This window comes from Mustelus asterias, unplaced genomic scaffold (assembly GCF_964213995.1).
Source record: "Mustelus asterias unplaced genomic scaffold, sMusAst1.hap1.1 HAP1_SCAFFOLD_1765, whole genome shotgun sequence".
Classification (NCBI taxonomy): domain Eukaryota; kingdom Metazoa; phylum Chordata; class Chondrichthyes; order Carcharhiniformes; family Triakidae; genus Mustelus; species Mustelus asterias.
The window spans coordinates 13,814-77,144 of record NW_027591710.1 but is presented as its reverse complement, the minus strand read 5'-3'; the positions used below and the strand labels follow the sequence as shown (position 1 = coordinate 77,144).

At 47.2% G+C, this 63,331-nt stretch overlaps 1 protein-coding gene across 1 annotated transcript; it reads right to left on the bottom strand.

Moving 5' to 3' along the window:
- Positions 1-4,242: 4,242 nt before the first annotated feature.
- On the bottom strand, positions 4,243-51,091 carry LOC144488681 (matrix metalloproteinase-28-like; the record flags this gene model as incomplete). The annotated part of the gene is made up of 4 exons (XM_078206771.1): positions 50,978-51,091; positions 48,057-48,136; positions 33,663-33,850; positions 4,243-4,484 (listed from the first exon to the last, which is right to left on the bottom strand). Coding segments are annotated over exons 1-4 (624 nt in total), but the record flags the coding sequence as incomplete, so codon positions are not given.
- Positions 51,092-63,331: the final 12,240 nt, after the last annotated feature.

Here is a 63,331-nt window from a genome sequence, read left to right as displayed (position 1 = left end):
TACACAAGACAGTGACCCGAGGCCGGAATTGAACCTGGGTCCAATGTCCAACAAATCCACAAGGATGCTGTGTGGCCCTAGGTGGAAACTGACAGCCTCTGTCAGTTTAGCACTGCGATCGGGAAGTCCAGACACATTGGCAATCCCCAGGTGTTAGATCTTTTTGTGTTGCTTAGTTCCACTCACCTGACGAAGGAGCAGCGCTCCGAAAGCTAGTGGCGTTTGCTACCAAATAAACCTGTTGGACTTTAACCTGGTGTTGTTAAACTCCTTACTGTGCTTAGTTCCAGCCAGGGAGTTCTGATGCAAACTGACCAATGTTGCCTCTAGAACACACAACAAATGCACACAGGCAGCAGACAAGTCGATCTCTTTCAGACACAGTTGGGCTTACCCATTGCAAAAACATTTAAAGGGTTTGCTCACGTAAATAAATCACCTACACATGCCACCAAGAAAATAGAGGCAACTGAACTGCTAACACTTGTGTAGACTCCCACCCTCCCATGTGCTGGAGCTCAGGTCAGATCTCTCAGTGTTGGTTGGGGATCGGGTCAGATCTCTCAGTGTTGGATGGGGATCGGGTCAGATCTCTCAGTGTTGGATGGGGATCGGGTCAGATCTCTCAGCGTTGGAAGGAGGGATCGGGCCAGATCACTCAGTGTTAGATGGGAATCGGGCCAGATCACTCAGTGTTGGATGGGAATCGGGCTAGATCTTTCAGTGTTGGATGGAGATCAGGTCAGATCTCACAGTGTTGGATGGAGATCGGTTCAGGTCTCTTTACTTTGCATGGGGTCAGGTCAGATCACTCAGTGTTGGTTGGGGATCGGGTCAGATCACTCAGTGTTGGTTGGGGATCATGTCAGATCTCTCAGTGCTGGAAGGAGGGATCGGGTCAGATCTCTCAGTGTTGGTTGGGGATCGGGTCAGATCTCTCAGTGTTGGTTGGGGATCGGGTCAGATCTCTCAGTGTTGGTTGGGGATCGGGTCAGATCTCTCAGTGTTGGTTGGGGATCGGGTCAGATCTCTCAGTGATGGATGGAGATCGGGTCAGATCTCTCAGTGTTGGTTGGGGATCGGGTCAGATCTCTCAGTGTTGGTTGGGGATCGGGTCAGATCGCTCAGTGATGGATGGAGATCGGGTCAGATCTCTCAGTGTTGGATGGAGATCGGGTCAGATCTCTCAGTGTTGGTTGGGGATCGGGTCAGATCTCTCAGTGTTGGTTGGGGATCGGGTCAGATCTCTCAGTGTTGGTTGGGGATCGGGTCAGATCTCTCAGTGATGGATGGAGATCGGGTCAGATCTCTCAGTGTTGGTTGGGGATCGGGTCAGATCTCTCAGTGATGGATGGAGATCGGGTCAGATCTCTCAGTGATGGATGGAGATCGGGTCAGATCTCTCAGTGTTGGTTGGGGATCGGGTCAGATCTCTCAGTGTTGGTTGGGGATCGGGTCAGATCTCTCAGTGTTGGTTGGGGATCGGGTCAGATCTCTCAGTGTTGGTTGGGGATCGGGTCAGATCTCTCAGTGTTGGATGGAGATCAAGTCAGATCTCTCAGTGATGGATGGAGATCGGGTCCGATCTCTCAGAGTTGGATGGAGATCGAGTCAGATCTCTCAGTGTTGGATGGAGATCGGGTCAGATCTCTCAGTGTTGGATGGAAGGGTCTCTCCCCCCACTCTCCCCACTGAAGTCTCCCTCTTTATACCTTCCTCGCCCTTTGTCCTGAAATCTCCTCAGCAGGGCAAATGCTTTGTTTCTATCCACCCAATCAAATCTTTGAAGTATCTTAAACTTCTTATTTAGATGATGTCTTATTTTTCTATAAATGTTGAAAGATCCCAGTCTTTCCAACCTGACTTCATAACTGAACTCTTCTGAGCCCATGGTTTTAATGCAGTGTCCAATCAGAAACTGGCCTTTCGGCCTAATCTGTCTGTGTTGCCGCTTACCCTTCACATGAGCAAATCCTTGTGATATTATTCACTCGCCCTGTTTGCAAACACCTGCTACTCCTTGCCCCCTTTTAGTTCAGCCATCCATTCCACTCCTGGGTGTTAATATTTGGGGACTGATTTTATCCCAGCCTCTCCCAATTCCCAGCTGGAACCTGGGTAAGAATTTAGCGGGAATCCCATCTCTGCCTGTTAACGGGGTGTGGGGTTGGGGTGGGGGGGGGGGGGGGGGGTGGTGAGGCGGGGCAATTGTCCGGCACTGTGGTTTCGGTGGGGTTGGTGGCGGTAAGAGCGGTGAGCCAGTCAAAACTCCAGTCTGGGTTTCTGCTATGCTTCCAAAGAGCAGGAGTTTCCAGCACTTTCCGCCGGCAGGATCTTCCGTTCTCGCCAAAGGTGACCCGCCCCTCCGCAGTGAGTTCCCTGGTGACAGGACAGGCGAGCCACACAAAACGCCATTGGCTTTGGCAGGACTGGAAAATCCTGCCAGATGCCAATGGTGAGCTACCTCCACTGCCAGAAAACATGCTGCAGCGGGACTGGAAGATCCCACCTAAAGTTACCAATGCCACACAGGAGAACAGCAAGGAAATTCACTCCCATTGTTCCTGCCACAACCACTAAGCCTGGACGTGAACTCCATGCCTTTAAAACACCATTTGAAAAACTTTGTTCTGTCCTCCGTCCAAATCGTCTTCTCCTCGTTCTAGACCCCTCAACCTCTGCAAATAATCTGTTTCCATCCACCTTGTCCGAGCCTTACTGGCATCAAATCACCCTCTCATCTGTGTTGTCCAAAGGAAAACTACCCAACTTTGCAAGACTTTGTTGGTTCAATTCCAGCCTTAGGTCATCGTCTGTGTGGAGTCTGCACATTCTCCCCAAGTCTGCATGGATTTCCTCCGGGTGCTCTGGTTTCCTCCCACAATCCAAAGATGTGCAGGTTAGGTGGATTGGCCGTGCTAAATTGACCCTTAGTTCTCAGGGGGATTAGCAGGATAAATACATGGGGTTACGGGGATAGGACCTGGGTGGGATTGTTGTCGGTGCAGGCTCGATGGGCCGAATGGCCTCCTTCTGCACTGTAAAGTTTTAAAAGTTTATTTATTAGTATCACAAATAGCTTACATTAATACCGCAATGAAGTTACTGTGAAAATCCGGCGCCTGTTCGGCTACACTGAGAGAGAATTTAGCACGGCCAATGCACCTAACCAGCACATCTTTTGGACTGTGGGAGGAAACTGGAGCACCAGAGGACTCCACACAGACAGTGACCCAAGCCCGGAATCGAACCCGGGTCCCTGGCATTGTGAGACAGTAGTGCTAACACTGTGCCATTGTGCTGTCCATGGAGTAGGGATTCTATGATTCTATTTCCTCATGCCAGACAGCCTCAGAATGAACCAACATAAACTCTTAATAGCCTCAATATTTGTCCTATGATGTGAAGGCCACAGCTGCAGGGAGTTGTCTACCGAAGGCTTTGAATTTCTTCCTGGCTTCTTAAACGATCATCTTAATATCATCTCAAACCCATCCTCCCACCAGGAAGAGTTAAACAGAATTTCACAACCACACGGTTACCTGAATATCTCAGTGATCAAAATATTAAATAACCGCACCTAACCTTTCATCCAGTTTGGTTCCAGCCCCTTGGGGCCTGAATCGATGCTTTACCCAATTCCACTCACCCTTCTCCTTACCTGAAAGGACAGACTCTTGTTCAGGTATACGGACCGGCAGCCAATTTACACCCCACTTCAACTTTATCTGCTGACCTGTCCGAGACAGTGACTGTGGGAAGGCTGTTCGACTGTGATGGGCATCAGAGATGAATCCCATCTCCTGACTCTGACATATGAGCTTTCAGAGGGTTACTGGATAGAACCATCTTTCCTCTCTTTTCAGGCAAACACTGGGGTCAACTTCTTCAAACAGTCCCATTGATCCATGCTGTTTAGGGTTGTGATATTGGTCGAGCAACTAATGAATCGGCTTGTTGGCCATTCAGCCCATCATGCCTATGCTAGCTCTTTGAACGAGCTATCTAACTAGTCCCACTCCCCTTTGCTCTTTACCTGTAGCCCAGCATTGTTTTTTACGTACATGCCCAATTGCCCTTTGATAGTCACTACTGAAGCTTCCACCACCCTTTCAAGCAGTGTATTCCAGACAATGAAAAGCTCACTGTGTCAAAGCTTTCTCCTCCTCGCCCCCTCTGGCTCTGGTCCCTGAGCTGAACCCGGGACACTAAGTAGGACTGCGTGTTAAATAAAAATCTTACGATGAGACAGCAGTCAGCACCTGGTCCATCGAAAGCGTTGCCAATCCCATCATTGTGCTCGCCCTGGTAGAACGCCAAGCGGATATCGGCAGGACCATCAGTCACCTCCCAGAAGGTCAGCGGCGAGACGTTGCTCCACAGTTCAAAGGCTGTCCTCACCGCCACCTTCACCCGGCTTGGCTCCAAGTACCGGGGCCAGTTTATGATCTTGTATGTCAGCCGGTGCTTGAACCATTTCTCTCCTAAAGGGCGAGAGGCAAAACCAGAGACACTCAGTGTGAAGTTTACTCAGGCCCTCAGTGGCTAGTTACCAGAATGATTGCACCTGCTTTGAAAGACATGTTTGGGCCTTCCTTAAACAGTAAGATTTGAATTTCTAGAGAACTTTCCACGCCCCTGGTCATCCCAAAGCATTTTATAGCCAATTAAAAACTTGAAGTGTAGACACTGTTGTAAAGCAGGAAAAGCCTGTGGGGGCGATCTTAGAAAAAAATCCTAAGTGCCAAATGAGCTTGCAAACGGGACAGAATCCATTTTGTTGGTGAAAGATTCAAATCTTATGCCACTTAGAGAAAGAAAAGAGGCAAAGTGTGATTCACGCCAGTAGGGTGGGTGGACAGAGTCTATACATGCTGGGAAGCCGGCTGACGACAGCTAGAGGACACCATTGCACATGCACAAGTAGCAATGTGATAAGGACTACACTACTGTTTTTCTCGGTGGAGTTGGCTGAGGGATGAAAGGGGGCAGGACTGCTGTAAAAGCTGTCCTGTTCTTCTTCAAAATAACCCCATAAGACCTCACACCTGATAAGACACACTTGAAGTGGCAATTTAATATCTCCTTGCAAAGATGGCACCTCCAATGGCCTTGGAAGAATCTGAACACAAGGGTGAGAACTTAGAAGTGGAGGTGTTGGTGGACTGGGGTCTGGAAAAGATCAGTGAGCGAAGGAGTGATGGGTGAATGGGACTTGGTGTGAGTTAGGATAAGGGTAAGAGGTTTGGACGAGCTATAGCAGGTAAAAGATGGGCAGATGGTCAAGTTTAGAGGTAACAAAGGTTTGGATGAGGGTGTCAACAGCTGATGTGCTGAGGCAGAAACAGAGATGCTTAATCCCAGATTCAGACGAGGACACCATAACACTGCACCTCAGAGATCTGCCCCCTCTGCTGGGGATCCCCGCATGGTAAGATGAAAAGGCATCAAGTGATAGACGGGTTGTGGAGAATATGAAGAGGTCAGTCAGGACGTAGAGGTGACGTGTCTCTGGTCAGAGGTGTGTGGGTGATGTCGGGTGTCTCTGTGTGAGGGTGAGGATGAACATAAGGAATTGAAAGGATGGCCAGGTTTATAGTTAATGATATAGCATTCACAGTAAGATTTTTTATCATCATATTCCCCAGCTGGGAATTGAAGTTAGGCCCAACCTATGATGGAGGGGTAATGGCCATGGGTTAGAGCTTTTTTCTCATTCATGTGGTTGGGTTTTCATAGAATCCGTACAGTGCAGAAGGAGGCCATTCGGCCCATTGTGTCTGCACTGACCACAATCCCACCCAGACCCTATTCCTGTAACTCCACATATTTACCTTGCTATTCCCCTGACACCAGGGTCAATTTGGCATGGCCAATCAACCTAACCCACACATCTTTGGACTGTGGGAGGAAACCGGAGAACCCGGAGGAAACCCACGCAGACATGGGGAGAATGTGCAAACTCCACATAGACAGTGACCCGAGGCTGGAATTGAACCCACGTCCCCGGCGCTGTGGGGTAGCAGTGTTAACCACTGTGCCATCGTGACACCCTTTCGGTGGCTTTAACCTCGTATTTGACTGGATTGCAGTCATGGAAAAATCAGGCCAAAGACAGCTTCATACAGTCTCGATGTCCAGTACTAACACAGCCCTTAGGAGATGTACAACTGCCGGTACCAAATGCTGAAGGATACATCCCGAAATATCACTCCCGCCACACAACTCATTCCATCTCACAATCCCTGGAGCTAACAGTGAATCATTCATTGCTACAAATTTGGGTGAGACGGCGGCTCAGTGGTAATGTGACTGGATTAGTAATCCAGAGGGCGAGGCTAATGAGGTTCGAATCCCACCACGGCAGCTGGTGAAATTGAAATTCAATGAATAAAATCAGGGATGTAAAAGCTAGTCTCAGTAATGGTGACCAGGGAACTATCATCGATTGTTGTAAAAACCTAATGTCCTTTAGGGAAGGAAATCTGTTGTCCTTATCTGGTCTGGCCTACATGTGACTCCAGAACCACAGCAATGTGGTTGACTCTTGATTGTTCTCTGAAATGGCTGAGGAAGCCACTCAGTTATAGAGCATTAGGGATGGAGACAAATGCTGGCTTGGCCAACAATGGCCAAGTCCCATCAAAGAACAAATATATATAACAAAAAGCAGGCCTAATGAGCATTCTCCAAATATTTACAGTTTATGCCTCATGTTGACAGGGTCTGGCTTTGGGAAAGTAATTCCTTCGCGATGGAAAACAACAATATCAGTGTCTCCGAGTTCACTGGCAACTGGGATGAACCTCTAGGTTAATAACATGGCCTGTTCCTTACATCAATCACTAACACTGGTCATTCATTCCACCACCACACTACCCTCGGTGCAATAAAGTTTTCTTATTCTATGTTTGAAATCTCTTCCTTTAATCATATACCTTCTTCACAATCACTGCAAATGACCTGTTTCTATCTACTCTCTCTGTATTTTGTATTAGAAACATAGAAAATGGGAGCAAGAGTAGGCCATTCGGCCCTTTGAGCCTGCTTCGCCATTCAGTATGATCATGGCTGATCCCCTACCTCAGCACCATACTCCCACACTCTCCCCATACTCCTTGACACCTTTAGAGTCTAGAAATCTATCTATTTTCTGAAATATATTCAGTGACTTGGCCACCACAGCATTCTGTGGTTGAGAATTCCACAGGTTCACCGCCCTGAGGAAGTTCCTCCTCATCTCAGTCCTAAACAGCCTATCTAGTATTCTGAGACTGTGACTCCTTGTTCTAGACCCTCCATCCAGGGGAAACAGCAGCCCTGCATCCAGTCTGTCCATCCCGGTCAGAATTTTACACGTTTCAATGAGATCTCCTCTCATTCTTCTAATTTCCAGGGAATACAGGCCCAGTCTCTCCTCACACGACAATCCTGCCATCCCAGGAATCTGTCTGGCGAACCATCACTGCACTCGCTCTATGGCATGTACATTCTTTTCTTAGGTAAGGGTGGCACAGTGGTTAGCACCACTGCCACACAGCGGCAGGGACCAGGGTTCAATTCCGGCCTTGGGTCACTGTCCGTGTGGAGTTTGCACGTTTTCCCTCTTTCTGCGTGGGTTTCCTCCAGGTGCTCCGGTTTCCTCCCACACTCCAAAGATGTGCAGGTTAGGTGGATTGGCCATGCTAAATTGCCCCTTAGTGTCCCAAGATGTGTAGGTTCAGGGGATTAGCTGGGTATATACGTGGAGTTACGGGAAAGGGCCTGGGTAAGCTGCTCTTTCGGAGAGTTGGTGCAGACTCGATGGGCCAAATGGCCTTCTCCTGCACTGTAGCGAATCTCTTGTTCTATGATATGAAGATCAAAACTGCACACAATACTCCAGATGTGGTCTCACCAAGACCCTTTACAGCTACAGTAAGACATCTTTGTTCTTGTACTGGACTCCTCTTGCAATGAAGGCCAACCATTTGCCTTTCCAATCGCTTGCTGCACCTGAGTGCTTATATGCATCTTTATTCACGGGCCGTTGGATAAAGTGTAAATTATTCATAATACCTCCAGCTTAATCACTCAAATCAGCCTGTGGAATTGATAGCTGAAAACCAACGTTCCATTTGACACACCCAATTTTCAGGTGGGGGTGGGAAGGGATTTGGGGCAGGGGAGAGAGGCCAAGGAGGGGTGGGATCTAACTTAACTGGACTCCAAACTCAATACAGTTTGGGGTGTCCGCTTCTCTGCTGACGTTCCTCTGTTATAAGAATGTTTTTCCCTTTGAAACATTTTCTGTGAAGATGATATTAAACTCAGGCTTCCATTGTATCAGGAATCAGAACGTCAGTTGTGTCTGACTTGTTGGTAATAGCACCAACCCTAAACCACACTTTCTAATGGCGTCAGTGGATAGGAATCAAATCACAGTCCCTGGGGGAGCTGAGACATTAATGTGTCTGTGCTGCAGGCCCTTAACATTTCAAACCCATCACATCAGATGGAATCCCCTGCTAACTTCTCCAAGAGGGAACGGAGGCCGGAATTTTCCAGCCGTTCACGTCGACAGGATCTTCTTGTTCCGCCAGCAGCTAGGGGGTGTGTTCAACGGGAAACCCCATTGACAACAGCGAGACCACATGATCCGCCGCTGACCAATGGAGAGCTGCCTCTGTCACCGTGAGATATGTGGCGGGGTGCGTGGAAAATCCCACCCGGCCTGCAACTCCCCATTGGATACAGAAAGAAGGAAAACTCCAGTTTAATCCCGGTCATTTTAAAATCACGCCCAATAAACTTGCAGTTTTCACACTTCAACACATCCCTGTCACTCTGAATGGAGCCAGGTTGTCCGATGGAAGGAAGTAAGGGCTGACGGTGGCACAGTGGTTAGCACTGCTGCCTCACAGCACCAGGGCCCTGGGTTCAATTCCCGGCTTGGGTCATTGTCTGTGTAGAGTCTGCACGTTCTCCCCGTGTCTGCGTGGGTTTCCTCCGGGTGCTCTGGTTTCCTTCCACATTCCAAGGATGTCAGGTGGATTGACCATGGTAAATTGTCCCTTAGTGTCCCGGGGTGCGTAAGTTAGAGGGATTAGTGGGGTAAATATGTAGGGTTACGGGAATAGGGCCTAGGTGGGATTGTTGTCGGTGCAGAGTTGATGAGCCAAATGGCCTCCTTCTGCACTGTGGGGATTGTATGAATCTATGATTGATCACAGAGGAATTTGGAGAAGGAGTAGGCCACTCAGCCCCTCGAACCTGTTTCCCCATTCAATAAGATCATGGCTGATCTGATTGTAACTTCAATCCCACATTCCTGCCTACCCTCAATAACCTCTCATTCCCCATTGTTAATCTCGAATCTAGCTAGTTTATCCTTAAAAACATTCAAAGCTCGTCGGAATGTACAGCAAATTTTTCAAGATAACCACCGCAAAGTGACAGGAAGTCCTCTCTCAATTTGGGAGATGACAGATCCAGTTGTATTTCAAGGGCAGAAGTTTTCATTCATTGGCTGAGGTTTCCGTTAAAGCAGTATCGCTTCAGCCAGTTTCTGTATGAACAAAAGAGTAGATGCTGACCGCAGTGCTATCTGGAAGCTCAGTGTGGAACAGTTCCCAGTTGGAATAATCACAGCTCTCCTAAAGATAAGGCAGTTCCTGCACTTTTACTGGAAGCTAAGTAAACAATTAGTGTGGTGCCGAATTTTAAACCGTACAGATTCCCAGAGAAATTGTAAGTAAATTGTTGAACTTGTGTTTATCCAGACTACATCCCACCCCTCCACCCCCTTCCCAACAGGGGATCAGTAACATTTTCAGATCTTGAGTTTTTAATGTGTGAATGAGTGTGTGAAGGGAGGAAGGATGTTATTGTTGAAGGTAAGAACTCATTGCCACCCATCAAGCACCCATTAACTCCAGTTCAAATGGTGTATGAGGCAATATAAAGCTCCCTCGACATTGCCTCAGAGGATCCCCTCACCTCCACTGAGCTGGAGTGAGATTTCGTCATTGGAGACTGGCTGGTCCTTTTGCCTTTTCCCAGTGAGACACTCCTCCAGTGCTGCTTCTTAGCCAGTGATCTGCAGGAACCAAGAAACTTTCTCAATTCACCCCTTTCTTTTCTGCCCTTTGCAACCATCAAAAATGAGAATTCTGCAGTCAATTTGTGCAAAATGGAGCCCAGGACAAGTCATTCAGTCACTGCGCTACCCAAACACCAACCAGTGTTTCCTTTTCAGGCAATTGTTTGGACACCTCAGTGGCCAAGATGAGATATGTTGCTATGGTTTAGTTTAGTTTATTTTATTAGTATCACAAGTAGGCTTACATTAACACTGCAATGAAGTTACTGTGAAAATCCCCTAGTCACCACACTCCGGCGCCTGTTCGGATACACTGAGGGAGAATTTAGCATGATCAGTCCACCTAACCAGCACGTCCTTCGAACTGTGGGAGGAAACCGGAGCACCCGGAGGAAACCCACGCAGACACAGGGAGAATGTGTAGACTGTCCGCACAGACAGTGACCCAAGCGGGATTCGAACCCAAGTCCCTGGTGCTGTGAGGCAGCAGTGCTAACCACTGTGCCGCCCTTAAAAGTAAGAAACCTGCTTGATTTCCCTTCCCATCTTTTCCTGGTGTCGTTTACTCTTTGTTTTAAGACAGTCTTTTGGGCTGTCGCACATCTCAGATACTTCTGTAGAGGGGCCCCCAGCAGCAGGTGGTGATGCTGGGGGAGTGCACTGAATAGAGGAACCTCCCTGCAGGGAGAAATGTCCTTGACAAGCTGAGGGGCAGAGCCAGAGGCCGTGAGACGAGGGAGAAAGCAGTCTGGACAAAGCCAGGACTTGTGAGTGGCATGAACTGAGGACAGGTTGAAGCCGGTGAGGGTGGCTAAAGAGTCAGACTGACTGGCCGCACTTCCAAGTCTGAGAAGTCTCATGGATTCGAGAGCAGGATTGCAGCCAGGAGCTGGGCAGAGGACAAGTCTGAACACACCTGGTGAATGCTGCATTGAGAATGCAAGTCTTCACAACACACGACAGCGCAGAGTCGCTGAGCAGAAACTGATAGCCAAGTTCCGCACACATGAGGACAGCCTAAACCGGATGGTGGGTTTATGTCACACTATCAGTAACCCCCACAGCTTGCCTCCTAGACTTGCAGAATCTCACTGGCTGTCCTGTCTGGAGACAATACACATCTCTTTAACCTGTGCTTAATGCTCCGTCCACTCACATTGTCTGTATCTTTAAGACCTGCTTGGCTGTAGAGATTCGCATTCTAATCAGTATTCTGTAACTTGATTTTGTGTCTCTGTGCCCTGTTTGAGAGCACATTTCCACTCCATCTGACGAAGGAGCAGCGCTCCGAAAGCTAATGGCATTTGCTACCAAATAAACCTGTTGGACTTTAACCTGGTGTTGTTAAAACTCTTAACTGTGTTTACCCCAGTCCAACGCCGGCATCTCCACATCTTGAGAATGCAAGGCCAGACGAGGACAGAGATTTGGAGCGTCAGTGGTAAATATTCTCTGTAAATAGTTGTTTTCTTGGAGTTACACTTCCTTTTGACAAGTTACACAGTTTTGATACCGGTGGAATAAAGGAACTTTCATCCTACACAGAGTCAGTGTGCTTAAACCACTTGTTGCACTTGCTCAATTGATCATTATTCAGATATGAGCCTAACCATTCAATCATGGAAGAAATCACTATTAATATCCAATGTCACGCACAGCAAATGCAGAAAACCAGTGGAATCACACCTGACTTTTCCTCTCTCTATCAGGGTTCTTTTGTGCAACTCTGCTCGTCAGTACAGATCGACAATTGAACCTCCAATTTCCTGAACTGATTGGCTCCCTTACTCAGAGAATCAGTATTCCTTAACCATCGGGAGGAGGTGGTTGAGGGGGATTTTTCCAATGATTTTCTGTGTGGTCGACAGCAGGAAGACTCCCCTCTACTTACTACAACTGGACTTCTTCTCCCTTCTTGAATATAGTCACCATCGTAATGTCCCCGAGATCCCCCAGCCAACGCTCTTCTGCCCAGATGAGAGACGGCCATGTCGGGAGTGTATCTCTGCTGTGCTTCAGAATTGCAGCAGTGGTTCCATCTGTCCCAAGGGTTTTGTTGTTTTTTTCTTAGCTGCCTTTCTCAACTTTGCTCTGGATGGACACTGAGCTGGACGGGGTATTGAGGAATGGGGTTGAGGATGTTCAAGTCAAAGACAGAGGGCGGAATTTTCCTGTCCCACCCGCCACCGGAATTGTAGCGGGCCGGACACAGACTATGCAAAAGTCCGTTGATCTCGGGCGGGATTTTCTGGTCTTGGGGCGAGCGCGGCCGGAAAATTCCCAGAGTCTCAGTTGACGAGTTCTTCAAAATATTCACTCTGATGAGCCCTGACTGTCCTCCTGCCTCCGTTCCATGCTGAGTCTCAATGGGACCCACTTCTAGGGCCAAGAATAGTCTTGACAATGCTGAAGAAATCACACACCATTGGTATCCACGAATTGTTGGATCTTGAGTGTTCTTTCTACTCTTTGTCATGGGTTTATGCTGTACTGTTGCCTTTCCATGTCTGCAGGATGGTTGCTTTTCTCCTGAGGTGTGGTGAATTTCCAGTCTGCAAAGGTCTTGCGCTTACGCTCGATAAGGTCCACCATCTCTAGCTCATTTATATCCAGTCAGTCTTCGATTTGACTCGATTTATTTTTGTCATATGTATTAGTATAAAGTGAAAAGTATTGTTTCTTGCGCGCGATACAGACAAGGCATACCATTCATAGAGAAGGAAAGGAAAGAGTGCAGAATGTAGTGTTACAGTCATAGCTAGGGTGTAGAGAAAGGTCAACTTAATGTAGGTCCATCCAAAAGTCTGGTGGCAGCAGGGAAGAAGCTGTTCTTGAGTCGGTTGGTATGTGACCTCAGACTTTTGTATCTTTTTCCCGATGGAAGAAGGTGGAAGAGAGAATGTCCGGGGTGCGTGGGTCCTTAATTATGCTGGCTGCTTTGCCGAGGCAGCGGGAAGTATAGACTGTGTCAGTGGATGGGAGGCTGGTTTGCGTGATGGATTGAGCTACATTCATGACCTTTTGTAGTTCCTTGTGGTCTTGGGCAGAGCAGGAGCCATACCAAGCTGTGATACAACCAGAAAGAACCATAGGTGACATGCCAAATTTCCTTAGTCTTCTGAGAAAGTAGAGGCATTGGTGGGCTTTCTTAACTATAGTGTCAGCATGGGGGGGGGAACCAGGACAGGTTGTTGGTGATCTGGACACCTAAAAAACTTAAAGCTCTCGACCATTTCAACTTCGTCCCCATTGATGTAGACATGGGCATGTTCTCCATTACACTTCCTGGAGTCGATGACAATCTCCTTTGTTTTGTTGTCATTGAGGCAGAGATTATTGTCGTCGCACTAGTTCACTTAGATTCTCGATCTCTTTCCTGTACTCTCATCATTGTTTGAGATCCAATCCACTACGGTGGTGTCGTCAGTGAATTTGAAAATTGAGTCATGATGTTTCCGGGACCAGGGTCTCTCGGGTTTATCAGGCAGGGTGGGCACACTGTTGATCCTGGTGAATGAAGGTTGGGAAATTGGCAGCGAGGCATCAACTGAGAAGGGCTGCCTTGAGTAGGGCCTTTGAGAACTTCAATGTTACTTTTCTTTCATCGTAGCTTCTGTTGTCTCCGTTGTTTGGGGGTCAGGTTGATGGAGGTAGATCATCAGATAATGTGGTTTTTGACCAAGCGAGAGGAACCACAGACATGATTGTCACTGCACGGCAATTTATTTTAGAATTCATTTTACGGGATGTGGGCGTCGCTGGCCAGGCCAGCATTTATTACCTATCCCTAGTTGCCTTTGAGAAGGAGGTGGTGAGCTGCTTTCTTGAACTGCTGCAATTCTCGAGTTGTAGGTAGACCCAGAGTGCTGTTAGGGAGATTGACCCAGCGCCAGCCTCCATACATGGCTTATTTTTGACTTCATAAAAGCTCTAAACCAGGAAGGCTTATGGAGTATCCTCAAATTAGGACGGCTTCCAAAATTGGTCACAATCTTCTGGCTGCTCCACAGTGACATGCAAGCCGTGATTCTCTCCAATCCGACAAACCCTATCTCAGCAAAAACTGGGGTCGTCCAAGGCTGCGTCATTATAACAACAATGCTCTCCATTCTACTTGCTGCAAATGCTGCACTTCACCTGCTGGACTGTGGGAGGACCTGGAGCACCTGGAGGAAACCCACGCAGATATGGGGAGAACGTGCAGACTCCACACAGGCAGTCACCCAAGGTCGGAATCGTACCCACCTCCCCGGCATGAGGCAGCAGCACTAACCACTGTGCCAACGTGCTGCTAGTTTCACTTAGTGGCTGATATTGAGGAAAACCAATCTAAGAAGCATGTGAGAAGATGGGCCTTTCACTAAACACCCAGAAATCTGAGGCCCTCTTCCAACCAGTTCCCACATCACTATATCTTCCCCTGTCAATTAACATCAACAGAAAGATCCTGGAAAACGCAAACCAATTTTCCCTATCTTGGGGGCCTCCTGTCGCAAAGGTAGACATAGACCGCAAAGCTAATCACTGTGCCACCGTGCTGGCTTTCAAACTCTGGCTAAATCGGAGATGTCTTATTTTGTTAATTAGACGTGCACCATCCCAACTAAAGAAAAATAACTTAAAAGCATCTGAAAGCAACCTCAAAGAATAAAGACCTCAGCCTGGGCCTTAGCATCATAAAGAGAAAAAGAAACACCTCCTGACTATAGTCCCAGTCTCATTTGCACCAAGGAGCGAGGTGGGTAACCTTCAATAACTTCAGAAATGTCTGCTACGGGACATGCAGTCAGCCACTTGAACTCTCGAAATGATGACACATGCTCAATAATTACAGAGGAAACTGAGGGAGAAGCAAGATGACAGCAGGAAGGTAAATCAGAGCGATCACTCCCAATAGCCCCGCAGGCTCTCTCGTTCAGCCAGCTAGGGTTATGTTGTTCCAAAACAATATAAATCTACTGGACAGGATCATCCTGGCTGTCGTCTGACATCCACAACTGGAATATGACCCCCTCGGGCTCTCCTGGGACCTGAATGGAGTTGCCAATTTCTCCAGGGTCGATTAAACATTAATTTCCTGGACACTGCTTCCAGTAACTGGAGGAAAATTAATTGTCTTTTATTTTCTTTGAACACACTTGTTTATCCGTTCTAAAAATATTAGAGATGGGCCGGAGGTTGGGTTGGAGAAACTCTTTGATTGACAGCCAAGAATCATCCAATCGAGTCTGTTTGCTTCTCAATGGGTGTTTCCACATGAAGGTGGTTGTTCTGGTGACCAGTGGTCTGAGTGTGGGCTCAGAGCAGTTGAAGGTGGGCATTCCTGTGGCGATACCATCAGCAATATGTCCAACAAGAGTTGGTAACCCCAGTGCTGGACTGTTCCTCGCAAATTCTTCCATCGACGCAACACCACTCAAGACTGGTAAAGGGATCCTTGATGGGAGATCTCCACTCCAACTTTTGGGTGGCACGGTGGCACAGTGTTCAGCACTGCTGCCTCACAATGCCAGGGATCTGGGTTCAATCCTGACCTTGAGTTACCATCTGTCTGGAGTTTACACATTCTCCCCATGTCTGCGTGGGTTTCCTCCGGTTGCTCCAGTTTCCTCCCACAGTCCAAAGCTGTGCAGGTTAGGTGTATTGGCCATGCTAAGTTGTCCCTTAGTGTCAGGGGGATTAGCAGGGTAAATATGTGGGGTTACGGCGATAGGACCTGGGTGGGATTGTTGTCGGTCCAGGCCTGATGGGCCAGAAGACCTCCTTTGCACTGTAGGGATTCTATGGACAAGCTGCAACAAACAAGGTGTCGCTGCCGTGAAGGGGCCCTGAGCTGGGGCAATAGATAGAGAAGCTGGAAATGAGATGAAGGATAAAATGGAGGCGGGTTTGCTAAGCATCCCAGAGTAATGTAGTGCCTCGTAAAACGAGGACATATACTGGAACCCCTCACTCCCAGTGAAGGAGGTACACTCAGTGAGTGTGTGTGTCAGGGACTGTCATAACATCACACACCGATACTCTGACCCCCATTTGCCAAGTTGCTGAGGGATCAAAGGAAAAAGGAATAAGAAACTTGCTGTAACAATCCACGTGAGCACTCATCTAAAGTGATTACAAATGGTTCCCCAGGTGCTGGTGATAAATGATATTGATGCTCTTTAAAAATGAGGCAGAATGTATTACATCCGCATTGCTCACGAATAATGAGTTTTCATTTGCCTCGCGAGGATACACATTGCTATAACCAGTTCAAAGACGAACACATTTCTCACGTTCATTGGCTGCTTGAAGTGGCCGATTCGTCCAGTACTCGCTTCCCTAACTTTGTGTTTCCCAGGGCAGGCGGACCGCGTTAGACAGATGTGCTTGCCATCAACGTGCCAGCTATCTTCCTGTTCAACCTATTTCTTGGATAGTGAATGCTGCTGGTAACATAGCCCATTACTCAATGCCATTGAGAAGGTGGTGATGGGACAGCATGGTGGCACAGTGGTTAGCACTGCTGCTTCATAGCGCCAGGGACCCAGGTTCAATTCCAGCCTCAGGTCACTTTCTGTGTGGAATTTGCACATTCTCCCCGTGTCTGCGTGGGTTTCCTCCGGGTGCTTCGGTTTCCTCCCACAGTCCAAAGATGTGCAGGTTAGGTGGATTGGCCATGCTAAATTTTTGTGTCCAAAGATGTGTGGGTTAGATGGATTAGCCATGGGAAATGTGTGGAGTTACAGGGACTCACACATCCCCAACACCTTTTTATTCTCTCCTGCTCCAAACTCTTGGGGCCTACTCCAAAGGCTCCATCACCCATCTGATAATTTGTCTCAATGACCATCCCATGCCTGTGAAAGCCAACTGACTCACAGGCTAAAACCCCAGCCCAAAACTGCGGATGCTGGAAATGTGAAATTAAAAACAGAAAATGCTGGAAATACTCAGCAGGTCTGGTGATGTCTGTGGAGCGACAAACAGGATTAACCTTTCAGGAGGATGTTTGGAAATGATGAAGGCTCAGTGAGCCTGGATTTCCACTCCCAAGTTGGGCAGAGGGAAATTTCTTGTCTCACCTGTATCCGCCTGGGTAAACGTCCCCCCGAATGGCAGGATTTTCAGTCTCGGGTAAGGGGAGGGCGGCAGTGGGCGCTGAACGGAGTCGGGCCCACAGTTTGGAGACCGCTGGAGGGGCTGTTTAAAAGGCTCGCTTCTATTCTCTGGGACTTCATCCCCATTGTTATCTTAAACATTAGACCCTTCAGCCCTTATCCCCCATACCGTCTCACCCACCTCACTCCATACCACATGCACACACAGCCAACCAGGCCAACCCATGCACCCCCCCCCCCCACCCCCCCCAATTCCGCCCCCCCCCCCCCATGGCTCCATATAATCCCTACAGTAACTTAGTGCCAAATCATGATGTCCCACCTACCTTCTAACGTCCCTTCCAACTCACCCAGCATCTATAATGGGCAGGCCTCAGGAACCATATAGTGATTAAGTACATTTTTGAACACCTATTACAGAGGTCACTAGATAATTTTTAAAGGGCTGGTCAATTAAATAACTTAACAGCATGACAGTTCTACAGACCTAATCTTTCAAGAACATTTTTGACTTCTCTAAAGATTCGTCACTCGTGCGTTACAGGAAAGGCCCTTGCTCAAGTGAAAACAAGGTCTGTATAAACTCAGCACTGAGTTCAAAAGGCCCTGCTGTGTTTGGGATTGCAGGAATAGTCCCAGTGGAAATAGGAACTGTGGGAATTGGGGGAAGGACTACCAGATCTGGGTCCCACTTGCTGTTTTTGAATATCCCTGGAGTCTCCACAATGCCAGGAAAATCGAAGCCATTAACCTCGGTTCTTGCCTGATCTGCCAATGATCTTTGACCTTTCTTATTGTGCCAACTAACGTCAACACAAACTGGGGGCAGGGGGGAAGAAAGGGGAGTGGAGTGGACGGGTTGTGGAGGAGAGGGGGTGGGGGTGTTGCAGCGAAGGGAAATGGGGAGGAGGGTGGGGAAGAGAAGTTGGAGCATGTGGGGAAGAGAAGTGGGGGGTGTTGCGGAGGAAGGGTGTGGGCAAGGGATTTGGGGGGGGGGGGAGTTATTTAGGGAGGTGGGAAAGGTGAGTAGGTGGATTGAGGCAAAGATTGGGGGTGGAGGGGTGGTGGGTTGCGGAGGAGCTGAGAGGTATGGGGAAGGGAGTGGGGTGTTGCATAGGAGGGAGCTGGGAAAGGGGAGTTGGTGAGGTTGCGGTGAAGGTGGGGAGGTGGAGAAGGGGAGTGTGGGGTTTCATAGGAGGGGGGTGGGGAAGGGGAGTGGGTGGTCATGGAGGAGAGGAGTGGGGGGTTGCATAGGAGGGGGGTGAGTTAACACCTTTATTAAAATTTGGGGGGGGGCGCGGGGAAAGACCAAGTAAACACTTCACAAGCAATTTAATGGTGAAATTTAAGAAGCATTGATATGTTTAACACTATCCAATGTTACTTTTTAATGATTGATAATGAATGGTCATGGAGGAGGGGGGTTGTCTAGGGGGAGGGTGGGGAATGGGTGGTCATAGAGGAGGGGGTGGGGAACGGGAGTGGGTGGTCATGGAGGGGGGGTGGGGGTTGCGTAGGAGGGGGTTGGGGAATGGGGGTGGGTGGTCATGGAGCAGAGGGTGAGGGTTTGCTGGGGGAAAGTGGGATTGTAATGGAATCTGTTACTTCATACAATGTTAGCAATTTGGGGGAATTGCTGACTACGGCACTGATGGGGTCAGCTGAGTATCATTTTCAAAGAATGCCTCGATGGCGGGACTCACAGTCCAGGATTGCTGTAAAAGGCTTTGCTTCTTGCAGCTTTCTCCTGGTTAGGAAATGAGCTGCTTACACAGAGATTCCTGCGCTGTTCCTAATCAGTGACCACAAACATCCTTTCCAAAAATTCCCAGGGATGCTTGGACACCTAGATTCCTGACTGCAATTCCCAAAGCTCCAGAATTAATCGGTTTTGACATTTTCTGTACAACAGCGCGGTTTTCATCATTTGTGAGGGCCTGCTGGCTCCCTCGGGCCTAGCAGCTGCTGCAGTAATCTCCGGCAGCCTGAGAGACAAGAGGCGGAATTTAACAGAACCTGCGGGCATGTGGGAGTGGGGGGGTGGTGCATGATGGCAGGGTGGGGAGGGGACGGGGCATGGAGTGCGGGGGGGGGGGGGGGGGGGGGGAATCAGGTGGGCCATACCCACATTGAATTCCCAGCATTGGGAAAACTGTCACCAAATAAATTGGGGACAAGAATTAAATCCAGAAAAGGTGTTGTAGCCTCACCATGATATCTGTGATTGAGTGTTATAAAATCTGATTCTCAAATGTCCTTTAGGGAAGGAAATTACCATCCTTACCTGTCTGACCTACAAGTAACTCCAGACCCCCGCAGCATAGCAATTGATTCTTAACTGCCCTCTGATATGGCCCAATAAGCCACTCAGTTCAATGTTATGGACAATGAAAGGTGGGCTACAAATTCTGGCCTTGCCGGTAATGTCCACATTCCTTGAAAGGATCTTTTAAAAAGGGCAGCCGGCAGAATGAGTTTGAAAGCAGCTGGGGGAGTTGGGCAACATGTTCTTGGGAAGCAGTGCTGGGAAGGATTGCTGGAGGAAAGGCAGACACCATACAGCCAGCCATCTCAGCTCTAAATCAGCCCTGGATCAGCGATGCGATTCTCCACTTGGAGTCTGAAGCTGGAAGATTCACAGAAAGAGGCCCTTCAGCTCATCACGTCTGTGCCAGCCATCAAGCACCCATCCATTCTAATCCCAGTTTCCAGCAATTGGTCCAGAGCCTTGTATGCTATGGTGTTTCAAGTGCTCATCTAAATGCTCCTTAAATGTTGTGAGGATTCCCACCTTTACCACCCTTTCAGGCAGTGAGTTCCAGATTCCCACCACACTCTGGGTCAAAAGGCTTTTCCTTACAGTCTTTCTAAATCTCCTGCTCCTTACCATTCTTTTTTTTATTCATTCGTGGGACATGGGCGTCGCTGGCTGGCCAGTATTTATTGCCCTTTCCTAGTTGCCCTTGAGAAGGTGATGGTGAGCTGCCTTCTTGAATCGCTGTAGTCCACGTGCTGTGGGTTGACCCACAATGCCGTTAGGGAGGGAATTCCAGGAATTTTACCCAGTGACTGCAAAGAAACGGCGATATATTTCCAAGTCAGGATGGTGCGGGACTTGGAGGGGAACTTGCAGGTGGTGGTGTTCCCATGTACCTGCTGCCCTTGTCCTTCTAGTTGGAAGTGATCGTGAGGAAGGTGCTGTCTAAGGATCTTTGGTGCAGTCCGTCTTGTAGATAGTACACACTGCTGCTACTGAACATCAGTGATGGAGGGAGTGGATGTGGTGCCAATCAAGCAGGGCTGCTTTGTCCTGGATGTTGTCAAGCTTCTTGAGTGTTGTTGGAGCTGCATTGATCCAGGCAAGTGAAGAGTATTCCATCACATCCTTGACTTGTGCCTTGTAGATGGGAGTCAGAAGGTGAGTTACTCGCCGCAGTATTCCTAGCCTCTGATCTGCTCTTGTAGCCACTGTGTTTATGTGGTTAGTCCAGTTGAGTTTCTGGTCCTATCCTATGTCCCTCATAATTTTGTACATCTTGATCATGTGCCCTCAACCTACTCTGCTCTACGGAAAGCAACCCCAGCCTATCCAGCCTCTCTTCATAAGAGAAATGTTCCAGCCCAGGAAACATCTTTCGAGTGCAATCGCATCCTTCCTATAGTGAGGTGACCGGAACTGCACACTGTACTCCACTGTGGCCTAACCAACATTCTGTACAACTCAGCATGATGGCACAGTGGTTAGCACTATTTAAATGGTGAAAAATTACAACTTGCTACTGTGCAGAGGGACCTGGGGGTCCTTGTGCATGAATCGCAAAAACTCAGTTTGCAGGTGCAGCAGGTAATCAAGAAGGCAAATGGAATGTTGGCCTTTATCGCGAAGGGGATGGAGTATAAAAGCAGGGAGGTCTTGCTGCAACTGTACAAGGCACTGGTGAGGCCGCAACTGGAGTACTGTGTGCAATTTTGGTCCCCTTATTTGCGGAAGGATGTATTGGAGGGAGTACAGAGAAGGTTCACCAGGTTGATACCGGAGATGAGGGGGTTAGCTTGTGAGGAGAGATTGAGTAGATTGAGCCTGTACTCGTTGGAGTTTAGAAGGCTGAGGGGAGATCTTATAGACCCATATAAGATGATGAAGGGGCTAAACAGGGTAGAGGCAGAGAGATTCTTTCCACTTAGAAAGGAAACAAGAACGAGAGGACACAGCCTCAAAATAAGGGGGAGTCAGTTTAGGACAGAGTTGAGGAGGAACTTCTTCTCTCAGAGGGTAGTGAATCTCTGGAATTCTCTGCCCATTGAAGCAGTGGAGGCTACCTCGTTAAATATGTTTAAGTCACAGGTAGATAGATTTCTGATCAATAAGGGAATTAAGGGTTATGGGGAGCGGGCAGGTAAGTGGAACTAAACCACTATCCGATCAGCCATGATCTTATTGAATGGCGGGGCAGGCTCGAGGGACTAGATGGCCTACTCCTGCTCCTATTTCTTATGTTCTTATGTTCTCACAATGCAAGGGACCCGGGTTCGATTCCCAGCTTGGGTCACTGTATTTGTGGAGTTCTACCTGTGGCTGCGTGGGTTTCCTCCGGGTGCTCCAGTTTCCTCCCACAATCCAAAGAGGAGCGGGTTAGGTGGATTGGCCATGCTAAATTGCCCCATCGTGTCAGGGGGATTAGCTAGGGTAAATGCATGGGATTATGGGGATAGGGTCTGGGTGGGATTGTGGTCGGTGCAGACTTGATGGGCCGAATGGCCTCCTTCTACACTGTAGAAGGAGGCCATTCCTGTTCCTTCTGAACTTGAGCATAACCTCCCTGCTCTTATATTCAATGCCTCAGCTAATAAAGGCAAGTATCCCACTTGCTTTCTTAACCACCTTATCTACCTGTCCTGCTGTCTGCAGGATTCTATGGACATGCACCCCAAGGTCGCTCTGGTCCTCTGCATGTTGAAGCTGCTGTCTTTTGGGTGGAAAAGGGATTCAAAGTCCCCTCTGTCCTTCCAGACAGATGTGAAAATTCCCATGAAGCTATTTTGAAAAAGAGCCGAGGTGTTATCCCTCATGGCTCCTGCTCTGTCCAAGACCGCAAGAAACTACAAAAGGCGTGAACGAAGCCCAATCCATCACGCAAACCAGCCTCCCATCCACTGACTCTGTCTACACTTCCCGCTGCCTCGGCAAAGCAGCCAGCATAATTAAGGACCCCATGCATCCCAGACATACCTTCTTCCACCTTCTTCCGCTGGGAAAAAGATACAAAAGTCTGAGGACATGTGCCAACTGACTTAAGAACAGCTTCTTCCCTGCTGCTGTCAGACTTTTGAATGGACCTACCTCGCATTAAGTTCATCTCTCTTTGCACCCTAGCTATGACTGTAACACTACATTCTGCACTCTCTCCTTTCCTTCTCTGTGAATGGAATGCTTTGTCTGTATAGTGCGCAAGAAACAATACTTTTCACTGTGTACTAATACATGTGACAATAATAAATCAAATCAAATAAATAAAAGAAAAACAGGCGATCAGGGTACACACCACATTGCGGATCAACAGGTTTGCCAACATTACAGCAGGAACTACACTTCAAAAGTGATGGTGCAGTGCTTTGGCACATTGCGAATGTGAAAGGCCCCCTGTATACATCTGTATTCTTTCTCCAAAGTGAGAATGGGGTGAGGAGGAAAGGTTTGGCATGTCACAGGTTAAAGAACAGGAGTTAATACAAAGCAAAATGTCGCAATGTTTCCTTTGGGAGTGACTGAGTGTGGTATTTATCTGCAGTGTTGGAATAATATTGGGCCAATTCTCTGCAAGTCTAATTGACAGCTGAATGGCCGGGAGATAAAAGCTGTCAAGCTTGGTTATTGCTGAGTGGAGATGAAATGACAAGTTATTTGAAATGGACTGAGTAATTTTTGACAGATTCTGCATTCTTTCAATGATGAATTTCCAAGGCATGCTGAGGGCAAAGCAAGACATGATTTCATTATCTGACACCTTACAATACAACCAATAATCCAGCAAAAATCCTACTGAAAGCACGGTGTGACAGCCAGACTCATTTATTTTAGTGAAGAACTAATGTTATCTCCTCCCCCAGATTTCGGAATTTATCCTCAAACTGACACAGCTTTTACACTGATCCATTTTCACTGGCAGCCAATTAGAAACATTGGACGCAATCTTACCACCCGTTCACGCCATGGTCCCACTGCAGCCAAGACGGGGATTCTGGCAACAAGACACATCCCTGTTCACTGCAGTGGGATGGGAAAATCCCACTGGCGTGAACGGCCGGAAAATTCCAGCTATTGAGTTTTAATTCTAACCGTGGAGCAGGAAGTGCTGTAGTGTCAGAGGTGCTGTCTTCCTGATGAGATATTAAACCAAGGCCCCATCAAACAGATATAGTCCTGCCTGGTGTCCAGGTCAACATTTAAAATCAACAGATCTATACTGTATGAGAAGGGAGTGATGACTGGTATGGTTGTTGCCATGGAGGATGCACCAGTTGATGGTGGCTGACAAGTGCCAAGTATTATTTGAAATTCAACAGTTCATCGAGTCATTTATCAAACGGCTGTATATGGGAGCTTGCTGTGCGCAAATTGGCCATCATGTTTCCTATATTATAACAGTCACTATGCTTCAAAAGGTACTTCATTGGCTATGTGAAGTGCACTGGCTTATCCACAAAGTTCTGAAAGGTCCTATACAAATGCAAGTTCTTTCTTCATTTCAGCCTAATTTGCCAGCGAGGCACTTACCGCATTGATTCAGCCACCCAATTTTATTCGATTTCACCCAGCATTTCAGTTTCCTGATGAGAAAATGTGGTAACATGGCTCCTTTAAGGGGACGATCCCACTAGGCCACATGAGTGGACTGGACCCTATGGAGAGACAGCGTGGGAAGCCAAATCTATCGGGAGCAAGCGTAAGCATCTTGGGATGGGGAGGAACCTCAGTTGGAGCAGGGAGGAGAAAAGAGAAGATTTTTCTATATGTTCGGTCTGACCATTATCTTGAATTTATATTATATTAGTTAAAATACCCTTCCAACTCGATTTTCAAGTTTGTTGGTGACACCACCGTAGTGGGTCAGATCTCAAACAATGATGAGACGGAGTACAGGAATGAGATAGAGAATCTGGTGAACTGGTGCGGCAACAATAATCTCTCCCTCAATGTCAGCAAAATGAAGAAGATTGTCATCGACTTCAGGAAGCATAGAGGAGGGCATGCCCCCATCTACAGCAATGGGGACAAAGTAGAAATGGCCCAGAGCTTCAGGTTTTTAGGTGTCCAGAACACCAACAACCTGTCCTGGTCCCTCCATGCTGATGCTATAGTTAAGAAAGCCCACTAACGCCTCTATCTTCTCAGGAGGCTATGCCAATTTGGCATCTCAGCTCCGACTCTCACCAACTTTTACAGATGCACCATAGAAAGCATTCTTTCTGGTTGTATCACAGCTTGGTATGGCTCCTGCTCTGTCCAAGACCACAAGGAACTACAATGGGTTGTGAATTAAGCCCAATCGATCACGCAAACCAGCCTCCCATCCGTTGACTCTGTCTACACTGCCCGCTGCCTCGGAAAAGCAGCCAGCATATACAAGAACCCCATGAACCTCGGACATACTCTCTTCCACCTTCTTCCGTCAGGAAAAAGGTATAAAAGTCTGAGGACACGTACCAACCAACTCAAGAACAGCTTCTTCCCTGCTGCCATCAGACATTTGAACAGACCTACCTTGCATTAAGTTGATCTTTCTGTACACCCAAGCTATGACTGTAACACTACATTCTTCACTCTCTCCTTGCCTTCTCTATGTACAGTATGCTTTGTCTGTATAGCGTGGAAGAAACAATACTTTTCACTGTATACTAATACATGTGACAATATAAATCAATTCAAATAAACCATTCCTTCTTGATGCCCCAACAAGCCAACAGATAGGTTAAAATTATCACCCAGACTGAACCTGTGTGATGTTTCAAAGCATTTCATATCCGCGGAATTACTTACAGAAGTGTGGTCACGATTACTTTTCAAAATTCTGTGGTGGGATGTGGGCAACACTGGCAAGGTCAGCATTTGTACCAATCCTTTATTGGCAGATAAGCAACCAGTTTGTACACAGCAAGATCCCACAATTGGAAAACAATATGGCTGCTTCTGGTGTTGGTTGGGCAGAAATGCACTAGTTGATGGTGGCTGACAGTTAACTGCCAGGGTTATGGGGATGGTGTGGGTAAAAGGGTTTGAGGTCATAGATCATAGAAACCCTACAGTGCAGAAAGAGGCCATTCGGCCCATCGAGTCTGCACCGACCACAATCCCACCCAGGCCCTACCCCCATATCCCTACATATTTACCCACTAATCCCTCTAACCTACACATCTCAGGACACTAAGGGCAATTTTTAGCATGGCCAATCAACCTAACCTGCACATCTTTGGACTGTGGGAGGAAACCGGAGCACCCGGAGGAAACCCACGCAGACACGAGGAGAATGTGCAAACTCCACACAGACAGTGACCCAAGCCGGGAATCGAACCCAGGTCCCTGGAGCTGTGAAGCAGCAGTGCTAACCACTGTGCTACCGTGCCGCCCCTCCATTCAGCCATGATCATATTAAATGGTGGAGCAGGTAAATGGGCTCAATGGCCTATTCCTGTTTCTATGACACCAGAAGAACTCCCTGCATTTCATTTTATATAGCTACAGGACCTTTTACATCCACTTCTGGAAAAATGACACCTCTTACAATTCAGGAATCTCTCAGACACTGCAGGGATATTTCAGTAGACGTTATCAACTCTCTGGCAGAGCATCTTACCCAGGCCCACCACCTGCCCTATCCTCGTAAGCCCACATATTTATCCCGCTAATTCCCCTAACAATGAGGTATTGCCAATATGACTGATTAATTGCATTCCAAACCATGTCTAGGAATCAGAAACTAAGCTTTTCTTTGGGTGGAAAAGAATGCCGGCAGCAGATCGTTAAAATAACTCGGCTGGGACAGCACACAATCAATTCAGGATTTAGCTTGGCAATACCCCATTGTGAGAGGTGCTGGCGTTGGGCTGGGGTGTGTACAGTAAGATGTCTCACAACACCAGGTTAAAGTCCAACAGGTTTATTTGGAATCACTGAAAGTTCACGATTCCAAATAAACCTGGTGGACTTTAACCTGGTGTTGTGAGACTTCTTACTGCGCACATCTTTGAACACTAAGGGACAATTTAGCATGGCCAATCCACCTAACCAGCACATCTTTCGGACTGTGGGAGGAAACCAGAGCACCCGCAAGAAACCCATGCAGACATGGGAAAATGTGCAAACTCCACACAGTCAACCCAGGGCGGAATTGAACTCGGGTCCCTGGCACTGTGAGGCAGCAGTGCTAGCCACTGTGCCACCATGCTACCTTGGAGTGGATTGGAGTGCTACCAACTGAACCAGGTTAATGATACTAAGGAAGGAACGGGAATGTTAAGGAATCATGAACATACCATGGGCCAGATTTGGCATCAGGACATACTATGGAAGGACACTGAAAATCACGGTCCCAGAGGTCATGTTGGGATGCTGATGACTCCGAGGCAGATTTTCAGAGAGACTGAGGGAAGGGGGGGTGGGAGGGAGGGGGCAAGGTGCCTGACAACAATTAACAGCTCCTTAAATTCTTTAGGGAACTTTCTAAGGAGGCTGGAGCAAAGCAGAATGTCTGTCCAGTCTTGTGCATGTTGGTGCTCAGCTGTTGGATTCACCGGGGGCCCAAATAACTTTATTTGCAGTGGTCAAAGTTTCAACAAATAGAATCAACAAGCACAACAGCGCTCCTGGTCTGTCGTGCAAGCCTATGTTCGCCTCTTTCCTCTTCCCAGGAGTTGCCGGCTTAAATCAGCAAGGCAGCAGCTGCCCCCAACATGGCTGACATTTGCGTTTGCCACCAGCGACAGACAGGCAGCTCCTTTCTGCAGGTCGGCACTTCTAATTGGGCACCAAACCACTCTCCCCCCGCTCCCCCCCCCCCCCCCCCCCAACCCCCCTTTGGCCAATTAGACCATTTAAATTTAAAACTGGAGTGCAACTGCGACACAGCTCAGGCACAGGAGCGAGTCACAGAATTCATCTGGGTGCTGGATTCCTGACTCTGCATTGAAAATCCAGCCCCCCAACACAAAGGAAGAACCGGGAATGTTGATATAACGCAGAATTCAGAGGCCGATCGGAATGAGAAAGGCAGACTGGTGTTCTGTGTTTGACAGGAAGCCTGTGTCTTCTCTCCTGTCCTCTGTCTGATGCTGAACATTTTTGTTCCAAAATGAATTTTGTTCAGGTGAAAAGGTGAAGAATGCAGATGCCTGCAGGACAGGCGCTCTATACCCTGATGATCCAACATAAAACAGAGCTTGATCCACAAGCAGAGATGCTTCAGGGAGGTACAGGTTCACACAGGTCTGAAGGGTATGCTGAGCCGCAACACGTGACGGATGGAACCCCCAGCAGCTCAGGATTGAGAAACTCTGGGGTGGGACATCCATTCATTTCTCGCCAGATGTTGAAAAGCTGATGTGAACTTCTCGTGATTGAATGGTTTTGTCTACAGACAGACTTGAAATCCCTTGAAAGGATTAAAAATCCGCTTGCAAATATTCACCCTGATGGAACAGTAATCTATGGGTCAGGATAGATCAAACAACTTATAAAGAAGTCTTTCCCATGTCTTCTTGGCCCTGTTGACCATTTCCAGCAGTGATGAAAATCATAGAATCCTACAGCGCAGAAGGAGGCCGTTCAGCCCATCAAGTCTGCACCGACTACAATTCCACCCGGGCCCCTTCCCCATAACCCCATGCACTTACCCTAGCCAGTCCCCCTGACACTAAGGGGCAATTTTTCATACCAATCAACCTAACCCGCACATCTTTGGACTGTGCGAGGAAACCGGAGCACCCGGAGGAAACCCACGCAGACACGGGGAGAATGTGCAAACTCCACACAGACAGTGACCCAACCTAGGAATCGAACTTGGGTCCCTGGCGCTGTGAAGCAGCAGTGCTAACCACTGTGCCACTGAGCTGCAATGTCACCGGGACAAAAAGTTAACAGTACTCAGCATCATGTTCAGAACCATCGATGTCAAGACAGGGATATTTCCAGATAGTTTCACTGAATAAAGTATGGCAGTGTAATTGTGGTTGTGTTGCTGAACTAGTGATCTGGAAGACAAAAACAGAAAGAACTGGAAAATCTCAGGTGGTCTGACAGCATCTGTGGAGAGAGAATAGCGCCAACATTCGAGTCTGGATGACACTTCGTCATTGCTGAAGACAATACAAAATAGGACGAGATTTATACCGTTAGGGTGACGGCGGGGTGGGGGGATTGACAAAGACGTCAGGGACAAAAAGACAAAGGGAATGTAAATGGTGGTGGTGATGGCTAAGAAGGGTGCTGATAGCGACACATTAAGAGATCAGAATGTGCAGGACAAAGGTAAGCAGAGTGTCAAAGGACAACCTGAGACGTACAACAGATGGCCCGAGTGGGGTGGGAGGACGGGAGAACATGGGCGGGAGGGGGTTGGAAAGATGGAAAGCAAGATTTAGAAAAGGTAGAAAAATGAAAGGATGGAAGAAAAGAATACTTTTGCCTGACCATTTACACATTCTGAACTCTTAACGGCTGCTATCAGCATTCTTCTTAGCCATAATTACCACTGTTCACATCCTGCCCACTCTCACCCCAACAGTATAAATCTCGTCCTATTTTCTATTGTCTTCATGTCTAATGAAGGGTCACTCTGACTCGAAACGTTGGCTCGATTCTCTCTCCACAGATGCTGTCAGACCTGCAGAGACTTACCAGCATTTTCTGTTTTTGTTTCAGATTCCAGCATCTGAAGTATTTTGCTTTTATTTTAGTAATCCAGAAGCCTGGAACTAGTAATTTAAAGAGTTTAAAATCCCACCATAGTAGTTCCAGGATTTTAATTCAGTTTTTAAAAAAACTCACTGAGTGAGATTTTCCCCTCTCCGCGGTGTGTTTCACGATGATTGGGAGCTGGTGCGCCGCTTGCTGGCGGCGGGATCTTATGGTCCCACCATTGTTAATGGGCTTTCCCATTTAATGCACCCCTCGCCACCAGGAAACCCACAGTGGGGGTACGCCACCGGCAGGACCATAAAACCCCGCCAGCGTAAACACCAGCAAAAGTTTTGGTGAATGGGTTTACCTGGAACCTGGCATCCTCACCCCTGTTTGGGCATCTATGTGACTCCAGTCCCACACTAATGTACTTGGCTCTAATGTGCTCGAGCAAGACCCAGTTCTTTCACGTCACAGTCAAACGATCCGCTGCCATTCTCAGAGTAACTAAGGATAGGCCGCTTTTCGGCCTTTTGGCTAAGGTCAGGCCTATGCTTGGCAGCTTGGATCTAGCTTGTCTCTTGAGGGGGATTCTATGAATTGGATTCTATTTGAATTTGAATTGGTTTTTTGGAGAAAGCAAGGAGTTGGATTAAGGTCTTCCCTCGTCCACTCTGCACATTGACTTTGTAACTCTGAGAAAGGAATTGTTTTTTATAAACTAAGGCTAGGCAATAAATCACAGCCTCCCCAGCAATGCCCACATCCCAGAATGAATTAAACGTCACAGGCCCAGGATGTGTAAATATGGAGTTTGAGTGAACAGTAATGGGATGAGGTTATATTTTAAAAACAACTCCCACATTTCTCCTCAGCAAGGATCCTTAAACCAGCTCCATTGCTGGTTTGATTGAGATCCACTAATTCAGCTGAAACCTACAATTGAGATTTCTGGGTGGCATGGTGGCACAGTGGTTAGCACTGCTGCCTCACAGCGCCAGGGAACCGGGTTCAATTCTCAGCTTGGGTCGCTGTTTGTGTGGAGTTTGCACGTTCTCACCATGTCTGCGTGGGTTTCCTCCAGGCGCTCCGGTTTCCTCCCACAGTCCAAAGATGTGCAGGTTAAGTTGATTGACTGTCCTAGATTGCCCTTCGTATCAGGGATTAGCAGGGTAAATACATAGGGTATTTACCTATATAGGGGATAGGGCCTGGGTGGGATTGTGGTTGGTGCAGACTTGATGGGCCAAATGGCCTCCTCCTGTACTGTAGAGATTCTACTGTCCTGAAGTCACCGCCATTGAACCAAAATGGCCCATTCCTTGTCTAGCTTGGTAAGTCAAAATGAAGAACGTACAAATTAGGGGCAGGAGGCCATTCAGCCACTTGAACCTGTTCTGCCGTTCAATAAAATCATGGCTGATCAGATTGTGGTCTCAACTCCACTTTCCTGCCTGACAACCACCACCGCCCTCCCCCAACCCCCACCCTCCCCCAGCCCGTGCCCCCCTCCGGACACTCATGTGAATCACAAATCTGTCTATCTTGGCCTTGAATTCAATCACCTGGTAAACTATGCCCTCTGTGGAAGAGAATGACAAAGATTAATGACCTTCTGAGAGAAGCAGTTCCTCCGCACCTCTGTCTTAACCCCATATTTTAAAACCGGGCCTCCCAGTTACAGATTCCCCAACAAAGGAGGAAACATCTTCTCGGCATCTACGCTGACAACACCCTCAGAATGTTCTGCACTTCAATGAAATTGCCATTCATTCTTCTAAACTCCAGTGGGTACAGGCCCAACCTGCTCAGTCTTACCTCATTAGAATCATAGAATCCCTACAGTGCAGAAGGGGGCCATTCGGCCCATCAAGTCTGTACCGACACAATTCCACCGAGGCCCTATCTCCATAAGCCCACATATTTACCTCACTAATCCCTCTAATCTACTCATCCCAGGACACTAAGGGTCAATTTAGCATAGCCAATCAACCTAACCCGCACATCTTTGGACTGTGAGAGGAAACCAGAGCACCCGGAGGAAACCCACGCAGACACGGAGAGAATGTGCAAACTCCACACAGACAGTGGGGAGATGCGGAGTGGGGGGTGGGGGGTAGCTAAGCTTGTCCGGCGGGGAATGACATGGTGATGCTGACGGTCACATTGTGATGTGACTCGGGCCTCTGAGACAATTCACCTGCAGCAAGCAACGAAAAACCCAGAAACGCTGCAACAAACAGCGTTTGATTCTTGTGAAATCTCACAGGATGGCACTCATTCAGTGAAGGACCAGAAATAAGATCTCCACTAAGCGGATAAATAAAACGTGGAATTGTCACAATTCGATCATTCTGTTTTGCCACATTATAAGCATCTGTTTCAAAACCAATACTTCGAGTTCACAATAACAGCAACAAGTATATTAATGGCGCACACATCCCCAGGTATCTTTCTCCACCCTCCTCCAATCCTTCACATTACCACTTCTTTCCCTCCTCCCTCCCTTATACTCGCACTCCTTTCCTTTCCCCTCCCTTATACTCGTACTCCTATCCCTACTTCCCCTCCCCATGCTCACACACTCACTACATTCCCTCCCCCTCCCTTATAAGTTTATTTATTAGCTACAAGTAAGGCTTACATTAGCACTGCAATTAAGTTACTGTGAAATTCCCCTAGTCGCCACAGTCCGCTGCATGTTCAGGTCAATGCACCTAACCAGCACGTCTTTCAGAATGTGGGAGGAAACTGGAGGAAACCCACGCAGACACGGGGAGAATGTGCAAACTCCACACAGACAATGACCCAAGCCGGGAATCGAACCTGGGTCCCTGGCACTGTGAGGCAGCAGTGCTAACTACTGTGCCACCGTGCTGCCCCTCTTATACTTGCACTCCTTTCCCTACTTCCCCCTCCCATGCTCACACACTCACTACTTTCCCTCCTCCCCCTCCCTCTCACACACACACTCACAGTTCTTCTCTTTTTTCACACTGCTTTACTTCCTACCTTCTCTCCTAACCCTCGACCTCTATTCCTTCCTTTCCCTATTCCGTCAATCATCCCATCCTGCTCTGAGAAACTCCAGAATCTCACAGGGGATTCTCTCTCCAGTCATTTAACTGTCAGCCTATTCAATCCACCCAGTTACAGAAGCTAACATCTGCCTGTAAAAAGATTCACCAAGTAATTCTCCATTAATTCCAGTTCAAAATCGTGGACACAACAGCAGTAAGAGTTAGTTTGATGGAAGAATGAGTGTACAGTCTTAGGACATCGCAAAGTACGTTACAGCCAGGAACATTATTTTTCAGCATAGTCAGTACTGTAATGTGGGCAGTGCTGCAGTCAATTGTCACACAGGAAGCTCCCACAGACTACAGTAAGATAAATGAGCAGATAATCTGTTTTTAATGATGTTAGTCAAGGGAGAAGTATTGGCCAGGACTGTGAAAGAACTCAAACAGGAACAAAGGAAGCTGGAAAAACTTGGCCGGTCTGCCATCGTCTATCAGGAGAGAGACAGAGTTCACGTTTAGAGTCATGGATCCTTCCTCAGAACAGGACTGGGAAAGAACTCTGCAATTGTTTCTCAAAGTAGTGTCATGGGATCTGTCAAATCTATCTCGGAGGGCAGAGCAGACAGTGCGGCACCTTATCAGTAGCAGAGCAAGTCTAGCACCTCATCAGGATTGGACTGAGTAAGTGCAGCCTTGAATAAGTGCAGAATTCTCTAGGAATGGAAATATAAATGGAAATGGGGGGAGCAGGAGAGGGGAAAAAAGAGTAATGATAGGCAAAGTCATCATAGTCCCAGATGACTGTAGGCTGCTCTCCCCTTTGAGAGGGAGAGTTGACTGGTGGTAATTTAACCTGAGGATCACCACAGCTCAGGTGGGGGGGCAAGGTTGAGGAGGCGGGGCCTTCATGAATAACCTCAGGCAGTATGGGAGTTGAACCTGAGCTGTTGGTGTCGTTCTGCATCACTAACCAGCTGTCCAGCCAACTGAACTATGTAATGATAATGAAACATAGAAACTAGAAGCAGGAGTAGGCCATTCGGCTCTTTGAGCCTTCTCCGGCATTCATTTTGATCATGGCTGATCATCAAATTCAATATCCTGATCCCCTTTCCTCCCACACCCCTTGATCCCTTTAGCCATAAGAGCTTTATCTAATTGCTTCTTGAAATCAGACAATGTTTTGGCCTCAACTACATTCTGTGGTAGTGAATTCCCCACATTCACCACTCTCTGGGTGAAGAAATTTCTCCTCACCTCAGTTCTAAAAGTTTTATCCCTTATCCTCAAACTATGCCCCCTAGTTCTGGACTCTCCCACCATTGGGAACATTCTTTCTGAATCTACCCTGTCTAACCCTGTTAGAATTTTACAAGTTTCTATGAGATCCCCTCTCACTCTTCTAAACTCCAGTGAATATAATCCTAACCGACTTAGTCTCTCCTCATATGACAGTCCTGCCATCCCAGGAATCAGCCTGGTAAACCTTTGTTTAACGTTCTGTGCACCAGGTCGAAGTAGCTGAATTCTAAGCAGAACAAACAATATTTGCCGGCATTGATTACCTTGCTGCAAGAAACGCTTCACCCGCCTTGGTTTGCTGGCTCTTCCCAGGAAAAGAGTTTCCACGTGTCCTTCCCAGGCGCTGTGGCTCCCCACGTCCTTCACTCCGCACCGTGGTTCGGCCATCTGGCGGATGGTGGGCTCATCCAGGGTCCCACTGACCGGGAGGTGAGAAATCCACTGGAACTCCCTGCGGAAAGCCAACATAGACAGAAGCAATCAATGCACAGGAAGGCCGATCAACTCAAAAGCAGCAGCTTCACCGGCATGGCCAATCACTCCCGCACAGGCACAAAGGGATGACAGGTGACAGAAATGTCCAAAGATGTGCGGGTTAGTTTGATTGGCCATGCTTAAATTGACCGTAGTGTCAGGAGGATTAGCAAGGTATATATGAAGGGTTATGGGAATAGGGCCTGGGTGGGATTGTGGACGGTGCAGACTCAATGGGCCAAATGGCCTCTCTCTGCACTGTAGGGATTCTATGAAATACTCACCCCAATCTTCACATTTCACTCTCAATACATTTGGCTGGCTGGGATTTTACGGGGTCACCAAGGAGCATGCTGGGAGGGGGGGGGGGGGCTTAAAATCAGGTGGGATGTTGGCGGGGGACATGCCTGTCACTTTCCCACCACTGCTGGCATTTTACCAGTGCCAGGGAAGGTGGCAATAGACCTCCTACCCCATTGCCCTTTCCCAAACCTGATCGATTGAGGCCCTCAAGTGTCAATCAAGGGGCAAAAAAATAGGCTCTTTTCCACTGCCCCTGGTATTTTACCAGCAGCAGATGAACAACACCACATACCTGACTGCCTCACTCCAGGCTCAAGGGGTGCGGGGGGCAGTTGGCTCTCTTAATCGGGCACTTTGTGGGCCATGGAGGCCAACATCCTACAAATGGCAAAGACGACCTCTACTGAAAGGACCACCACCCGCCCCTTCATGAACAACCAACTCACCCTCGCTGGAGTCATCCATGCCAGGCCCAGAGAACCCAACCCCACTTAGCCCCAAGCCTGGACCTCCTCCATCACTGGTCCTGTCTGCTTGCAGTCCCAGCAGCTGACACCTCTCCTGGTGGCGCTGCAGGGACCGAAGAGATGCCGTGTGTCCAATTGACTGGCAGGTCTTGAAGGTGGGACATCGTCCCTTAAAGGGGCAGAAGCCCTGACTGCAAGCAATTAAGTGCTTGCTGCACCTAAAATGCAGCTGGATTTCCGTGTCCTGACAGAGGCAAGGCTGCCCCTGATTATTTGACTGCCCTGTAAAATCCCGGCCGGTAACTCCAAAAACACTAATATTATCTTGTGAGGGAAAAGAGCCATTTTCTCCGGATTATAACCTGTGAGGATCAGTTACTTACACATTCAAGTCAACCTGCCTTCATGATAACTTAGCAGTGGTTTCAGTCCACCCCATCCACAGTATTCCTTGCTCCACTTCCTACATCCTGCCTCATAAACAAATCCTGAGGCAGTTCGATGGCAGGACGGACTGTAAGGTTGGGAATGGAGAGTAGAATGTGGATGCCTGTGATTGGAAATGGTCGAGACACTGGGCGGATGAATCAGGACACTTGAACTTCTGAGCAACTCCAGCACAGCACCACAGGAATCAGTAAGAAGTCTCACAAAACCAGTTCAATAGGTTTATTTGGAATCGCGAGCTTTCGGAGTGCTGTTCCTTCATCAGATGATTGTTGGACTTTAACCTAGTGTTGTGAGACCTCTTACTGTGCCCACCCCAGTCCAACGCCGGCATCTCCATATCATGGCTACCATTTACAGGTACAGACACTGGGCGAGTGGAGAGAGGGATAATCATCTCTTTAACCTGTGATTATTCCTCTCTCCACTTGCACTGTCTGTACCTGTAAAGACTCGCATTCCAACCATTATCTTGCAATTGTTCTTTGTCTATACATGTCGTGTTTGTGAACCCACCTCTCCACTCACCTGATGAAGGAGTAGCGCTCCGAAAGCTCGTGATTCCAAATAAACCTGTTGGGCTTTAACCTGGTGTTGTGAGACTTCTTACTGTGCCCACCCCAATCCAATGCCAGTATCTCCACATCATACCATAGAAATGACAGCTATTTTTGGTGGAGGCTACGTGAGTAGGTATATTTATTGGTTGTATGCTGCTCTATATCAGTGGTGGGGTGAAGGGAGTAGGTGTATTCTGCCTCTTAGAGAGAGTTAGAAACCTAACATGTATCTACAAGCTAGAGCTCGAGAGGGCAAAGATTTAGGTATGAGCTGTGGCCCAATGGTAACATTCACACCTCAAAATCGCCAGATTGTGAGTTCAAGTCTCAGGCCAGGGATGTTAAGCTGACGGTTCGATGCAGTACAGATTGAGGCAAGTCTTTCACTTGGGATTAAAATGGGGAAATAAGAATACTGTTTAAAGTTTATTTATCAGTGTCAAAGTAGACTTACATTAACAATGCAATGAAATTACTGTGAAAATCCCCGAGTTGCACTCGGTGCCTGTACTCCGGTGCCTGTTCGGGTACACTGAGGGAGAATTTAGCTTGGCCAATGCACCCAACCAGCACGTCTTTTGGATTGTGGGAGGAAACCGGAGCACCCGGAGGAAACCCACGCAGACACGGGGAGAATGTGCAGACTCCACACAGTCAGTGACCCAAGCCAGGAATCAAACTTGGGTCCCTGGCGCTGTGAGGCAGCAGTGCTGACCACTGTACTACCATGCCGCCCTGGTCCGAAATGTTAAGACCTCACCTAATCCTCTTCGTAAACGTTCCCACAGCACTTTTTAATGAACAGGGGCGTTCTGACAATGTTCTGACCCATATTTATTCCTCAACAAACATCACTTGGAGAACAATAAACATCCTCTGGCGTTTAATGCATTGCTGTTTGTGGGATCTCATTGCAATTCCTGAATTGCAACAGTGGCTACGTGACAAAAAACCCTTCATTTGCTTTAAAATGCTATGGGACAGTATGTGGTTCTGTAAAGTGTGACACAAATCAGGCTTTCTCTTTATATTCCTATTCAACGGCGTAAGGGAAATTCCTACCTACCTTTACCAAATAATGGGTGGAATCTTATTGAGGTATTGAGACCCCCGTGCTACCTCTTTTCAGGAAGACCTGTTGAACCAGAAGCCAATGAGGCGGTGGTGAGGTCACTAGTGGGCCATTCCTTGGCATTAAGACCTCCAAAGTCTTGCCTACTGAGAGCTGACAACCAATCAGAAGCCGGCAGCTCATATGATCAGCAGCGCCAGAGGGGAGGCTGTGGCCAGTGCCGGAATGACATGGCTGGGTTAATGACAGTGCAGAGGGTTGAGGCCCTTAAGTGGTCATTATTAAAAATTCATTCGTGGGGCATGGCCATCGCTGGCTGGCCAGCATTTATTGCCTATCCCTAGTTACCCGAGGACGGTTGAGAGTCAACCACATTGCTGTGGCTCTGGAGTCACATGCAGGCCAGACTAGGTAAGGACGGCAGATTTCCTTCCCTAAAGGGCATTAGAGAACCAGATGGGGTTTTTCCAACAATGGTTTCATGGTCATCAGTAGACTCTTGATTCCAGATTTTTTTAAAATTCAAATTCCACCATCTGCTGTGATGAGATTCGAACCCAGGTCCCCAGAACATTAGCTGATTTTCTGGATTAATACTCTAATGGTAAACCACTAGGCCATTGCCTCCCCAGCCATTTTAACGGCCATTTAAGGGTCTCAATTGGTGGCAGGGTGGGCCGGTCGATCATGGGCCTTCCCACCCTGAGTTTAATTTGGGCGGGGGTGTGAAGGTGGCAGGGGGAGGGTTTCCATGTACACCAACAAGTTGTCTAAGTACTTGCCCCTCCCATTTCAAAATTCACCACCAGAGAGAGCAGGAGATTCGATTCTATAAGTGACCTCCAAGTCCAAAGGTTAGATGGATTGGCCATGCTAAATTGTTCCTTAGTGTCCAAATATATATTGGTTAGGGTGTGTAGTGGGGTAAATGCATGGGGTTACGAGGTAAGCCTGGGTAAGAATTGGTGCAGACTCGATGGGCCGAATGACTTCCCTCTACACTGTAGGGATTCTATGATTCTATTCAAGAGGCCACAGACAATACTGCATAGAATTTGACCCAGCTGTTCCATGCTGAAGTTTATAACCCACATGAGCTTCTTACCCTACTTGATCTAAACCGATCAATAAATCCTTGCACTTCTTACTCCCTCATGTCTGTATCTAGTTGCCCCTTAAATGGTCCGTGCTGTTTAGAAATATAGAAACATAGAAGATAGGAGCAGCAAGAGGCCATTCCGCCCTTCAAGCCTGCTCCACCATTCATCACAATCATGGCTGATCGTCCAACTCAATAGCCTAATCCTGTATTCTCCCACAATCTTTGATTCCATTCACCCAAGTGTCATATATAGCTGCCTCTTGAATACATTCAATGTTTTGGCATCAACTATTTCCTGTGGTAATGAATTCCACAGGCTCACCACTCTTTGGGTGAAGAAATGTTTTCTCATCTCCGTCCTAAATGGTCTGCCCTGAATCCTCAGACTGTGACCCCTGGTTCTGGACTCCCCCACTATCGGGAACATCCTCCCTGCATCTACCCTGTCTAGTCCTGTTAGAATTTTATAAGTCTCTATGAGATCCCCCCTCATTCGTCTGAACTTCAGCGAAAACAATCCTAACCTAGTCAATCTCTCTTCATACATCAGTCCCGCCATCCCCAGAATCAGCCTGGTAAACCTTTGCTGCACTCCCTCGAGAGCAAGAACATCCTTCCTCAGAAAAGGAGACCAAAACTGCACACAATACTCTAGGTGTGGCCTCACCAAGGCCCTGTATAATTGCAACAACACATCCCTGCTCCTGTATTCGAAACCTCTCGCAATGAAGGCCAACATGCCATTTGCCTTCTCTACCGCCTGCTGCACCTGCATTCAACATGTTTGCCCAGGTTGGGCATGTAAATGTCAGATAAAATTCGTGCAGAGAAATCTAAAGTGGTATACTTTAGAAGAAATAATATACACAATGCAATATAGCAGAGACGCCTCAGGATTCAGACAGACAAACCTTTAAGAGAACAAGTTGATAAGAAGAAACATGAAATCTAAGGTTTTCCAAATAGTATCACAGTGTACCACAGCAGAGATAGTGCAAGAACCAGATTGCTGATTGTTCAGACTGCAGTTGGAATATTGGGCGAGATTTTCCGATCCCCTGCGGCAGAGGTAATTCACTATTGGTTGGCGGTGGGATCTTCCGGTCCTGCCAATGTCAACAGCGTTTTGTGTGGCTCTCCCATCCTGCCAACAGGAAGAGCCAGAAGATTCAGCCCATTGTGTCCAAGCGGTTCAGTCTAGGGAGGGATGCCAAGATCTTTGGAGAGGATGCAGAATAGATCTGTAGGGATGGCCCAGTGATATTATTGCTAGACTATTAATCCAGAAATGCAGCTAATTTTCTGGGGACCCAGGTTCAATTCTTGCCACGGCAGCTGGCCAATAAAAAAAATCTGGAATTAAAAAAGGTGACCATGAAATCATTTTGATTGTTGGAAAAACCCATCTGGTTCACTAATGTCCTTCAGGGAAGGAAATCTGCCGTCCTTACCCGGTCTGGCCTACATGTGACTCCAGAGCCACAGCAACATGGTTGACTCTCAACTGCCCTCTGAAATGGCCCTAGCAAGCCACTCAGTTCAAGGGAAATTAGGGATGGACAATAAATATTGCCCCAGCCAGCAACGCCCATGTTCCACAAATGAATAATAAAAGAAGATTCATTCAGATGACCCCAGGGTCGAGAAGTTTCGGTTGAGGACAGACTGGAGAAACTGGAACTCTTTTTCCTTTGAAAGAAATTCTTCCTCAGATCAGAGTCCGGATTTCCTAATATAGACAATTCCAAACAGAACACCCACTTCATTCTCTCATCTGTAAGGATTGAATACATGAGTTGAATTTCCAGAAAATGGCAGTGGAGTTGGTTTGTTGCCTATTCTTCATGCAACCAATTAAATGGAAATGTGTGGTATCTGCTTCCATCAACACTCAAGAAGCACGACACCAACCAGGACAAGGCAGCCCATCCATCACCTTCAATATTCACCCCCTCCACCATCAACAGAATGGCAGTGTGAGTGCCATCTACAAGACGCACTGCAGCGACCCGCTCCTTAGGCAGCACATTTTCCACCTGGAGGGATGCCTAGGAACACCGCCACATGCAAACTCCCCTCCAAGCCACACTGATTTGGAAATATATCACCATTCCTTCACTGTTGCTGGCATTCAGATAGGTGACAAAGGCTTGGTGGGGGAGGTAAATCTGTAAAAAGTGTAGCAGAGGAAAATAGAGGCACGTGCGCACGGGAATTCCAAATCTTCCCAAGAAGGCTGTTGAAATCACAGTCACCAACTGTGAGGCAAAGAGAATCAGGGAAGCGAGTCCTGACAGGATTGTAGGGCTGGAGGAGGCTGCAGAGATAGGGAGGGCCAAGTCCACAGAAGGACATGGATGAGAATCTTACATGTGTGGCAATGGTGGGTCAGCGAGTTAAAAGGTGGTGGCAAATGGGATTTGACAGGAGCTGGTAGACAGTCAGTAGAGCTTTGCAAGAACTTGAGTTTGAGGAGAGTAGGAGGTTGGAGTCCCACATCCAGGAGAATCACCAAGTCTGGAGATGACAAAAGCCGGAGCAAGGATTTCAGGAGGAGATGGGCCGAGACAGGGTCAGAGACCAGCAACATTGCAAAGGTGGAAGTCAGCCATCTTGGTGATGCAAAGGGTATGGGGCTGGTAGCTCAGCTCAGCCCTGGGTAAAACAGGAAGCCAAGTTTGCAAACAGTTCAGTTCAGCCTGGGACTCAGGCCAGGGAGGGTGATGAACATAACACAGGATGTGGAAGGTGCAATAAATCATGGATTATCCTCAGCTAACTCATAATTGCTCATAACTAGATTTCTACTCATAAAAGGGGTATGTCTGAAGTCACTCTATATCACTACAGCACCTCAGTCACTGATTGCACTCGTGAAACTGGTTCAGGAAGGAAGCTGGATGTTGACCAACAGGGTCAAAGGTTGAGAATCAACCCCACCCAATTCTGGATGAGACAGAAAGGTTAGCTACTCAAACAAAGTCTGAACAAACACATCCAAGGATATAACTCACTGCCATTGAAAGAGGCCAGTAGCCCAAGTATAACATCTCCTCGGCAACCTGTACCCAGTGACAAGGATCTCACTGATCTAGGAGTCAACGTCTGCTTATCTCACTGTCGGTATAAAAATCTACACATCCAAACTCAGATTGGGGTGGGAAATAAATGTCACCCCACGCCCAGTGAGAAGAATATTTTTTAAAGTATTTGATAAAAAAGCAACGTATTAGTTACTTAACAAAAATATTCTTCTTTCGGGCAGTTAGGGATGGGCAATAGAAATGCTGGCTTAGCCAGTGACACCCGCATCTCGTGAAAAGAATATTAAAAATCAATGTCTTCTGACAAAAAGGTAACATAGTTAACTTGCACTTAGACAAAACCTAAGTCCCATGAGCAGAAAGATTGGCAATAATTTTGACTTTTGGTAAGAGTATAAAATGGGTAATATTGGATTGGCCACCAGTTATTTATCCCCCCACAAGTGTTTGATGCTCTCTCTGGAATGGAAGTTGCCACTCAGCTGAGTGCTGAGATCCATCATGAAGCCTTGTGTGTCTTTTAACGTGGGAATGATGTTGCACATTGGCGCACACACGGTCAGTGACAAAGGGTAGATCGGGTTCCAGTGGCAAGGCAACCTCAACGACTCAGGATCTCGCTGACTGCTGCAGCCAGTCATTGCAGCTGTTGATATGAGCAGCACGGTGGCATAGTGGTTAGCACTGCTGCCTCACAGTATCAGGGACCCAAGTTCGATTCCTGGCTTGGGTCACTGTCTGTGCAGAGACTGAACCTTCTCCCTGTGTCTCAGGGTGCTTTGGTTTCCTCCCACAGTCTACAAATGTGTAGGTTAGGTGGATTGGCCATGCTAAATTGCCACTTAGCGAACAAAGATGTGTAGGTTAGTGGGATTGGCCATGCTAAATTGCCCCTTAGTGTCCAAAGATGTGCAGGTTAGGAGGATTAGCAGCATAAATGTCTGGGGTTACAGGGATGGGGGGGGCTGGACCTGAATAAGATTCTCTGTCAGAGAGTCAGTGCAGATTCGATGGGCCGAATGGCCATTGAGGACTTATTTTGGATTGCGCCTTGTCTGGTTCCTCCCCTCCGATCTCACTGTCATGGGTGATCCTGCCAGGAGTCTAAGACTCCTGACCATATCGTTCTCGGGACCGATGGAACGCTCAAGCATCTCCACCACCGCAAGCTGCCAATCCATAGAATGGTGAGTTGCATCATTTTGATTAAAGAAAGAACTTGCATTTATATAGCGCCTTTCCCAACCCCAAGGTGTTCAAGAGCACCTCACTGCTGCATTGTAGTAAATATGGCAGCCGATTTGTCCGACAAACAGTAATGCAACAAGGACTGGCAAGACCCACTACCCACTGAGCAAAATTAAAATCCAAATTATAAATCTAGCGGGGTTTGTGAAAGCGAGTTCAGTGTTAATACGTTGGTCCTGAAATTCTGTTGGGATTCCCCTGGGATAGTGTCCTAGGGAGATCACCAAATTCCCAAGAGGGACAATGGAACTGGCCATTTTGAACCAGGTATCATGGGAAGATCAGGCTCCTTCAGTGTCGGGGGTTCACAGCAGCTCACCAGATAATGTCACACTGCAGCAGTGTTCAGCGACACTGCTCAACAGCAGACAATACTTTTCACTGAAGGTTTGCACGAGGATGAGGTTTGCATTGTTGATAGAAGTGGAGGCTTCTAGTCTCCAGTTGGATACACATCATAGAATCATACAATCCCAGAGAGCAGAAGGAGGCCATTCGGCCCATTGAGTCTGCACCGACCACAATCCCACCCAGGCCCCATCCCTGTAACCCCATATATTTACCCGGCTAATCCCCCGACATGAAGGGACAATTTAGCATGGCCAATCCACCTAACTCGCACATCTTTGGACTATGGGAGGAAACCGGAGCACCCAGAGGAAACCCACACAGACACAGAGAGAATGTGCAGACTCCGCACAGACTGTGACCCAAGCCGGGAATCGAACCCGGGTCCCTGGCGCTGTGAGGCAGCAGTGCTAACCACTGTGCCACCGTGCCAGCCATACATGTGTATACATATATGTATATATACACGCACACACACAAGCACACACACACGCATGGATTCACAGACACACCGGCACACACACACAGTGGCTTACTCCTGCTCCTAATTTGTAAGTTTGTATGTTATATGTGCATGAATACATACAGACACACACAGAGACATGCACACACACACAGAGACCTGTACAGACGTACAAACAGATACACAGAGACACACACACATACATGTAGACACAATAGTTGCGCCTGTACAAAATGCTCCATTTGCCGAACCCGAATATTTGGAAAAGGCTGGTATTTCTGGGGATTTTAGTTAATAGATCACTGGTTCTGTGCAAACCTGACATTGAACATTTGGAACAGGCCTATCCAACTCACAGCCAGTGAAGACTCTGTGGTTGCCCCCAAAGCGATTGTTGAAAATTCAGTCAGGGGGCATGAGGATTTCTACAGGGGACCGTTCCTCCAATCACAGCCTGTTTTCTCCCGTGTTTGCTGCTGATTGAAGCAATCAAATGGGCTAGAAAGAAACTATGATTGGAGGAGCAGTGAACAAAGGGAACCGCGTGTCTGTGGAGATGGTGAGAGAGATACCCGGGAGACTACAGGGCTTTCTCTCAACACAATTTCCCATGTCTCCGGCTCCCAGCTCTGGCTGCTTTCCGCTGGCTCACCCGCGTTCCCCCTGCTCCACACCCTCTCCTCAGTGCGTTCCCACACTTGGACATAGATAGGCCTTAGGCCTCACTGCATGTCCCTCTTTCACTCTCAAAGCAACCCCCACACTCCCTTCCCCACCCCAGTCCCTCTGCCAAACCACTCCAGCTGATTTAGTGAGTGAGGGTGAGTAAGCGAATGTGAGGATGGGTGAGTGAGTATCAGGATGGTGAGTGAGGGTGGGTGAGGGGGAAGGTGGGTGAGAGGGCAAGAATGAAAATGTGTGTGTGTGGGGGGAGGCGGGGGGGGGGGGGGGGGGGGCTGAGTCTGGGCGGCACGGTGGCACAGTGGTTAGCACTGCTGCCTCACAGCTCCAGAGATCTGAATGCAATTCCCAACTTTGGGTCATTGTCTGTATGGAGTTTGCACATTCTCCCCGTGTCTGCGTGGGTTTCCTCCAGTTTCCTCCCACAGTCCAAAGTTGTGCAGGTTAGGTACATTGGCCACGTTAAATTGCTCCTTAGTATCCCGGGATGTGTAGGTTAGAGGGATTAGCAGGATAAATATGTGTGGTTACAGGGATAGGGCCTGGGTGGGATTGTTGTTGGTGCAGACTCGATGGGCCAAATGGCCTCCTTCTGCACTGTAGGGATTCTATGATATCTGTCTGCGAGGAATGAGTGTGCTTATGAGGGGTGGGTGTCTGTGAGTATGAGGGGTGAATGTGTTTGTGTGTGCATGCATGTGTGTGTGTCCGTGTGTGCGTTTGTGTGTGCATGTGAAGGGTATGTGTGTGGAGTGTATGTATGCGTGTGAGGATGTGTGTGTGCATGTGTGTGAGAGAGAGGGTACAGATACACACACACACTCTCACCCTTTCACACTCTAATTTTTGTCTTTATTTGACACATTTTTAAAATTATCGTTTTATGGTTGTGGTTTTTTTGGCTCAGCGATTTGTATCTTTTCATGCGTCAGCTTTTTTTTGAAACATTCATGTTTAATGTTGTGCCAAACCATATCTTTCTGAAATTGGTTTTAAATGACAATGGAATCATAGAAGAAATCATAGAAATCATAGAAACCCTACAGTGCAGAAGGAGGCCATTCGGCCCATCGAGTCTGCACCGACCACAATCCCACCCCCACAACTTTACCCGCTAATCCCTCTAACCTATGCATCCCAGGACTCTAAGGGGCAATTTTTAACCTGGCCAATCAACCTAACCCGCACATTTTTGGACTGTGGGAGGAAACCGGAGCACCCAGAGGAAACCCACGCAGACACGAGGAGAATGTGCAAATTCCACACAGACAGTGACCCAAGCCGGGAATCGAACCCAGGACCCTGGAGCTGTGAAGCAGCAGTGCTAACCACTGTGCTACCGTGCCGCCCCTGGAAGATTGGAGCTGAGTCAATCCTCCTTACATGTTTAAAGGAGGCAGGGATGCTACCCACTGAGCCACCCGAGCCCCTTTAAACATGTAAGAATGATTAAATTAGCTATGTAACAAACTGACTTAAGAACAGATGTGAGGATATCTGCTCTTACAATGTCTAAGGCTGCACTGAGCATGTGGAATGATTGACTCAGCTCCAATCTTCCGTTCTCAAGCATTTCATTTAAAACCAATTCAACCCCAAAGGAACTCCATTTACTCCTTTCCTCCTCCAATGGAGGAGGGTCAACAATTGGTCACAAGACAATTGCCAAGAATACGAAGCAGCTGTTCCCCTTCGTTGAGGGGTGTAGATTAAGGTGAGGGGCAGGAGGTTTTGAGGTTTATTCACCCAGCGGGTGGTGGGAGTCTGGAATGCGCTGCTTGGGAGGGTAGTAGAGGTGGGAAACCTCACAACCTTTAAAAAGGACATGGGTGAGCATTTGAAGTATCAGAACATTTATAGCTATGGGCCAAGTGCTGGAAAGTGCGATTAGTGTAATTTTGTCAGTGCAGACTCGATGGGCTGAAGGGCCTCTTCTGTAATGTGTGACTCTATGACTCTAAGTGCCGGATTGAGTCCTTGCTTAGTAGCCAGCAGACACCAGCAACTCCCAAGGGTTGTACAGTGAATAGCACAATTTCCTTTAAAACGTGTGGGCTCATTACCAGCATCCCCCAACCACAGCGTGAACCTACATCAAACCCCACTGAACTTCTGCACACGCTGGTTCCTCCACACAAGCACAGCAGGTACCAAATGGCTCAGAGCCAGAAGCTGCGGGTTCAAGATCCACCCAGGACATGACGGCCAAGAAGGTGAATTTCTAACGTGGCCAAACAGGTTAACCTGTAAATCCTTCCAAACATGATACTCCAGGTGTGGCCTCACCAACGCCCTGTACAATTGCAGAGATGTTTTACTGCAATTGTACAGGGCATTGGTGAGGCCACACCTGGAGTATTGTGTGCAGTTTTGGTGTCCTTATCTGAGGAAGGATGTCCTTGCTATAGAGGGAATACAGCAAAGGTTTACCAGGCTGATTCCTGGGATGGCAGGTCTGTCATATGAGGAGAGACTAAGTCGATTAGGATTATATTCACTGGAGTTTAGAAGAGTAAGAGGGGATCTCATAGAAACTTGTAAAATTCTAACAGGATTAGACTGGGTAGATTCAGAAAGAATGTTCCCAATGATGGGGGAGTCCAGAACTAGGGGTCATAGTTTGAGGATAAGGATAAACCTTTTAGAACTGAGGTGAGGAGAAATTTCTTCATGCAGAATGTGTGGAATTCACTACCACCGAATGTAATTGAGGCCAAAACGTTGTCTGATTTCAAGAAGAAATTAGATATCGGTCTTAGGGCTAAAGGGAGGAAGGGGGGAATCAGGACATTGAATTCGATGATCAGCCATGATCAGAATGAATGGCGGAGCAGGCTCGAAGGGCCGAATGGCCTAATCCTGGTTCTAGTTTCTATGTTTCTATACAAATCCTTCCAAATATGCCAACAACTGGCAGTAAGAGCGGAAGAGATTCCTGGTTAGCGACACTTGATGAGGATTGGTGCACCTCAAGCAAGAAGCCCCAGGTGACATATTAGCGACCAGTTCCGGGAATTACTAGCTATGGAAACAAGCGAAAGTCTGCCTTAGTGCACGAGTAGGTGCGGGAAAGGAATTGGAATCACCTGATTAAACTGGCATGGTCCTTGTGTAGAATGAAATCATTGGCCATTGGGCCAGTTTCTGCCAGCACAGTGATGTGTTGAATAGCACTCACCGTTGATATTGTTCAGTCGGATTTATCCCGAAAACAGCAGCACCCTCAAACGTTACATGAAATTTCTGCATTTGCCTATTAATTGTTAATTAAACTTAAAATTAGAGCTGTTACTTAACGTTGTGAGTGCTCAAGAGATTCACATTCTCACATTGCTCAACGTCTGCGGCCAAGAAAGCAAACAATTTAGACTGGTGAGTCTCACTCACTGCTACAGATAGTAAATTGTTGTTGGAGATTATTAAAATTTTAGTATTTTTCTTACTTTTCCTTTACAATATCTCTTTCTTTCTCTCAATCTAATGTTCCCATCCCAGTCCTTATTTCTCTTCATGTACTTAATTTCAATCTAATTCAGCCTGTCTCCTTCTAAAGTTTAAGATCTTGAGAAATAGAAGCAAGAGTAGACCATACACACCTCCCCATGGTCAGATAAAACAATGCACGTCCTATCTTTGCCAGTTCTTCATTGCAACAAAATCAGCCAAAATAGAGGTCAGGGTCTCGGGATGGAATTTAGTGGTAGCGATGGAGGATAGCTGTTGGCAACCCCACCATGATCACTGTCAGAGTTCCTGGCTCCAATGGGGGCCAGACTTCCTACTGTGGGATGAGTTTCCCACCCCAAGAATTGCTGGCCAATCAGAGGTCGGCAGCTCTCCAGTACCAGCAGTGCTACCGGGAGCAGTGGACACTGCCGGTACTGCAGTGAGCCGAAGCTGAAGATCAGCGCTGGTGTCCAGGAGTGAAGGTGAGTGGGGTAGGAGCGCTGGGGTCAGTCAGAGAGGCCTTGCAGAGTGAGGGGTGGGGAGGGAGAATCATTTCAAAGGCAGGAGGGTGCCTTCCAGAGGATCCCATGATTTTCGCTGACAGTTCTCTATGTTAGACTCAGGGTGGCAGAGAAGGAGGGAGCTCACCTTGCCTGCCAGGTCATGACTTCCACCTGCCTCTGGTTGAATACCAGTGACGGTGGAGTGAGACTCTTCAGTGGATTGATTAAGGGCATCACTCGGCCTCCAGGCAGGAAGGTCATTCTCAAACACTCTCATACCAGACCTGAATTGAGATAAGTCAGGAAGATAACTGGGTCTCCATCCCAAGCCTGTCCATTATATACCCCCCACCTGCCTCACAGCCCAGCTCCGGGGAGCGGCGGGGGGGCAGTATTAAATCTGCACTGGTTTCAAAGACCTTGATGCAACAACTGATGAGTAATACAGTGTTAATGTTATCCTAACATCACTTCAGGGTCCGTAGGTGGAAACCTTACCTCACTGCCTCTTTGACCTGAGTTGAAGTCAGTTCTTCACGAGGCCCAGGTTTAAGGTAGCCGTACTTTTCTAAGAATGCCTTGGGAAAGAAAAGGAAAGAGAGATTAAATTTGGTGTGATCGAATGAAAAAAGGACAGTATTATTATATATTAAATATCATTGTGCAGACATTCCACCAGTTATAAGTCAATGTTGTCTTTCTAACTTTCTGTTCACCTATCAGAATGGTGACTGGATCCAATAAACTCTCAGCAGTTTATTATAGAAACATAAAAACTAGAAGCAGGAGTAGGCCATTCAGCCCTTCGAGCCTGCTCCGCCATTCATTATGATCATGGCTGATCATCGAATTCAATACCCTGATTCCCCCTTCCCTCTTGATCCCTTTAGCTCCATAGAATCATAGAATCCCTATAGTGCAGAAGGAGGGCATTAGGCCCATTGAGTTTGCACTGACCACAATCCTACAACCTACCCAGGCCCTATCCCTGCAACCCCACATGTTTACTCCGCTAATCCCCTGACACTACGGTCAATTTAGCATGGCCAGTCAACCTAACCTGCACATCTTTGGACTGTGGGAGGACACTGGAGCACCCGGAGGAAACTCACCCAGACACGGGGAGAACGTGCAAACTCCATACAGACAGTGACCCAAGGCCGGAATTGAACCTTGGTGCTGTGAGGCAGCAATGCTAACCATTGTGCCACTGTGCCGCCCCATGTCCGTCCACTATTCCTTCCCTTCTTCTGGGGAAAGCCTCTGTTCATTTAGTACCACTGATGCCAAAAACGCGATATGGGGGAAGAATTTCTCTGTGAACTAATGAGGGATTCTTTATAACTTGGTTTGCAATTTTGCTAAACTTGGTGTAGAAAGAAATCCTTCTCTTCTGGGGGAGTTATGTCCGGTGCTTCTAGTTGATTGAACAAGTCAAATTTTGGCTGCGCATGAATTTGGAATTTCCCAGGATTCTTAGGGAGCCCTTCTACATATTTTCTTGTTCATCTGTGACACTCCATGTTAACACACGACTAACATGGTAAGTTGTTGATATTAATTCCTTTTGCAACTTGTGCTGCCATAGAACATAGAACAGTACAGCACAGTACAGGCCCTTCGGCCCTCGATGTTGTGCTGAGCTTGGTCCGAAACCAAGATCAAGCTATCCCGCTCCCTATCATTCTGGTGTGCTCCATGTGCCTATCCAATAACCACTTTAAAGTTCCTAAAGTGTCCGACTCCACTATCAAAGCAGGCAGTCTATTTCACATCCCAACCACTCTCTGAGTAAAGAACCTTCCTCGGACATCCTTCCTGTATCTCCCACCATGAAGCTTATAGTTATGCCCCCTAGTAATAGCTACATCCACTCGAGGAAATAGTCTCTGAACGTCCACTTTATCTATCCCCCTCATCATCTTATAAACATCTATTAAGTTGCCTCTCATCCTCCTCCGCTCTAAAGAGAAAAGCCCTAGCTCCCTCAACCTTTCCTCATAAGACCTACCCTCCAAACCAGGCAGCATCCTGGTAAATCTCCTCTGCACTCTTTCCAATGCTTCCACATCCTTCTTATAGTGAGGTGACCAGAACTTCACACAATATTCCAAATGTGGTCCCACCAAGGTCCTGTACAGTTGCAGCATAACCCACTGTTAATAAACGCTAACACATTTTAGGCCTTCTTCACAGCTCTATCCACTTGAGTGGCAACCTTCAGAGATCTGTGGATATGAACCCCAAGATCTCTCTGTTCCTCCACATTCCTCAGAACCCTGCCGTTGACCCTGTAATCCGCATTCAAATTTGTCCTACCAAAATGAATCACCTCGCACTGATCAGGGTTAAACTCCATCTGCCATTTTTCGGCCCAGCTCTGCATCCTATCAACATCTGAGTATCCTGCCGAGTATCTAATTGTCTTGAGTTTGCAGTTTTGATATATTCACAGTGGTTTTAAGTCTCTTTCAATTCTGTTCATCAAAGGGAAATCACAGTAAATGTAGCCCCAGAGGAAGGGCTGGTTTACCAGTGCAGTGCTGAGGGAGTGCCACACAATCACATGTGCCATCTTTTGTATCAGATGTGTCATGACCACAAGACATGAAACTGATTAAGTCAAATCTTACTTTCTGCTTATTTAAAAATGGACTTTGCCCTACCAACAATATGGCTGCTACACATCACATGATTTGCAAGTTGGCTATAGTTCTGGAAACTTCTAACAGTAATTACAGGACAAAGCTCAACCTCAACCTTCATCCCTGTGGAATCTCAAGCCTACAATTGTGTCGACCCATCACAACCAATAAAACAAGGAAGAAGCAAACGGTCTGTGTCCCCCACCTGGACATGTAATAAAGAGAGGGCTATTGAAATTATACCTGCGGAGGCACTAATAGCCACCAACTATCTCTTAAGGTGAAGAATGGATTTTGACTAGAGACATAGAACCTGATTGTTTACCTGAAACTGACTCTTCAATGGACAATGCCACATGACCTATTTGAATAATAGAATCCCTACAGTGCAGAAGGAGGCCATTCGGCCCATCGAGTCTGCCCCAACCACAATCAAACCTAGGCCCCATTTCCGCAGCCCCTGCTAATCCACCTGACACTAGGGTTAATTTACCATGGTCAACCAACCTAACTCACACATCTTTGGACTGTGGGAGGAAACCGGAGCACCCAGAGGAAACCCACGCATACACGGGGAGAACGTGCAGACTCCACACAAACAGTTACCTGAGGCCGGAATGGAACCCGGGTCCCTGGCGCTGTGAGGCAGCAGTGCTAACCACCGTGCCTTCATGCTGCCCCTCAGCTCCTCTGGCCTTTGGAAAGTTTAAATGTTACATTCCTGTACTCCCAGGACAGTCTGCTGTCAACACCAAAGCAGAACTCCAGACTTACAAGAAAGCCTGCCTTTAGTCTAAACCTCCTTGATGTTAGTACTCTGGAAGATTCCTGCCATTGCCTGTAGAGTGGACCAAGCTTCTGGATACCAACCTTATTTTGCTGCGTCATCGCCAACTTTGAAGGAATTTGTCAGCTCCTGTTTTCAGTGCGCTGAACCCACCTGAACTTTAACTCCTAAGTGGAAGAACTGGACTCGAGCATTCTGGTCTCCGACATTCATGTGAATTATATCCATGCCATTGTTTATTTTAAGTTATCCCTAATTGTAAAACTCTTTTCTTTCCTATTTCCTCCTTGTGTGCTTGCGGCTATGTACGTAGTTGTGATGACCAATCCCCCAGATTTGAATGTATGAATAAACAATACTTCTGATTTAACCTAATGGAGAGTTTTCTGAGTGTCGCTTTAAAATTGACTTCATTGAGGGTTTGGGAAAACACGCCACAGTCTATTTCAAAACTTAAAACACCTCTGCATACGGACAGACAGGAAAAAAAATAAAGGAGTTCAGTTTGCCTCTCTCCCCTGTCTGTTGTTAAATTGAGGCCCCTCTCAGGCAAATGTAAAAGATTCCATGCACTATTGGAAGAAGAGTAGGGGGTCTCCCTGCACCCTAGCCCAGATTTAACCCTCAAGCAACATCCTGTAAAAAAACAGATTAGAATCATAGAATCCTACAGTGCAAAAGGAGGACATTCAGCCCATCAAGTTTGCACCGACCACAATCCCACCCAGGCCTTATCCCCATGATCCCGTGCATTTACCCTAGCTAGTCCCCCTGACACTAAGGGGCAATTTAGCATGGCCAATCAACCTAGCCCATACATCTTTCAGGGAGAATGTGCAGACTCTGCACGGACAGTGACCCAAGCCAGGAATTGAACCCGGGTCCCTGGCGCTGTGAGGCAGCAGTACAAGCCACTGTGCCACCGTGCCGCCCTGGCTATTATCACATTACACATTTCCAGACCTTGCTGTGGTCAAAATCCACTGCTGCACTTCCCAATGTTAGAACAGTAACTACATTTTAAAAGCACCTCTGTGGTTGTATGGTGCCTTGGGCCAGTCTGATGTCACAGAAGTTCTTGTATCAGTGAAAGTTTTTCTCTTTATTTAATGAAAGAAAATTTGTCACCATAAACCAGGGATCATTGAGTCACAAGCTGAATTGTAGCAACATCAGAAGTCTTGCTGTTGTTCCCTAGGAATGCAAGGTCACTGAGTTATCGTAAACACTGCTTTCCTGTAATTCAATATCATCTACAATATTATAATTGATTGTCTATTGTTACAGTTCTAATTATGGTCAAAGGTTTTAATGAAGGGCCCAGCCCAAGTTGTTAAGCTTTCTTTATCAGATGTTGCCCAATTTCAATTCATTATAGTTGCACACTTTTCATTCTAGGAATTAATCAAGCCATTGAGAAGGGTGACCTGCCCGGGGTCAGGAAAGCACTAGCAGAGACTCAATTCTCAGATTCCCTTTGAAACTTAAACTAAGATGTCCCTTTCCTTTCTGCTCAACGCAAGGAAAGAGGCTGCTAGAAGTTTGAGCTGTATGGGCAGCACGGTGATTAGCACTGCTTCCTCACAGCGCCAGAGACCCAGGTTCGATTCCGGCCTTGGGTCACCGTCTGTGTGGAGCCTGCCCATCGAGTCTGCACCGACTCTCTGACAGAATATTTTACCCAGGCCCCCTCCCCATAGCTAATGGGACACTAAGGGGCAATTTAGCGTGGCCAATCCACCCAACCTGCACATTTTTGCACTGTGGGAGGGAACTGGAGCACTTGGAGGAAACCCACGCAGACACGGGGAGAACGTGCAGACTCCACACAGACAGTGACCCAAGGCCAGAATCGAGCTGGGTCCCTGGCGCTGTGAGGCAGCAGTGCTAACCACTGTGCCAACGTACAGCCCTGAAGAGGGAAGGGCTGAACACCATCAAAGGAATCATTTCACATTACCGCCTGTTGCCCAGAGAATTGGGGTGCTATTCATCCTTGCACTTCCTGCCTTGTTGGTGTGTGTAACTCATGGAGTAATGAGAAGAGTGAATGGTTTACACCAACTAATCTATGCTGCTAATCCCAGCTCAGGAATGGACAGGAATGTGAAGAGGCTAATGAAACGTATTGAAGAATATGATACACAGGAATTTTCTGATTAACAGCAGCCGTGTCACCAAGCTGAAACACTCAGAAACTCAAGCCAAACAGCCCAATGATTTCCTGCCTGCATTTAAAAGCAAAATAGTGTCTAATATAGGGTGGGAAAACAGTGGCAGTGTGCACTAGGCATGTTTCCCACACTCAGAAAGGTCAGTTTGTGAGCGCAGATTTATATAACCTTCACCTCCCCCTCTCCCACTGCAATCAGACAGCCAGGGGTCAACCTCAGTGGCTGGCCCTTCATTAATGAGCCTGCGAAGTGAGAACATTCTGTCCAACCATGGGGAGAAGATTAGGGTGAGGTAGTGTTGCCAACTGCGCTTAAATATATTACTGGAGGTTTCATCACATGACTTAACCCCACACTAGCCAATAGTCGGCTAACACATCCATCCTTGTGATGCACTGTCTTCCTACACCAACTGGAAAACAAAAAGATTCATTCGCCAATTGGATGATGCTTGATTGTCAGCCAAACAACCTTTTTTATACCCATTTTCAATATTTTTATATCTGATAAAGAGGAATCATTGAAATCCCTACAGTGCAGAAGGAGGCCATTCAGCCCATTCAGCACCAACAACAATCCCACCCAGGCTCTATCCCCATAACCCCACTTATTTACACTGCTAGTCTCTCTGGCCTACACATCTTGGGACACTAAGGGCAATTTAGCATGGCCAATCCACCTAACCTGCAGTACTTTGGAGTGTGGGAGGAAACCGGAGCTCCCAGAGGAAACCCACACAGACACAGAGAGAATGTGCAAACTCCACACAGACAGTCACTCGAGGCTGAAATTGAACTCGGGTCCCTGGCACTGTGAGGCAGCAGTGCTAACCACTGTGCCACCCTATATTCAAATGTTCTAAGAAGCCCCCACTCAGGCTCCATCTCCTTGGCACTGTCCCTGCCACATTGGGAATGTCCACCTGGCACTGCCAGGGTGTTCGAAGGGCACTGCCCAGCCATGTCCCCAGCCACCTCTCTTGTTGGAGATGGTCACTGGCTGTGGCACTTATGTAGTTTCTTGCCACTTATGAGTCAAGGCCTGAATATTGTCCGGGTCTTGCTGGACTGCTTCAGTATCTGAGCAATTGTAAATGGTACTGGACACTGATGTGAACATCAGCGAACGTCAACACTTCAGAGCTTATGATGGAAGGAAGCAGCTCATGATGATTGAACCTAGGACAGTACCCCGAGAAACTCCTACCACAATGTCCTGGGACTGAAATCACTGACCTCCAACAAACACACTATCTTCCTTTGTGCTTGGTATGACTCCAACCAATGGGGAGTTTTCCCCCGATTCCCATTGACTCCAGTTTTGCTCAGGATCTTTCATGTCGCACCTGGTCAAAAGCTGTCTTAATGTCAGAGGGACACCTCTTAAGTTCAACTCTTTTGTCCATGTTTTGTCTAAGGCTGTAATGGGATGTGGATCCAAGTGACCCTGGCAAATCACAAATTGACCATCAGTGAACAGGTTGCTGATGAGTACATATCACTTGATAGTACTTTTCTGACAATCGAGATTAGGCAGTAATTGGCCGGGTTGGATTTGTCCTGCTTTTTGTGTACAGAACATACCTGGGTAATTTTCCACTATGCCAGGTAGGTGCCAGTGTTGAGGCTGTACTGGAACTAGCTTGGCTAGAGACACAGCTAGTTCTGGACCACAAATCTTCAATACTATTGTGGGAATGTTGTCAGGGCCCATAGCCTTTACGGCGTCCAGTGCCTTCAGCCGTTTCTGGATATCATGTAGAGAGAATCAAATTGGCTGAAGGCTGGTATCTGTGATGCTGGGGACCTCTGAAGGTGACTGAGATGGATCATTCACTCGGCACTTCTGGCTGAAGATGGATTCAAAAGCTTCAGCCTCATCTGTTGCGCTGAGCTTTGGGATTTGAACTCGTATCTCAGAAGATTTAATCCTGGCCTCTAGATTACTATTCCAGTAACATTGCCACTTTGCAACCATCCTCTCGATGGGTGACTGCGACACAAGTGGAGAAGGTATTGGCATGGGGGTCCTAACTGCGTTACCAGATCCTGTATAAGAATGAGAGTCCCACCTGCTTCAAGCAGAACAGGTGAGCGTGGAGAACGTTTTTTGTCTGAATATCCAGAGGAAGAGGACTCAATGCTACAGTTTTTTAACATTTATTTATGGGAGGTGGGCATTGCTGGCTAGGCCAGCTTCTGTACCCGGGCACTGTTTTGGTATCTTTTTAAATCACAATGATAGGGACACAAGGATCACCCGTGAAGTCTCTATCCCACTCCAAGACGCGGTGCCAAGGGTAACTATGTTAACTGCGTAAAAGAATTAAACACCTGGTAAGAGCTTTTAAGCTATGACAACTACATTTCAGGTATGACAGGAAAGTTAGAGATGGGCTCTTTCATGTCAGCTGAACCTTAGCAATTTGCTGGAAACACCCACCGATAATTTGAGAAAAATCAACATACCTGACATTTCAGAAAATGTAAAGTGATTTTTAAATGTAAAAGGTGGCACAGTGCTTAGCCACTGACCGACTTAGTGCTTAGGATGGGTCAAAGAGCAAAGTTGAGAGCAGCAATGCCTATAGTGGTGCCACTACAAGGTTTACAGACAGGGAAAGTTGTGATCGAGAGAAAGGTTGGAAGCAAAGAGTTGGGAACAATCACATTTTAGATGAGTTATTTTGGGCTGGTTAAAATGTTTTGATCTCACCATATCGCACACGAGGACATTTAGTGAAAGAATAAATTATTTCGATGAAATAAATGAATAGAGTTTGCACAGCAAGCTGGTGCCTTTGAAAGTTATATACAAAGCATTGAAGCTGTGTAAATTAAGAAGCTATACAATAACGCATCTTACATCAGAAAGTTATTAAGTGGCTGTATGGTTCCACTTCTATTTATAGCCCATTAGCTGAATGTGTGCTTTGTTGTGATCAACAAAGATCTGAATCTCTGGAAAAAATGTCTTTATTACCACAAACAATTAACTTAAGATTCTTTTCCCAAAGAAATGCATTCACTATGAATCATTTTAACCAGCATTCTGGCACCATGGATAACGCTCTCTCTGCTGTGGGTTAAAACCCTTCCCAGAGATTTGGCTTCATAATCGAGGCTGACACCAGCACAGGGCTGAGGGAGTGCAGCACTTACTGAGATGATGTCTTCCAGAAGAGACGTCAAACAGGGTCACATTTTCAACAATGGGTCTGGACCCTTGTGGATGAAATGTGAAGCCCAGACCCTGGCTGCCTCATCAGACCCTGCGGCACTATTCAAAGGGGCAGAATGTCTCAGTACCCCTCAATCAACACTACCACAGCAAGGAGGAAGAATAGAAAGATCATTTATGACTTGGGAGATGCAAGTTTGGGTGGGGTAGAGGAACAAATGAATCCTAAGTACAAATATAACGATCCCTAAAAGTTGTGCCTCAAGTTATCAAAACCATAAAAATAGCAAATCAAGAACTAGGCTTTATTTCTAGAGGGATAGAATTGAAAAGTAGGGGAGTTTGGTTAGACCAATATTTAACCTGTACTCCCTGTGTCTGTGTGGTTTCCCTGCGTCTGTGTGGATTCTCCAAGTGTCTGCGTGGGTTCCCCCTGTGTCTGCGTGGGTTCCCCCCGTGTCTGTGTGGGTTTCCTCTGGGTGCTCCCGTTCCCTCCCACAGTCCAGGTTAAGAGGATTGGCCATGCTAAATTGCCCCTTTATGTGGATTAGGGAGATTAGATGAGAAAATACATGGGATTATGAGGATAGGGCCTGGGTGGGATGCTTTGTCGGAGAGTTGATGCAGACGTATTGGGCCGAATGGGCTCCTTCTGCTCTCTACAGATCCTATGAACCTTAGTTAAACCATATTTAGGAGCACTATATGCAGTTCCAGCCGCCATATTATAAAAAGGACGTAGAGGCACTGGGAAAGATATAAAGAAGATTTACACAGATGATATCAGAAATACCTGGATATACGTATCAGAAAAGGATCGCCAGTCTGGGACTTTCTTCTCTCAGTGCTAACCACTGTGCCGCTATGCCACGCATAATGTGACCTAACTCCTGACTGGCACACTCCCTCAAACAGACAGCCTCAAATCAAAAACAGGTTTTTATCTAAGTTCATGGTAAATATTGGCACTAAACACATCTTTCTGAGCTGAACCAGTCAGGCAATGAAAATTAGAATATAAAGAACTGTTTGCATTGCTGAGAATGGGAAGAGTGGTGTTTCATTTATTTAACTACCTTTAATCATCATATGTTTATAAAGAATTTAGTGCTTTACCAAAAATTAAACTACGCGGGTGAATTTTTCAGTGTCCCACAGACTTAACTTTGACAGAATTTCCACAGAAAGTGTGCATGGCTAGCCCAAAGGGAGAACATTCACTGTAAGATCGAGGGAGAAGTGGGGATCTATCCAAAAACTCATCTCTCATATTTATGTCACAGAAAGAGGTCAAATTGATCCACTTCACTGTTTAGGCACAATACAAAACCCCCTCCCCACCCCTCACCATCTATCCGCATCACTGTCTCATCCATAGCCCATGTAGCTGCTCCATAATGCATCTCGTGGTAGAAATCCTCTTTGTCGAGGATGTCACAATACCAGGGAGAAGAGACAGCTATATACTTAGAATCATAGAATCCCTACAGTGCAGAAGGAGGCCATTCGGCCCATCAAGCCCGCACTGACAACAATCCTACCCAGGCCCTATTCCCGTAACCCAACGTATTTACCCTGCTAGTCCCCCTAATACTAAGAGGCAATTTAGCATAGCCAAACCACCTAACCTGCAAGTCTTTCAGACTGTGGTGGGAAACTGGAGCCCCCGTAGTAAACCCACGCAGACACAGGGAGAATGAGCAAATTCTGCACAGACAGTGACCCAAGGCCTGAATTGAACCCGGGTCGCTGGCGCTGTGAGACTACATATTTGTTACGGCAAAACTGCTGGTTTGCAGATAGAAACTGTTGTATGTTTGAGCAGTTGCTCTTTTAACACAGAACATTCACGCTCTTTCTCACATTCTTCCTCTATTAAGCATGAGTGTCAGATGTGGTCAAAGACAACTTTTATCCACCACAGAAGTGGCTTCACTGAGGCGAGGCCAATGGAACAAAAGTGCAATAAAGAGATTTTTTTTCAACTTCTAAGCAAATCTAACTTTGAAGTATCATCGATGAACCCTTACACATTTTTCCAATCTATTACTGCACTTCTAAAGCAACCGTGGCCTCCTGTTTTACCAAGTTTACTTTTCAATTTTAGACAACACTTTAAATAATTTCCTAAATTGCAAATCTCCCTGTGCTTCCTTCGGAGTTGTAGAATTAAAGAAAAAACACCATGTCCCAATCCTAATTAGTGCAATTACGATAATACATTGCCAAATTTAGCAGAGCAGATGATTGAATAGAACAGGGGTTACCAACAGATGTCAATAGCTCCAGTATGTTTGGGGTTCTATTTTAAAATATACAACAAGGACTAAAAGTCAAAAACTTAAGAAAAGATTCCCTGTATGAAAGATCACTAGAATAATAATCATAGAATCCTACAGTGCAGAAGGAAGCCATTCGGCCCATCAAATCTGCACCGACCACAATCCCACCCAGGCCCAATCCCATAACCCCATGCATTTACCATAGCTAGTCCCCCTGACACTAAGGGGCATTTTAACATGGGCAATCCACCTAACCAGCACTGCACCGTAGGGCTTCTGCACTGTAGGATTTCTATGATCTTTGGAATGTGGCAAGATACCAGAGCACCCGGAGGAAATCCTCGCCGACATGGGGAGAATGTGCAAACTCCACACATACAGTATCCGAAGCCGGGAATCGAATCTGGGTCTCTGGCGCTGTGAGGCAGCAGTGCTAACCACTGTGCCACCATGCCACGCATTTTAGAGGGCATTTAAGAGTCAACCATATTGCTGTGGGTCTGGAGTCACATGTAGACCAGACCGGGTAAGGACGGCAGATTTCCTTCCCTAAAGGACCTTAGTGAACCTGTGGGTTTTTACAACAATTGACAATGGTTTCATGGTCATTAGCAGACTTCTAATTCCAGATTTTTTATTGAATTGAAATTTCACCATCTGCTCTGGTGGGATTTGAACCCAGGTCCCCAGAGCATTACCCTGGGTCTCTGAATTACTCCCAGCGACAATACCACTATGCCACCACCTCCCCTAATTGACCCCACAGCAACCACAGTCTTTTGAGGGCAGCAGTTCCAGATTTCTGCGACTAGTTAACAGACAGTCCACTGACCAGATTCCAGGTTAAAGGTCAATTCAAGGATGAATACAAAGTTCAAAGCCCACACTCCCACTCCAGTACTGGGGGAGTGGGAGTGCTGCACTGTCGGAGGTGCTGTTTTCACGTGAGATGTTAAAAAGAGGGTGGTCATAAAAGATTGTATAATAACCTCAGTGAGGCCCATGAGGTGGGCCTCTTGGAGTATGAGCTCCCTGATTGAGGTAATGGTTAGCTGCCCAATCAGGGAGACTCACCTGTACATATATTGAGGAGTGTCAGGGCCCTGATATTCCGGATTCTGAAGCACTCTGAGACTGGAATTGAGTTTGTAAATAAAGGGAATCTGGTGAAGGGACACCAGCCTCTGAGGAATTATTTCACACCCGTGCCAATATTACAAAGAGGAGCAGATGTTTCATCCTCAGTGCCCTGGCCAATATCACAAAAACAGATGCTCTGATCCATATCACATTTCTCTTGGTGGGAGTTTACAATGTATAAATGAGCTGTTGCTTTTCCTACTTTAGGACATTAATTACACTTCAGAAAGTAAATCATTGTCTGCAAGGTACATTGACATGTCTGGTGGTGGTCATGAAAAGCATGCTTTAAATGCAAATCCTTTTGCTCTCTGGGTGACAAATGCTTCCTGATTTCAGTCCTCTACAGCTAGGATCTAATTTTAAGAATATGCCCTCATGTTCTTGATTCTCTCCCCCCAAGCCTCCACCAGAGGAAATAGTTCCTCTATACTCCTATCATCAAACCCTTTAATAATATTAAATCCCCATTTCTTCTGCTCTTAATGGAGTACAAACCAAATTTATGGGGATTCATTCTCATCTCCACCATAACTTGTGGGGCGGCGCGGTGGCACAGTGGTTAGCACTGCTGCCTCACAGCGCCAGGCACCCGGGTTCGATTTCCAGCTTGGGTCACTGTCCGGAGTTTGCACATTCTCCCCGTGTCTGCGTGGGGTTTCCTCCGGGTGCTCCGGTTTCCTCCCACAGTCTGAAAGATGTGCTGGTTAGGTGGATTGGCCAGGCTAAATTCTCCCTCAGTGTATCCAAACAGATGTCGGAGTGTGGCAACTAGGGGAATTTCGCAGTAACTTCATTGCAGTGTTAATGTAAGCCTACTTGTGACACTAATAAATAAACTTGAAACTCCACTAGAAGAATCATACATAGGCAAAAATAAGTGATGTGATTCTCCGATCCTGTCTGTAACTGCCGAGCTGTAAGTGAGAACGGAGAATTTGGCATTCCAGCCAAAACTCCACTCATTTTCAGCGGTACCGGAGATTCCCAGTGGCAAACGAGGAGGTGGTTTTCAGCGAAGGTAAATACCATTTCTGCTCTCTACCCAGGGTTTCCATAGTTTTTCCACCATGACAGACAAGCAGGTAAATCCCACCGAAATTAGGGAGCTAGGTCACACCCTAGAGCCTCAGTTCCACACGCACTTCCCAGCCTTTCACTCAGGCTGAACACTTCAAAGTTGTGTTTGCCCCTGATCTGGTGTCCAAACCTCATATCTCCTTGGGCTGAAATTCCTTGGGTTAATGGCAGGGGATATCTCAGTTTCAGGGCAGGAGGCTGCAGATTAAGGGATGAAGCCTTTAGCTCCCTGCCTTGTGCACAGACATGTCCTGGAGATCTGGGTCAACACACACCTGGAAATGCTGTGTAAAAGATGCACGAGTGATTTAATGCCACCTTGTTTCCCTCTGTTTAGATTGGCAGGTGCTTATCTGGATCTTAGCCCAGAATCAGAGCATTACTCGGAACCCAAATACTTGAATTGACAGAGATTATCAGTTTAATATTAGCTTGACTGATAACACTATTAAACTCATGTATAGTCCCTTACATGACTGTAGTGTTAGTCCAGAATATATACAGTTATATAACTCCGTATTACATTAGTATATAATTAGTTATATTACACCAGTGTATTATCAGAATATAAGTAGTTATATTACAGTATATTAGTATATAATTAGTTACATAACTCTAGTGTTGTATGAATGCCACTCAGAAACTGTTCACAGTTTCACACATGGGCAGCACGGTGGCGCAGTGGTTAGCACTGCTGCCTCACAGCGCCAGGGACCCGGGTTCGATTCCCAGCTTGGGTCACTATCTGTGCGGACTCTGCACGTTCTCCCCGTATCTGCGTGGGTTTCCTCCACGTGCTCCGGTTTCCTCCCACAGTTCGAAAGACATGCTGGTTAGGTGCATTGGCCATGCTAAATTCTCCCTCAGTGTACCCGAATAGGCGCCAGAGTGTGGCGACTGGGATTTTCACAGTAACTTCATTGCAGTGTTAATGTAAGCCTATTTGTGACACTAATAAATAAACTTTAAAAATCAGTTAATGGTCATAGACGGGAGATCTGTGTGGAGAATCGCGGGTACAGAACCTTGCTTTCTTCGTTCATCCTACTTTAGGATACAGAATACATGAACTACTAAATCGGTCTCATTCTCTCAAAACAAGAAGAGGCCAGGATGTCCAACACAGGAACAAAAGCTCTCCATGTCCATCCCGCTTTCTGCCTCCCTGCTGCTCTCCACTCCCCCCTTCCTCCTCCCACTGCACACAGCACAGGGAAAGTTTCCTCTGTGCTGCTGGCTGCCAAGTTCTCTACATTACTACAGTGACTACACATCAAAAATACTTCATTGGCTGTAAAGCAATTGGGGACATCCAGTGGTCGTGAAGGCACTATTTAAATACAAGTCTTTCTCTAGATGATCTGGAAAAGTGAAAAAGGGAAGTGAGATCTCGAAAAGGGGACGAAGCAGCTGGAGGTGTCGGCTGAGATGGAGTGCCCGAATCAAAATTAAATCCTTCCAAGAATAAAGGTTCACCACAGGCAGTGAACGAAAAAAGGAAAGTATGTGTTTGAGAGTTTCTCCTGATTATTGGGGAGAGAATTCATGACATACCATCTGGGTGGTCTCCAAGATCTCCTGGATTCAATTCCTTAAAGCAGGCAGCTATGATGTATACATTAGCCATGTGCAGGAGAACATTGATAAATCACCTTATACACAAGAGGAAGAGACTGATAATGGACATGCCTGGGATACTACGATTTTTAGCAGTGTATCAGGGAGAGTTTTCACTTCTCAGAGGTCCCAGATACAACAGCCTACAATACGTGGGAGGTTTCATAGAAACCCTACAGTGCAGAAGGAGGTCATACAGCCCATCGGACGTGCACTGACAACAATCCCAACCAGGCATAACCCCACATATTTATCCTGTTAACCCTCTGACACTAAGGGGCAATATAACATGGCCAATCAACCTAACCACACGTCCGGAGCACCCGGAGGAAACACACGCAGACACGGGGAGAACATGCAAACTCCACACAGACAGTGACCCAAGCTGGGAATCGAACCCGGGTCCCTGGCGCTGTGAGGCAGCAGTGCTAACCACTGTGCCACTATCAATAACAGACTACAGGCAAGGGGCTTGAAGGTATTGCATTTGCTAGTTTTCACTCTCCGCTAGTCTGCAGCAGTCTCCAATCATTCCTTAGCTTTGCTGGAGATTGTTTTTTGGAAATTGGGGTGGCACGGTGGTTAGCATTGCTGTCTCACAGCGCCAGGGACCCGGGTTCGATTCCCAGCTTGGGTCACTGTCTGTGCGGAGTCTGCACGTTCTCCCTATGTCTGCATGGGTTTCCTCCGGGTGCTCTGGTTTCCTCCCACAGTCTGAAAGACGTGCTGGTTAGGTGCATTGGCCATGCTAAATTCTCCCTCAGTGTACCTAAACCGGCGCCGGAGTTTGTCGTCTAGGGGATTTTCACAGTAACTTCATTGCAATGTTAATGTAAGCCTACTTGTGATACTAATAATAAACTTAAAC